At 43.3% G+C, this 72,089-nt stretch overlaps 1 protein-coding gene and 1 pseudogene across 1 annotated transcript; both read right to left on the reverse strand.

Moving 5' to 3' along the window:
* Nucleotides 1-24,030: 24,030 nt before the first annotated feature.
* Nucleotides 24,031-54,416, reverse strand: LOC110718072 (annotated as a pseudogene).
* Nucleotides 54,417-56,418: 2,002 nt separating this feature from the next.
* Nucleotides 56,419-62,497, reverse strand: LOC110717935 (endo-1,3;1,4-beta-D-glucanase-like). The gene is made up of 8 exons (XM_021896733.1): nucleotides 62,347-62,497; nucleotides 59,550-59,690; nucleotides 59,248-59,269; nucleotides 57,797-57,923; nucleotides 57,592-57,682; nucleotides 57,357-57,449; nucleotides 56,848-56,951; nucleotides 56,419-56,678 (listed from the first exon to the last, which is right to left on the reverse strand). The coding sequence occupies exons 1-8, from the start codon at nucleotides 62,423-62,425 to the stop codon at nucleotides 56,538-56,540; spliced, it is 798 nt and encodes a 265-aa protein (XP_021752425.1). The 5' UTR covers nucleotides 62,426-62,497; the 3' UTR covers nucleotides 56,419-56,537.
* Nucleotides 62,498-72,089: the final 9,592 nt, after the last annotated feature.

Below are 72,089 nucleotides of genomic sequence, written 5' to 3' on the forward strand. Positions count from 1 at the left end.
AGTTGGGTGGATTGGGTGGGTCGTGCGGGTTAGGTGGGTTGGGTGGGTCGTGCGTGCAGGTTGGGATAAGTCGTGGGCCTTGCGGGTTGGGCGTGCAAGGTAGGCTGGGTCGTGTGAGCTGGGTCGAGCTGGGTGGGTTCATGGGTTGGGTAGGTCTAATTAAATGGGTCGAAACGGGTTGTGCGAGTTGGGACGAATCAAACGGGTCTAAATGAGCTGGGTCGAAATGGGTTGTGTCAAAATTTTGGACCCACGACACAATTCGGGCTGTACCGGGTTGGTACCGGGTCGAAACTGGGTCGGACCCATGTGATCCACCAGCCGTGCGGGTTAGGGTGGGCTGGGTCCAACCCGGTCCACTGGCCACCTCTACCGGCAGGGGGAACGAAAAAGCTTGTTATTATCAATCAAGTATTGGATAGCCTTCTTTAATTTCTAACAACTCTCGGTAGTATGTCTCCTTCCTTGATGGTACTTTCAATGGGCGTTAGGATTCCAGTTGGGTGATCTATTTTCGGGCGCCGGATCTTGAATAAGTCTAATGGGAATGATAAGCCCCTTGGCATGGAGACGATCGAAGGCAGTGTCATAGCTCATCCCAATAGGGGTGAACTTTTTCCTTTGTTGCCTTCTTGGTCCTTGATTGTCTATGGCTAAGTTATCATTAAGATCGTAGGTGCTAACATTGTTACTAGAGTAGGTGTTTCCGGAAGAAGAAGGAGTGTCGTTCTTCTTTCCTTTCCAGTCACTGTTGTTATTATTGTAAGCAGCTTTCGATTTCATAAGGTCATCCTCAATTTCAATGCTTATGTCATAGATGGCCTTGAAAGTGTTCAAAGTTCGGTATTTTAAGTGCTTTTGATACTTTTCTTGGAGATTTCTAATGAACATTCTTATAGATTCTTTTTCACTTGGAACTTTAATCATTTTGGCAGAAGCTTCCTTCCACCTATTGTAAAAGGCGCTGAAGCCTTCATTTTCTTTATGTTTAAGAATTTCAAGTTCTCTATGATTAGTTTCTACTTGAATGTTACATTTGTATCTATCAATGAAAACATGTGTAATAGTATCCCAAGTAGCAATTTTCTCAGCACCTATAGAGAAGAACCATTGTTGGCATACTAGTTCCAAGGAGAGGGAGAAAAGCAATGGGAAGACCTTTTTATCAATCCCCTTGATCTCCATGATTGTCTCGAAAGCCTTCAAGTGAAAATAATGATTGTCAGTAGCTTTGAACTTAGGGATGTCATTGGCAGAACTTCTATGGAAGAAGGCCTTTGTCCACTGAGATCCCCTTAGAGCTTATGCCAAGGTACTTATAGTCATTGGAGATTTGACTTAAGCTGTTCTCGATGCGCTTGATTGTCTCAGGTGGTACTTTCTTATTAAGATCCTCAGCCTTCTCCATCCGAGTGCTAAGTCCTTTGATCATTTCAACAAGACCATCCACGGTATGTTGGAGTTGGTCAACATCTTCTTGTTTAGCTGCTGCCATTGGTTTCGCCTTTCTTCTTGTTGGAACCGGGCTCTGGAAAAGGAGTATTTGAACAAAAGTGTTGTCTCAAATCAAGCGCCCTTCTTTCCTTGACCAAACGCTGTAAAAAACAAACCATTGACTCTTTTAATGACTTGACTTTAATTGACTCGTACTTTGATTGGGTTGAAAAAAAAATGGGTGCATATTTTGTGAGAATCAAGCAAGGGAGACAATTTTTTCAAACAACATAGTTCATGTTAGGAGGATAATAGACTTACCCCCCTAAAGAAATGACGGAAAACAACGCATGCAAGGCTCTAAGCATGGTCATGGTGAAAAAAAGGATATGTACAAAGTGTGTGCAAGGACTCGCGAGTGAAAGTGATTTGTTCAAGACTCGTGTGATGACCGTGGGACTAGACATGTGATTAGACTCATACAAGACCAAGGAAAGACCTCATGTTGACTTTAAATTGGTTAATCATAGCAGTGGGACTCGATGCAAAGACTCGGAAGGAAACAACTGAACCATCGCGTAGCGATAGAACTGTTGCGTGGCGATGGCTCTATCGTGACTCGTCAAGCCTGACGCGACACGATGGTAAACATCTTCATGCGCCATGAGTCTAAGGTGTTGCGCCAAAACTGGAACATTCTAGTGACTCGTTTTCAGTCGTTCTTTCGAAGGTTTAAGCCTAAAGTCTTCAAGGTCGAGTATTTTTATAATTTAGGTTCATATTAATTAACCAAATTAATTGAGAAAAGTCCTTTAGGTTAGTATGTACAAGTCATAAGTACAAGAATCAAGTTAAGACAAAGGGTTAATTTAATCACAAACAAGGTATGCACAAGTAAGATATGCACAAGTAGCCAAGTAGTCACAACATGATGCAATGAGTTTGCAACCTAACCATGGCTCTAATTCTTTAAGGTCAAGGATTATAGTGTCCAAGAGGGTCCATGGTTAAGAGTCCGGATGCATTGCGCGGAAGCCTTACCTTAGAAGGGTTGGCATGATGGACGGGATCCCGCGAGTTAAACTCAACTCTATGGTTTGGTGAATTCAACAAACTCGAATGCACCCATTATTGCACGGAGCGTTTATTTGGGTGGACGGAGCGTGAATTCCCAAGGGCTAATACCATATATAAAACACATATGGGTTTAGAAAGGTTGGAAAAACTTAATCACGAAGTAAAATCTTCGAGACAGTACTAGAACTGGGCTGATTAGGGTAAAAATACCCTAGCCACGTGGCCCAATCAGAGAGTGCCACGTGTCAGTCCCAGAGAGGGCAAGTGGGAGCCAACCCCAGGCTGACACGTGGCAAACCCTTTACTGGTAGGGACACAGTTCCCCAACCCTATAAATAGAGGAAAATACCTCATTTATTGGGCATTCAGAAATTTAAACACAAAAAACACAAAAACCAAATTAGCATTTATTCTCTCTAAATCAGAGAGAAAACCATTTAATTCCGCACTATTCACTTCGAACGAATTCTAATTTGATCTTTGGAGGCGGAACTCCACCCAACCGGAGTTTCGTTGTTTTGCAGGTACACAACCGGTCAACAAGCCAGTCTCGGAATTGTAACTCTCCCGCAGGACACAGAAAAAACCCCGAAACATTTGGCGCCGTCTGTGGGGAAGTGTACTTCCAAGATGACTTCCGACTATGTACCGCCTGCTGATGGCAAACGGCCTATGGTCGAAGCCGAGGTCCACACGGACCCAAGAAGTGGTGACGATAAAGATGTCGACACCTATATGGCCCCAGACAGGTCATTCAGGTCGCGACACACCCGTTCTCGAGAAATAAGGGAACGAGGATTGGATGCAGTCCATGACCCCCCAGCCGGCCAGCCTGCTGGGGTACCCCAGGCGGCGGAGGGCTCAGCCCCCGTCACCCGAGACGAGCTCATGAAATTCATGACTAGTTTCAAGGGGGAGCTCACGGACATCATCAAAAGGTCTACTGGCTCCAACAGGGGTCAGACAGCCAAGAAGCCTTCCCCATCAAAGAGGGGGCAGGCGGCAAAAGAAGCAGGTAAAAGACCGGGTGCCTACTCCGCACCCTAAGCCGAAGGGGGCGGATGGGCCCCAAATCGATCTTTTAAGACTCCGTTTCCCTGAATCAGGGCAACGGAAAGCCATCCGGCAAGTACATCCGGATAGGTCCAAGAAGACTTACTCCGATGCCCGGATTTTAATCCAGGAGAGGAGAAGTCAGCAGCTGCCTGGGTCGGTTTCCACGTCGACCTTCCCTGACAGCTACCGTAATACTTCAATGAAGCATTCAGAGACAAATCGAGGAAGTCAGTCGCTCGGAGTGTCCGCGCGCACTGGCCCTCAAGTGATCCAGCCGGCACTGTATGCGCCCCAACCGCCATACATGCCCTATGGATCCCCATACATGCAGCCGGGTCTCTTCGGAGGTCAGGCGGCACCCATCCAGACAGCTGACTGGCAGCTCCGGCTGCTCAACCTGGGTGAGCAGCCGTCAGCCTTCTCTCGAGAAATAGCCGAGGCGGCTCAGCCGGCCAAGGTTAAGAACGTGTTGGTTGGTACCTTCGACGGTACCACCAACCCGGAAGACCATCTTATGGCATATACCAACCTCATGTACTTGTAGGGGTTGGACGATGTCGTCTGGTGCAAGTGCTTCCCGGCTACCCTCAAGAGCATAGCCCAGAGGTGGTTTGGCAACCTCCCAGCCGGGTGCATCAACAACTTCAGAACGTTAGCGTACCTCTTCACGTCCAACTTCTCCATGAACATTCCCGCCAAGAAAACTAGCCTCGATCTAGGGGCAGTACAGCAGGGGGAAAAGGAAGGACTTCGGTCCTATGTCAGGCGGTTCAATCTGACACGAATTCAGATAGCCGGCCTGACGGATGAGGTTGCCTATACAGACTTCTTCAAGGGTCTGAAGGACAGGTCAGTTTTCAAGTTTGACCTCGTCCGGAAAAGGGTTACTACCCTTCAAGAAGCCCTGATGGAGGCTGAAGCCTATACACAGGCGACAGAGCTGTGCTCCATCAGGCAGCCCTCGGACTCTAAAAAGTTCGACAGAAAAGACAGCCGGCCTGCCCATCCGGCTGCCAAAGATAAGGGCAAGAGAAAGGAAGTCTGGGCAGCCGACCGTACTGGTCAGCCGTCCCAGAAGAAAGCGAGAGAGTTGAAACCGTACGTCCTAAAGTACGAGTTCAACAAAGACCCATCCTCCATCCTTGTGGTGGTCAGGAACCGGATGACCATTGAGAAGCCGGCTTCTATGAAAAGTCCCGTCAGCAGCCGGGACAAGAGCAAGTATTGCCAATTCCACGAGGACATTGGCCATGACACTAGTGACTGCTATACCCTCAGGCGGCAACTGGACCGTCTGGCTGATGAGGGAGCTTTGAGGTCCTATATAGTGAAGCCTAAGGGCGGAGCCAAGCAAAGCAAAGGGCATCCGTCCAAGAAGCCGGCTGCCAGCTCTAACACAGATGAAGAACAAATCTTCACCATAGCAGGCGGCTTCGCCGGAGGGGGTCCAACCATCCGGGGGGCTAAACACAACATCCGGCGTCTGGTCAACTCAGTAGATGAGGGCCAGGCGTCGCCGGATACCTTCCCCGAAATCCTCGTTTCTGAGAGGGACCGGAGCAAGGTCAGGCGGCCTCATGACGATCCCCTGGTCGTAGAGTGCAAGGTCGCCAATCAGCGAGTGGGCCGTATCCTTATAGACACCGGGAGCTCGTCTGATCTCATCAGCTACCAGTGCCTAGCAAAGCTGAAATACAAGCCTGGTAGCATGTAGCCGGCTCCTCACCCCCTGGTTGGCTTCGGGGGAGGAGTGGTGCATCCGGTGGGGACGATTGATCTACCCATCCGGATGGGCGAGAAGGGGGAAGGACGACATATGGTGGTCAAGTTCCTTGTGGTTGAAGAGCTGACCGCCTACAACATAATCTTAGGCTGTCCAACCCTCAATGAGTCCAAGGCAGTCATCATTCCCTCCCTCATGCTGATCAAATTTGAGAGGGATGATGGGACGGTGGGTTCCATGAGCGGTGATCAAAAGACGACAAGGGAGTGCTACCTCACAGCCGTCAAGCCGACTGTACACTCAGCCGGTATTAATGAGGAACCCACCCTCGTTGGAGATAGCCTGGAAGCTGGGCCTAATCCTATGGCAGCCGGCCAGAAAAGAAAGGCGGACCATCCTTTGGCCGCCAAAAAAGGCAAGAAATAGAAATCACTGATTGGGGAGCGATCAGATGAATTCCGTCCCCAACCGGCTGGTGAAAACACTGACCTCATCCTGGATGACAGTCGTCCAGAGAGAACCGTCAAGGTGGGGACGGTTGCCTTAGGGGAGTTGGGCGTAGCATTGCACCAACTTCTCAAAGAATTCGAAGACATCTTTGCCTTTGAAGTGGATGAGATGCCGGGTATACATCCGGATCTTGCTGTTCACAAGCTCGCCATGGATCCAAAGAAAAAGCCGGTTAGGCAAAAGAAAACGAACCACGGCGAGGAAAGATCTCAGGCGGCAGCCGCCGAGGTCAAGAAGCTCCTTGATGCCCGGTTCATTCGGCAATGCTATTACCCGGATTGGGTAGCAAACGTTGTCCTTGTCAAGAAGCCGAATGGTACCTGGTGGATGTGTGTAGATTACACAGATCTGAACAAGGCATGTCCGAAGGATAGCTATCCGCTTCTTAAGATTGACAGTCTGGTTGACTCAACAGCCGGTCATGCATTGATGAGCTTCATGGATGCCTACTCCGGCTTCCATCAGATACCCTTGTGGAAAAAAGATCAAGAAAAGACAGCTTTCGTCACTGATCAAGGGTTGTTCTATTATACGGTGATGCCGTTTGGGTTGAAGAATGCGCCTGCCACCTTCCAACGGATGATTAATACGGTCTTCATTAATCAAATTGGGAGGAATGTGGAGGCGTACATTGATGACATGATAGTCAAATCCAAGCAACAGGCGGATCACCTCGCTGACCTCCGGGAGACTTTCTCAACGCTCATGCGGCATAAAGTGATGTTAAATCCCAAGAAATGCGTCTTTGGTGTTGATTCTAGAAAGTTTCTCGGTTTCTTGATTGATCAAAGGGGAATAAAGGCAAATCCGGACAAGGTACAGGCGGTGATTGACATGAAGTCACCCCGTACCGTCAAGGAAGTCCAAAAACTTACCGGTTGCCTGGCTGCCTTGGGAAGATTCCTAAGCCGGTCGGGTGACAAATGCCTTTACTTCTTCCAAGCTATCAAGAAGAAGACCAGATTTGAATGGGGGGAGAATGTCGAGGCGGCACTTCAGAAATTAAAGGAACACCTTCACTCGTTACCTCGGCTGGTTAGTCCCTTAACCGGTGAAGTGCTCTACATGTACTTAGCCGCCTCGGATCATGCCCTCAATGCCGTTCTCCTAGCTGAGCGAGACAGCACGCAGCTCCCGGTCTACTTCATAAGCTATGTCCTCCGGAATGCAGAACTCCGGTATCCCATGGTTGAAAAGTTTGGCCTCGCTCTGTTCATGGCTGTCAAAAAGTTAAAACCATACTTCTTGGCACATTCGGTGGTGGTCTATACCGACCAACCCCTCAAACGGCCAATGACAACCATGGACTCATGCGGTAGGCTTCTGAAATGGGCAATCGCCATTCAAAGCTTAGAAATCACCTTCGAGCCAAGAAAGGCAGTGAAGGGTCAGGCGTTTGCCGATTTCATTGTAGAAATGACTAGACCACCCCAGCTTGATAACACAGATCAGGTCTGGAAGGTGCATGTAGACGGGAGCTCTACAATGAACGGCTGTGGTGCAGGCGTAATTTTCAAATCTCCGGAAGGGGATACTTATGAATATGCACTACGGTTCAAATTTCAAGCCTCGAATAACGAGGCAGAATATGAAGCCCTGCTAGCCGGTATCCGCATGTGTAAGGCAGCAGGGGCAAGAAAGATTGACGCCTGCTCGGATTCTCAATTGATCGTCAGCCAATTCAATGGTGACTTCGAAGCCACCGATCCGGCAATGATCAAATACTTGCAGGCGGTAAAAGAAGAGGTTGGGACACTTGACGAATTTAAACTAAGTCAGGTGCCCCGTTCAGAAAACAATCAGGCGGATGCATTGTCCAAACTTTCATCATCCGCCACGTGTGATGCGCCTAGGTTAGTCTTCTGGGAGGTCATGGAAAAAAGAAGTATTGAACATTATCCCATTGGAGTTTTGGACCGAAGCTCTACCTGGATGGAACCCATCCGGGATTTTTTAGCACACGACATCCTGCCGGAGGCTCCTGGTGAGGCGGCTTTGTTGAAAAAACGGGCCGCCAGTTTTGAAATATTCCAAGGAGAACTCTTCCGGAAAGGTTATCTCCAGCCGCTCTTAAAATGCGTAACCCCTGAAAAGGGAAAAAAGGTCTTGGAAGATCTGCACTCAGGCTTTTGTGCATCGCACATAGGCGGCAGATCCCTAGCCAAGAAAGCCAGGCGGCAGGGATATTTTTGGCCGACTCTTGAATCAGATGCCATGGATTTGGTGAAAAGGTGTGACAAGTGCCAAAAATTTGGCCGGCTCATCCACCGTTCGGCAACAGACCTGACGGCCATCTACAGCCCGGTTCCATTTGCAAAGTGGGGCATGGACATTTTAGGACCATACACGCCAGCCTCAGGCGGGCGTAGGTACATCTTGGTGGCTGTAGACTACTTCACCAAGTGGGTGGAAGCAGAGGCGGTCAAGGGCATTAAAACAAAGGACGTTATCTCCTTCATCTGGAGAAACGTTATCACCCGGTTTGGGGTGCCTTTGTCCATGGTCTTTGACAACGGTCCTCAGTTTGAAACTTCTATACTCAAGAGTTGGTAGGGGATCAAGGAATCACCCACTGTTTTGCATCAGTAGGCCGTCCTCAAGCAAACGATCAAGTTGAAGCTTTCAACAAACTTATCTCAGACGGCATAAAAAAGAAGATAGAAAAGGCTGGTGGTCTATGGGCAGACGAATTGCCACATGTTCTATGGGCCATCAGAACAACTGAGAAAGGGGCAACTAGTGAAACCCCGTTCCTCATGACATACGACACTGAAGCCGTCCTGCCAATTGAACTATATGAGCCAACACTTCGAGTCATGCTTTATGACGAAGAGGCTAATTGGGAGGCCATGCGACTAGCATTGGATTCTCTCCCGGAGCGCAGGGGCAATGTTGCCTTGCGTCATGAGATATACCGTCTGAGAATGACGAGAGCCTACAACAAACGGGTGCACAAGCGGCCTCTTAAAGTAGGTGACTTTGTTTTGAGGAAAATGGAGGCAATCGGTAGGGAAAATGAGCAAGGAAAACTAACCCCAAATTGGGAAGGGCCCTACCGGATTACTGAAGAAGTTAGAGGTGGCACCTACCGCCTGGAAACTCCAGACGGTAGACAACTACCCAGAACTTGGAATGTAGATAACTTAAAAAAGTACTACTTCTGATGATTTGTAATAGAGCATTAATAAAAAGCTTTATTTTCAAATTTTTATCATGTCCCAGCTGTGCAATGCACAGCCGGCACTTATTTGTTTCAATACTTGTATGTATTCGTTTGTAATTGTGCAAAGCACAGCCGGATACTCGTCCATTCATTATGTTCAATCAAGTCCCATGCGTAATGCGCATCCGGGCATTTAAAAAATAAACATGTCTGTCCAAAAAGGCAGGCGTCCGGCGATTTGAATTTAGCTTCAGTCGTCGAAGAGAACATCTCCCATCCGGGTGGTACATTGTTCTAGGATCATAACTCAACATCCAGTTGAATGATCCCCCAAATTGAAGATACAACCGTCTATTACCCAAAGGTAATACAGACGGCGCTTCAAATCTTGGAGCCCCCAACGTAGCCGGCTTTCAAAGGAAGCCCTACAGGGGCATGTGCGTAAGTTGCCTAACTACTTTAAACCGTTTGTCCAAAAAGGCAGGCATCCGGCGATCTAAATTTGGCTTCAATCGTCGAAGAGAACATCTCCCATCCGGGTGGTACATTGTTCTAGGATCATAACTCAACGCCAGTTGAATGATCCTTCGAATTCAAGATACAGGCGCCTATTACCCAAAGGTGATACAGACGGCGTCTAAAATCTTGAAGCCTTACAGGGGCACGCGCATAACAAAAAAGCAACAATTACAAACCGTCTGTCCAAAAGAGACAGACAGCAGGCTTCCAAAGAAGCCACAACTCTATGCACCAATTAGTGCCCGAAAGCCCCTGTAGCCGGTCTTTATTTGAAGACCCTACAGGCGGTATTTTACCAAAAGCCCCTGTAGCCGGTCTTTATTTGAAGACCCTACAGGCGGTATTTTACCAAAAGCCCCTGTAGCCGGTCTTTATTTAAAGACCCTACAGGCGGTGTTTTATCGAAAGCCCCTGTAGCCGGTCTTTATCTAAAGACCCTACAGGCGGTGCTCTACATAAAACAGTGTAGACGACATTGCACCCGGCAATTACTTTGAGGTAGCCGGGTAGCAATATGGACGGCTGCCTCCTTCCAGTTGGAACGACTTGAAGCAAGCACCCGTCCAGGGGCAGACGTACCCAACACTTGTAAAATTATTGCAAAAATTGAAATAATTGAAAACAAAAATAGATCTTGAGAAAACCGGTACAACCGGTTAATATATATATATATAATGTTACCCGGATCAACGTCCGGTAAAAAAAAAAAAAAAAAAAAAAAGATGAAGAATTCAGTACATGGCACACAGGCCGGAGATGAAACAAAATAACAAAAAAATACCACTGCTGCTGCTGCGGAGGTTGAGGTTGTTGAGGCTGATCAACAGACGGCTGGCTCTCACCGGCTGGGGGAGCTTCATTGGCTTGGCCTTAGGTTTCAACACCCTCAGCCAGCACTTCTTCTTCCTGCTCCAATTCCGCCTGCACCCATTCGTCGAAGGGCGCCGGCTGGTCCAACCCGAGTACCTGAGCGTCGTATACTTCACTCGCGTATCTATAACGCAAGTCGAAGCACGCGTACTCCGTCTCCGGGTGGAGCATTTTCCACGCCATCTTCATCCGGGCCTCATAGTCCCGTTCGTTCTCGTCGATCAAGCGGGACCGTTCAGCCTCCAGCTTGCCTTTGAAGGCCTCTTGAGCTTCAGCAAGCTCCTTCTTAGCCCTAGCAGCCTCCTCCTTGAGCTCATCATACCCCTTCTGAGCATCCGTCAATTTTCGGACGTTTGCCTCAAGGGACTTGACTTTCAGCTCGACCTTAGATGCCTTTTTCTCGAACTCGGCTGCTTTCTTATTAGTAGTCTCAGCAGCAGCCGTAGCATTCTGGAGAAGTTCCTCCTATTTCATCTCCCGGGCTTTAGTTTCAACCTCATACATAAGAGAATTATACTGATGGACGTCTACTAAGTCGGCTGCCCTTCGTTGGGCATCCCTTACCTCCTCTTGCTTGCGGCGGAGAGGGCCCCGGAGTCCATCAATCCGTAACATCAGCTGCAATACAGCCGGCAAAAGAGGAGTTAGAACGCATCTGTTAAAATGAAAACTTGCATAAAAGTAACCCAGCCGGCACTTACCTCAGCCGCAAGTGATTGTAGTTGGTCAATGTTGACCTGCCCTACACCCGGGATCGCTTCCCTTTCAGAACGGGTAAGGGTCCGGACCATTCTCTTGGCATTATTTTGCAAATCTGGCCAACGAGAAGTTTCTGCATCAACAGATCGACCGGTTAAGTAACGGGCATAAGCACCGCCTATATTTTGCCGGCTGGCTGTAGAATCGCCCGACTGAGAAGCCTGGGACTTGACTCTGACAGGTCCAAGCGGCCAGGGGTGTTCAAAAGGGGAGGCCATACCTTGAGATTGTGGCTGAGGGGTTGAAACACCCCCAGCCGCATTTGAGCCAGATGCTACAGCAAGCATCCGGCCAGAAAGAGCCTCCGGCTCCTCAGTCTCAGTTCCTCCCGTTTGGGAGCCAGGAATGAAGCCTCGAAGGCTTTTTCCTCCGGAGGTCGACCGCTCTTGTTGAGCAGGCGGCCTGGCTCCGGAGACGGGAGGAGGAATGGGAATGGTTCTTTGGCGGGAGGAGGCCGGCTGAGAGAGATCCTCCAGAGGTCGACCGCTCTTCGTCATTTGCCGGAGGGACCGGGGAACCACCTTGCTCCCAGACTGCAAAAGAAAAAGTTGAAAGCATTAGCAAGATAATCTGCATCCGGTGTAAAGGGTATGAGCTACAACTCATACATCCGGTAAAAACTAGAGAAAGCATCCGTTACTTACCCCATCATTCCGGGCTGCAACTTGAGCCCGCTTCTTCTCGAGCTTCTCTTTGCGGAGCTCAGCTGCTAATTTAGCCGGGGTCATGTCCGGTGAAACCATTTCTTTACCTTTTTCTGCAAAACAAAAGAAGCAATTAGAGCAGTCCAAGCATAATACAGACGGATGAAAAGGCCGGTTATCTATGACGTACGTTTGGTAAACATGGTACTCAGACCACAGGCGGAGAGGAACGCCTCGTCTCCAAACCACTCCGGATGAGGAACCCAAAACTTGGGTACGATGATATGTGTCCCGTCATCCAGGGGCATGGTTGTCTTCTTAAAGAGCCCCGGCTCCATGATTTGATCCCAAGCCTCTCCCGGTATCTTTGGGAGGGCTCACTTCTTGCCAAGAAGCAACGACTGCGTGTTGAAGGTACGCAGCCTCCGGTTCAGTTGGAGAGATGGTGATGACACCAAGTAAAACTTGCTCTTCCAACTTGACCACTTGGACGGCTTGTCCAGGGTCATCATGAACTCCGGATGCGTGGTTAGGGTATACCACGCATTCCAGCCGCCTGGGGCACGACTCAGATAATGCATATGCGCAAACGCCTCCCAGCTAGGCGTCACGTCCTGCATCTCGCAGGCGGCAATATACCCAAGTATGTTAACCCAAGAGTTGGGTGTAAGTTGCCAAACGCCTAGGTCATACCCCCTTAGTATGGCCCTTATTGCTCGATGCAGGGGGAACCGGAGGCCTGCTTTAAAGGCCGCCTCGTAGCAGCCAAAGTAGTTGTCCGCATGCTCCCGGTTGTCGTCCCAGACAACCGTTGAATCAGTCGGCGGTACTACTAGGTCCCTGCCGTCCCCTATTGGCTTCTTTGCCAAGAAAGCAGGCAAAGTGGCGTTGAGGGTGACAATGTCCCGGGCGCTCATTGACGCCTCTGTGGGATTGTTTATAGACGACCACTTGAAGGCGTCCTTGCCCACCTCTTGGACATCCGGCTCCCCGGATGTTGTGGCAGAAGAAGAAGAGACGGATCTTTGAGCAGCGTCCTCCTCACCAGATACAGACTCCTCCAATATTATATCACTCGGTGTACTGGGTACACCCGGTTGGTCATAGGGAATGTCTTCAACCGGAGGTCCGGCTGAACCTTCGGACTAGTATTCAGGATCGACCGCCGTCCATCTTGTGCGGGCCATTCTGTCCTGCACATGAGCAGAGATGGTCGGATTTTTATCACAAGGATGGACCAAACACTTCCAGGCGGCATCCCCAGTCCTAGACTCAGCCGTACTTGGTGACCGGTTGACATCAGTTCTAGATTGTGCCAAGTGTGTGTTGGGTGAGTCCATTTCTAACTACCTATTCAGCCGGAAAATTGACAAGAGAATGTAAGAAATAAAGGCGGTACCTTGTTACTGAATTGAAAGTTGAAAGTTGAAGGCTGATTGGTAGTACTACAGACGGTCTCAACAAATATCTGCAAAAATTTGATCAAGTAATCAGAATTCAGAAACTCATCCAAAAACACCCCATCCGGTTTTGGTCAACGTTTTTGGTCAAACTTACCCAAAAACACCCCATCCGGTTTTGGTCAACGTTTTTGGTCAAACTTACCCAAAAACACCCCATCCGGTTTTGGTCAACGTTTTTGGTCAAACTTACCCAAAAACACCCTATCCGGTTTTGGTCAACGTTTTTGGTCAAACTTACCCAAAAACACCCCATCCGGTTTTGGTCAACGTTTTTGGTCAAACTTACCCAAAAACATCCCATCCGGTTTTGGTCAACGTTTTTGGTCAAACTTACCCAAAAACACCCCATTCGGTTTTGGTCAACGTTTTTGGTCAAACTTACCCAAAAACACCCCATCCGGTTTTGGTCAACGTTTTTGGTCAAACTTACCCAAATACACCCCATCCGGTTTTGGTCAATGTTTTTGGTCAAACTTACCCAAAAACACCCCATCCGGTTTTGGTCAACGTTTTTGGTCAAACTTACCCAAGTACACCCCATCCGGTTTTGGTCAATGTTTTTGGTCAAACTTACCCAAAAACACCCCATCCGGTTTTGGTCAACGTTTATGAAAGTCCTTTATCTACTCAAATGCCCCCCAGACGGCTAAAACCGGTTGGGGGTACATTGAGGAGCCTTAAAAAAAAAATGGGGTCAAAGATCCCTCAGCCGGTCCTAACCGGATGGGGGTCCTTTGAGAGCTGTGAGAAGCAACCTAGAAATTACTCGACAGTACCCCATGCGGTTTATACCGGATGGGGGTCTATTGAGAAGATATAACAAGTTTTCCAAGGATCACCGGTTGTTCAAAAAATAAATAAATCCGGCTGCCTTCCCCCCAAGTTTATGGCAAGCTAACTACACACCGGATGAATATGCAAAGAGGTTTGAAAGTTACCTCAGCCGGAAAATAGCAGGCGTCTTGAGTCAGGAAAGGAAGCAAATCCGGATGTGAAGAAAAAGGAATGATTTGTGTTTACACTCAGCCGGTACCAGAGCTCTCTTCTCGATTTTTTAAAATTTGCAAATGTTGTAAATGATTAAGGAGGGATTCCTTATATAGGGATCAGGGAAGGCGAATCGCCATCTCCCAGGTTCAAAATTCAAAATTTTGGAGGATGACGAACCGTCACCTCCCCTTTCCCAAAAAAAAAAAAAAAGTCCCCTTCCCAGCATTGTGACAACTGTCACGTTGATGTTACGTGGCATGCCATGCCGCAGATGCCACGTGGCACGCTACGTGTCATCTGTGAGGGGCAAATGATTAGGGTAAAAATACCCTAACCACGTGGCCCAATCAGAGAGTGCCACGTGTCAGTCCTAGAGAGGGCAAGTGGGAGCCAATCCCAGGCTGACACGTGGCAAACCTTAACTGGTAGGGACACAGTTCCCCAACCCTATAAATAGAGGAAAATACCTCATTTACTGGGCATTCAGAAATTTAAACACAAAAAACACAAAAACCAAACTAGCATTTATTCTCTCTGAATCAGAGAGAAAACCATTTAATTCTGCACTATTCACTTCGAACGAATTCTAATTTGATCGTCGGAGGCGGAACTCCACCCAACCGGAGTTTCGTTGTTTTGCACGTACACAGCCGGTCAGCAAGACCTCTATTGTGTAAACAATGGAGCTATTGCTCAGGCCAGGTTGCCAAGGGAACATCAGAAGGTCAAACATGTCAAGCGGCGATTTCACATGATAAGGGAATGGAAATCCGAGGGTGAAATCCGAATTTGTAAGATTGGAACGGACAACAATGTAGCCGATCCTCAGAAAAACCTTTGTCTCAAGTGAAGCACAACAAGCATGTTGAGGCAATGGGAATCAAGCATATTCGAGATTGGCTTTGATTTCCCTCTATAGATGTTTTAATTAAAACTAGATGTCTTAATGTAAAACACTATGTTGAACCATTCAATTTTGGAGCAGTTAAATTTTCTGCAAATTTATGATTACTCCATATCTATTTAATTGTGGTTTAGAATTAAATAATGAGTCCATTCGATTTCTGAGAATATTCAAAACAGGGTATCAAGACCATGTCTTGGATAAAGAAACACCTGTTAAGTGAACATTGAATATTTTAATCAAAATTTATCCTAATCGAGGTCATTTAAACGATGGACGATTAATGACCACTTGAGATTAGTGTGTAGTATGATTTATAGCACCGTTTCTTGTGCTACAAAAACATGATAGTCATAAATCATTTGCACAAATACTAGTTTGGAACTGTACCGGATAGACCTATGAGAATACTTTTAGAGATATCAAATCATCATAAGTATATTTCTCATTATAGCTATCGGAACTTTTTTCCTCGACCATGAGTATTGCGAGTTCTCTTGTTTGATTACTAGTCGTTTTGATGTTGTCAAACGTCTGCCGTAAATGGTAATTCTAACAACAACACTCAAGCGACTAGGTCTTCTTAGTAAGGGAAGCTTACAGTACAAGACTGTGAATGTCCCCCTATTAACAATAGGAAATATGTCTTTGTTCTTTACAAGGCCTCTCGAAGAGCGAGACTATAAAAATGCATGGCCGTGCTTAGATGGATTTTATAAATCATCTGTTTATTAACAATCAAACTTGGGAATTGAGTAACACTTCTGGACGTCATAAGGATGACGAAGAATCTTACCTTATTGTTCATGAAGAGACATTAAGAGACATAGGAACGGGGCTATACACAAATTGCACACTTGTCCGGAAGGACAAGTGGGAGATTGGAAGGAATAGTGTCCTTCCAACAAGTGTATTATTCCGGTAGAGGGTTCAGAATTATTAGAAAGCTAATTTTTCAATAAGGTTAAGTGATTGGAATGCTTAGGTGGAGGCCGCTTCCGATCAGTAATATTAATGTACAATTAATATTAAAGCTAAATCTTGATTGAACCCTTCGAGTCGAACCCAATCGAGCAACCAATCCGAGACGACAAATCAATCCGAAAGATTTGATGAGTCGTAAGAGTTTTACGAACAAAGACGTCGGATATTGAGCTTAGAGCGTCGAGACCGAGCGTCGCAAGTAGAGTCGAATTTAGAATTCGACGAGACGTGAAAATCAATCAAGTTACAAGTTCGAGTTAGGCAGTAGCCTCGCATTGGCCTAGCCATGCGAGGGCTAGGCTATCTCAAGCTAGCATGCGTATGGCAATGCTAGCCGCTAGCCTAGCATGCTAGCTAGCCATCGCAAGCACCAAAACATTGCATGCGTGCTAGCATGCCAAGCGCCAAGCCATCGCTAGCCAAGTAAGCAACGTAAGGCTAGGCCCTGCTAGCATGCTAGGCGCTGGTGCATAGCTAGCCTAGCAAGCATCGCAAGGCCAGGCCTTGCTAGCATGCGAGGTGCTGGTAGCAGCAGCGTCGCATAGCACCACGCACCAGCCAGCAGCGTGCTAGGCATGCTGGGCTGTGCATGTGTGCTAGCAGGCAGCAGCACGCTGTGCCTTGCCTAGAAACAGCGCCCAGCATGCGTGGCTCGCTAGCAGCACACATGCACTGGCTGGCTGCGCATGCTTGTTGTTGGAAATGCGTATGTGCTGGCTGGCTGGCTAGGCTGCCCAGCCTTGGCAGCCAAGGCAAGCTGCCAGCCAACCACTTGGAATGGTGGTCCGGTTTTCTAAGTGGTCATTGCCTTGGGGAGCAAGGTGGGTTGGTCCCCTCCCTTGGTGGTCTTCACCTTCTCCCTCACCTCCTATTGCCAGTTGTAACTTGGTGATTGAATTGCAATTTTATTTTTGTTTTGATTAAAATAAAATGGGAAAATTGCAAATCTCCCACATTGATTGAGAATGGGAAATCAAGGTTCATTTCCCTATAAATACCCAAGTTTTGGGATTTAGGAAAAACACTTGAGTGGAATAAAAAAGGCATCTCCTTAGAAAAGTGAGAAAACCTTAAGTTCGTAATACTCTAGTTTTTATTGGTTAAGTCCTGACTAACCTTCGGGACTAGGACCGTTCGGGTCGGGTTCGTGGGTACGAGCCGTTGGAGACCTTCGCATTTGCGGGGTTCAAGTTTTAAATTAAGTGCTCGGGTTCAAGCGAAGCACGTGCAAAGGGTATGAATGTCTTTTCCTTCTCTCTCTTAATTGTTTTTTAATTTGTAATTACATGCTTAGTTGACTTATTTAGTAGGCGGGTTTTGGGCGGGTTTCTCTTTCGCGTAGAGTCGGACTCTATGAAACCCAACAGCGGTAATAAATCAAACAAAAAAAGCCAACATAATAAACAAAGATAAATGAAAATGTAAAACAAAAATACATTAAAATAATAAAACATCAAACAAGAAATACAAATATACATCAAATAATCAAAAGCCCGCAAAAAAATTGAAAAAAAATGAATGAAAAAACAGAAATTATTGAGAATAGTACAAAACTCGAACAAAAAGGCCATAAAACATCAAACAAAAAAAAACCACAAAATATTCATCAAATCGAAAAGTAAATGAAATTAAACATAAACAATAAAAACCTTGAAATAAAGGAAATTCACCCCCAAAACCATGATTTGATCCTAGGCCTCTCCCGGTATCTTTGGGAGGGCACACTTCTTGCCAAGAAGCAACGACTGCGTGTTGAAGGTACGCAGCCTCCGGTTCAGTTGGAGAGATGGTGATGACACCAAGTAAAACTTGCTCTTCCAACTTGACCACTTGGACGGCTTGTCCAGGGTCATCATGAACTCCGGATGCGTGGTTAGGGTATACCACGCATTCCAGGCGCCTGGGGCACGACTCAGATAATACATATGCGCAAACGCCTCCCAGCTAGGCGTCACGTCCTGCATCTCGCAGGCGGCAATATACCCAAGTATGTTAACCCAAGAGTTGGGTGTAAGTTGCCAAACGCCTAGGTCATACCCCCTTAGTATGGCCCTTATTGCTCGATGCAGGGGGAACCGGAGGCCTGCTTTAAAGGCCGCCTCGTAGCAGCCAAAGTAGTTGTCCGCATGCTCCCGGTTGTCGTCCCAGACAACCGTTGAATCAGTCGGCGGTACTACTAGGTCCTAGCCGTCCCCTATTGGCTTCTTTGCCAAGAAAGCAGGCAAAGTGGCGTTGAGGGTGACAATGTCCCGGACGCTCATTGACGCCTCTGTGGGATTGTTTATAGACGGCCACTTGAAGGCGTCCTTGTCCACCTCTTGGACATCCGGCTCCCCGGATGTTATGGCAGAAGAAGAAGAGACGGATCTTTGAGCAGCGTCCTCCTCACCAGATACAGACTCCTCCAATATTATATCACTCGGTGTACTGGGTACACCCGGTTGGTCATAGGGAATGTCTTCAACCGGAGGTCCGGCTGAACCTTCGGACTGGTATTCAGGATCGACCGCCGTCCATCTTGTGCGGGCCATTCTGTCCTGCACATGAGCAGAGATGGTCGGATTTTTATCACAAGGATGGACCAAACACTTCCAGGCGGCATCCCCAGTCCTAGACTCAGCCGTACTTGGTGACCGGTTGACATCAGTTCTAGGTTGTGCCAAGTGTGTGTTGGGTGAGTCCATTTCTAACTACCTATTCAGCCGGAAAATTGACAAGAGAATGTAAGAAATACAGGCGGTACCTTGTTACTGAATTGAAAGTTGAAAGTTGAAGGCTGATTGGTAGTACTACAGACGGTCTCAACAAATATCTGCAAAAATGATCAAGTAATCAGAATTCAGAAACTCATCCAAAAACACCCCATCCGGTTTTGGTCAACGTTTTTGGTCAAACTTACCCAAAAACACCCCATCCGGTTTTGGTCAACGTTTTTGGTCAAACTTACCCAAAAACACCCCATCCGGTTTTGGTCAACGTTTTTGGTCAAACTTACCCAAAAACACCCTATCCGGTTTTGGTCAACGTTTTTGGTCAAACTTACCCAAAAACACCCCATCCGGTTTTGGTCAACGTTTTTGGTCAAACTTACCCAAAAACATCCCATCCGGTTTTGGTCAACGTTTTTGGTCAAACTTACCCAAAAACACCCCATTCGGTTTTGGTCAACGTTTTTGGTCAAACTTACCCAAAAACACCCCATCCGGTTTTGGTCAACGTTTTTGGTCAAACTTACCCAAAAGCCCCCAGACGGTTAAAACCGGATGGGGGTTTATTGAAAACTTTTGGGAAAAATAAAATGACTCAAAAGCACCCCTGACGGTTAAAACCGGATGGGGGTTTATTGAAAGCTTTTGGGAAAAATAAAATGACTCAAAAGCACCCCAGACGGTTAAAACCGGATGGGGGTTTATTGAAAGCTTTTGGAAAAATTCAGAATTCACCCAAAAGCACCCCAGACGGTTAAAACCGGATGGGGGTCTATTGAAAGCTTTTGGGAAAAATCAGAATTCACCCAAAAGCACCCCGGACGGTTAAAACCGGATAGGGGTCAGTTGACGGCTTTTGGGAAGAATTAGATTTCACCCAAAAGCGCCCCAGACGGTTAAAACCGGATGGGGGCTTATTAAAAGGTCTTATGAAAGTCCTTTATCTACTCAAATGCCCCCCAGACGGCTAAAACCGGTTGGGGGTACATTGAGGAGCCTTGAAAAAAAAATGGGGTCAAAGATCGCTCAGCCGGTCCTAACCGGATGGGGGTCCTTTGAGAGCTGTGAGAAGCAACCTAGAAATTACTCGACAGTACCCCATGCGGTTTATACCGGATGGGGGTCTATTGAGAAGATGTAACAAGTTTTCCAAGGATCACCAGTTGTTCAAAAAATAAATAAATCCGGCTGCCTTCCCCCCAAGTTTATGGCAAGCTAACTACACACCGGATGAATATGCAAAGAGGTTTGAAAGTTACCTCAGCCGGAAAATAGCAGGCGTCTTGAGTCAGGAAAGGAAGCAAAGCCGGATGTGATGAAAAAGGAATGATTTGTGTTTACACTCAGCCGGTACCAGAGCCCTCTTCTCGATTTTTTAAAAATTTGCAAATGTTGCAAATGATTAAGGAGGGATTCCTTATATAGGGATCAGGGAAGGCGAATCGCCATCTCCCAGGTTCAAAATTCAAAATTTTGGAGGATGACGAACCATCACCTCCCCTTTCCCAAAAAAAAAAAAAAAAAACAAATGGAGGGAAGGAGACCAACCGTCCCCTTCCCAGCATTGTGACAACCGTCACGTTGATGTTACGTGGCATGCCATGTCACAGATGCCACGTGGCACGCTACGTGTCATCTGTGAGGGGCAAATGATTAGGGTAAAAATACCCTAGCCACGTGGCCCAATCAGAGAGTGCCACGTGTCAGTCCCAGAGAGGGCAAGTGGGAGCCAATCCCAGGCTGACACGTGGCAAACCTTTACTGGTAGGGACACAGTTCCCCAACCCTATAAATAGAGGAAAATACCTCATTTATTGGGCATTCAGAAATTTAAACACAAAAAACACAAAAACCAAACTAGCATTTATTCTCTCTGAATCAAAAGAAAACCATTTAATTTTGCACTATTCACTTCGAACGAATTCTAATTTGATCGTCGGAGGCGGAACTCCACCCAACCGGAGTTTCGTTGTTTTGCACGTACACAGCCGGTCAGCAAGACCTCTATTGTGTTAACAATTGAGCTATTGCTCAGGCCAGGTTGCCAAGGGAACATCAGAAGGTTAAACATGTCAAGCGGCGATTTCACATGATAAGGGAATGAAAATCCGAGGGTGAAATCCGAATTTGTAAGATTGGAACGGACGACAATGTAGCCGATCCTCAGAAAAACCTTTGTCTCAAGTGAAGCACAACAAGCATGTTGAGGCAATGGGAATCAAGCATATTCGAGATTGGCTTTGATTTCCCTCTATAGATGTTTTAATTAAAACTAGATGTCTTAATGTAAAACACTATGTTGAACCATTCAATTTTGGAGCAGTTAAATTTTCTGCAAATTTATGATTACTCCATATCTATTTAATTGTGGTTTAGAATTAAATAATGAGTCCATTCGATTTCTGAGAATATTCAAAACAGGGTATCAAGACCATGTCTTGGATAAAGAAACACCTGTTAAGTGAACATTGAATATTTTAATCAAAATTTATCCTAATTGTGTATAAGCCGGTCAGCAAGCCAGTCTCGGAATTGTAACTCTCCCGCTGGACACTGAAAAAACCCCGAAACATGGGCCAAACAGGAAAACAGAAAGCTGGAGCAAACTCGCCAGATCTATCGCTAGACGATAGGAACCATCGTTCGGCGATTTCTTTATCGCGACGCGATAAGAATATCGTCCGACGTTGGTTTCCAACGTCCTGTGATAGTTCTGACGTTCTGCGGCAGTGTCAATTTTTGATGTTTTTTTTTTTTTTTTTTTTTCCGATTTTTCGCAGCGTCGTTTCGAATTTAGTTGTGAAAATTATTCCCGGCCTTTCCTACGTGTATGTCCTATGTTTTGACGCATTACATATGGTCTTTCCAATGCGAACCTTTTTATGCTTATGCCAAAATGTTAATCAAAATTACGCTCATGAATATCTAGAATCTTTCAAGTCTCATCCACTCATTCTAAATCAATTGCCAAAAATAAATTCAGGAATCAATCTAGAAATCCTCCCCAGTGCAGTCACCAAAAACTGTAGGGAATTTTTCAACTCTCATTGAGCCATACTGTGGTTTATGCTTTTAGGCATGGCGACATTCCAAGGGAAAAAAGCTAGAGATAAAAGAGTCACCAACAAGTTTTAGGAACTTGTAAACCGTTCACTGGTGTGAAACACCCCATTCACGACCACAGAGATCGTTAACTCCATAGTGGTCCGGAACCATGACTGGATGTTCGGGGATGATGGTATGAATCCAACCTAAAAGAGATTGAAACCGCCCTAAATAGGCCTCTACGCAATTCTTATGACATTTATGTGCGCTTTTCGATCAACACACATACATCAAATTAATCCTAAACCTGTTTAATCTACATTGGTTGATTATTGATGCACAATCAAATCTATTATTAATGTTCACTTGAATTAAAATCACATTAAACCTAAATTGAATTATTAATTATCTTATTAGGCGTGATTTCAAGTAAAAATTCCCTTTAAACCTGCAAAAAGGGGCGTGATCAAGCAATAACAACAAATCATGAATAATCAGCCAACATATGATTAATACAACAATCATTATAATAACAACATCATCAAAACATTGTTAATAGTAAGATACTAGGCATGATACTAAACGGATTAATAACAAATCCTAGCATGTCACTAATAATCAAAATCAAAGCGTTATCCTAAACATGATAATAGAAATCATAATAACATCCTAAGCATGATACTAGAAATTAACATAACATGATTTCTGCTCCAAACTCAAATAATAAGGGTGATTGAATTACTCACTTTAATGCCTCAACCTTCTTGCTATTAAATCAATACACACGTTAGTAAACTTCAAGAAAGTTAAATCAATAAAGTAAATAAATCAAATATGAATTGAAATATAAATTTGGGACCAAACCCTCAGAACTATCAACCTTTCACGTCGAGGTCGAAGGCAACATTGAGGATGGCTTAGAGTATTCGAATTTCGCGAAGGAGGTATTGTATCAAGGATGTGTTTAGGCTAAGAACATTGATGATTGATGATGATTGGAGCTAGGTGGTTATAGCTTATGATTGATGTATCTAACTGATTTAAAAACGGGGAAAACGACCTCTTTTTTCGGGAAAAAAAGAGAGTCTAGATGATTAGAAAAGATCAGAATTTTAATCGGAATAGAACAGGATTCATCGCGGGGCGATAGACTTATCGTGGCGCGACAATGTCCATCGCGGCGCGATAGGACTATCGCGGGGCATTGGTTCTGTCGTCATGTGATGATTTCTAAAGAGAAACAGCCGTACGAAATTTGATTTCCAATAGAATTTGGTTAACAAAATATATACGTATGTCTTTGTATTTTATCGGGATAAGGACTATCATAAGAGAAGTTTATTCGGCTTTGAACTCTTTTGATCTTTATCTTTTTCGGAAAGGATAAATTAGAACCCTCTAGAGACCTCTAGAAGCTCCTAAGGAATCCTAATGGGTCTAGGATTTGGAATATGGTATTTGGACCCTCATATGATCATTGGGTCGTAGGTAAGGTGGACCTAGGTCCGGTTTGGGCTCGGTTTATTATTTTGGCCATAACTTATTTGTTTTAAGTCGGATTTGGGCTAATATGTTGTTGGAAAGCTCTTTTCAATCCCCATCCAATTAATCAATAATTGGACCAGGATTATGGATCAAAATAATCTGGTTTGGATATTTTTATGAGTTGGACATGAAGTGAATGATTTTGGGTTTAAAACATCTTAGGTAAGGTTAGGGATATGGTCAAGGCTTAGGGTAAATTCACGAGACTCTTCAACTCTTTACCAAGTTCGTTAACCAAAGACGTGAAATTTACTCATCACTGTGTTTGGTTTTTGGGGAAACACAATCAGGTGTCTACACATTGTAATCCTAAAAAATACCTTTATAGATATCGAATTTCTATTATGTCCTATGTGCTTCCAAAACACATAAACGAATTACGTAATGCTTGTAATAAAGAAGAACAAATGTGAGTTAGCTGTAATAAAGAAGTTTTTGTAAAAATATGTAATATAATTTAATCTAGAGAGACTCAAGTAGCTAGGCAAACTGACAACTAGTTCCAACAGAAGGATACTTGCTAACAAACAAGATTACAAAATAGAGTAGCCAACAATAATCATCTCATACAGATGATCGGGATATTTGATAAAATTTGATACATTCCCATAACTAAAGCGTGACGATGATCAGATCTTAGTTTATAATGTATTTTTTTAACCAATTAAGCATATCCATATGAGCTTCTTATGCAGCTTGACAGCAGCAGCGTCTTCAGGGTCGTATCTCATTGTCCATCCATGCGTGACTCTAGGATATATTTTGACATATCCATCCATCTATAAAAAACCAAGTAATATCATATTTCTACTGTACCATAATAAATAAATTTTTTCCTGTTGGAATCAAATCATAGCTTTACAAGTGACAACCTTGCAGACGAGTTTTTTCATCTCTTCTCCGAAACAAATGAAGTTCTAACAGATTAATTATCATGGGCCTAACTTACATAGAGAGGTAGTGTACTATTTTATAACTTTAAGACCTAGAATTTACAGCGTTAAACATTGTAATTTTTTTAGTATTATTATCTTCATTTCCTAGGAGAAATTTTTTGCTATGAATGTACATGAAGGATGTGAAGATAGTCTGGTCCAACAAATCAGAGGCACTTCAGTTAAAACGATAACTACCCCAAAAAAGAAGCACTAGTTTTCAAATGGAATCAATTCATGAAACACTATTTAATTATTGTCGCAACACCGTATACAACAACGTAACAAATCTAAAGATAAACATCAGCCACATAATATAGTATGTTATAGTAAAGCAAGCATTATTTTTTGGTATAAACAGAATCTTTGAATAATTTGTCTCAAAAGTATATATGGTCGAAACATACACCACTTGAAGAGCACACATGCTGAACATTGAAGTATGACAATCGACGTAGCTTAGGGCATTTAGCATTCATTGCCTCCTCAAACTGCTTTAGGAGCTCAGGTGGAGTCGCTTGGTCAAACAGCGCCAAGAACAGCAATTGGTACCTTCACCCCTGTCACAATTTAACTGAATTAGTACACTATTTTATTTTTTTACATTGCTTGTTATCAATATGTGAAAATTATAAGAAATGTCTTGATAGCTTTGATTAGAAGAAACGAATGAAGTAATATTTTACTTTAACTAATAAGCAAACTCACTCAACCTCGGAATTAAGATCAAAATAGAAATAAATAATCCTACCTTTGCTCGTTTTTCCGAAAACAATCCCACTTCAGTTTATTCTAAAACAATCCCACATTTAATATGAATATTTTTTAACAATATTTTGACCTACAACTTGTTAAGACCCAGGGGTGGGCGTTGCTTTAAGAGGGACGAGGCTAGGGCTGTTTTTTTTTTTTTTTTTTTTTTTTTTTTTTTTATAATTTTTTTTAATTATTAAAAAATAAAATAAACCTATTAAAAGTCGACACGTGGCAAACAACCTAAGAAAACTGGGTACCAACCGGTCAGGAATTGTTTAACAATATCCATGTGGGATTGTTTTGGAATAAACTGAAAGTTAGGATTGTTTTCGGAAGATTGAGCAAAGGTGAGATTATTTATTTCCATTTTGCAAGTATGGGGTTGAAAAGGCTCATAAATGTTGATTAGGGTAAAAAACACCCTAGCCGCGTGGCTCAATCATAGGGCGCCACGTGTCAGTCCCAGAAAAGGGCAAGTGGGAGCCAATCCCAAGCTGACACGTGGCACATCCTAATTGGTGGGAGTAAAGTTCCCCAACCCAATAAATAGAGTAAAATACCTCATTTATTGGGTATTCACAAATTCCCAAACACAAAAACACAAATACCAACAAGCATTTATTCTCTCTGAATCAGAGAGAAAACCATTTATTTCCGCACTATTCACTTCGTACGAATCCTAACTTGATCGTCGGAGGCGGAACTCCACCCAACCGGAGTTTCGTTGTTTTGCAGGTACACAGCCGGTCAGCAAGCCATTCTCGGAATTGTAACTCTCCCGCAGGACACATAAAAAACCCCGAAACATTTGGCGCCGTCTGTGGGGAGAGTACTTCCAAGATGACTTCCGACTATGTACCGCCTGCTGATGGCAAACGACCTATGGTCGAAGCTGAGGTCCACACGGACCCAAGCAGTGGTGACGATAACGATGTCGAAACCTATATGGCCCCGGATGGGTCATTCAGGTCGCGACATACCCGTTCTCGAGAAATAAGGGAACGGGGATTAGATGTAGTCCATGGCCCCCCAGCCGGCCAGCCTGCTGGGGTACCCCAGGCGGCGGAGGGCTCAGCCCCCGTCACCAGAGACGAACTCATGAAATTCATGACTAGTTTCAAGGGGGAGCTGACGGACATCATCAAGAGGTCTACTGACTCCAACAGGGGTCAGGCGGCTAAGAAGCCTTCTCCCTAAAAGAGGGGGCAGGCGGCAAAGAAGCCTTCTCCCTCAAAGAGGGGGCAGGCGGTAAAAGACCGGGTGCCTACTCCGCACCCTAAGCCGAAGGGGGCGGATGGGCCCCATATTGATCTTTCAAGACTCCGTTTCCCTGAATCAGGGCAACGGAAAGCCATCCGGCAAGTACAGCCGGATGGGTCTAAGAAGACTTACTCCGACGCCCGGATCTTAATCCAGGAAAGGAGAAGTCAGCAGCTGTCTGGGTCGGCTTCCACCTCGACTTTCCCTGACAGCTTCCGTAATACTTCAATGAAGCATTCGGAAACAAACAGAGGAAGTCAGTCGCTCGGAGTGTCCGCGCGCACTGGCCCCCAAGTGATCCAGCCGGCACTGTATGCGCCCCAGCCGCCATACATGCCCTATGGGTCGCCATACATGCAGCCGGGTCTCTTCGGAGGTCAGGCGGCACCCATCTAGTCAGCCGACTGGCAGCTCCGGCTGCTCAACCTGGGTGAGCAGCCGTCAGCCTTCTCCCGGGAAATAGCCGAGGCGGCTCAGCCGACCAAGGTTAAGAATGTGTTGGTAGGTACCTTCGACGGTACCACCAACCCGGAAGATCACCTCATGGCATACACCAACCTCATGTACTTGCAGGGGTTGGACGACGCCGTCTGGTGCAAGTGCTTCCCGGCTACCCTCTTGCATAGCCTAGAGGTGGTTTGGCAACCTCCCAGCTGGGTGCATCAACAACTTCAGAACGTTGGCGTATCTCTTTACATCCAACTTCTCCATGAACATTCCCGCCAAGAAAACTAGCCTCGATCTAGGGGCAGTACAGCAGGGGGAAAAGGAAGGGCTTCGGTCCTACGTCAGGCGGTTCAATCTGACACGAATTCAGATAGCCGGCCTGACGGATGAGGTTGCTTACACAGACTTCTTCAAGGGTCTGAAGGACGGGTCAGTTTTCAAGTTCGACCTTGTCCGGAAAAGGGTTGCTACCCTTCAAGAGGCACTGATGGAAGCTGAAGCCTATATACAGGCGACAGAGCTGTGCTCCATCAGGCAGCCGGCGGACTCTAAGAGGTCCGACCGAAGAGACAGCCGGCCTACCCAGCCGACTGCCAAAGACAAGGGCAAGAGGAAGGAAGTCTGGGCAGCCGACCGTACTGGTCAGCCGTCCCAGAAGAAAGCAGAGAGTTGAGACCGTATGTCCCTAAGTACGAGTTCAACAAAGACCCATCTTCCATCCTCGTGGAGGTCAGGAACCGGATGACTATTGAGAAGACGGCCCCCATGAAAAGTCTCGTTAGCAGCCGGGACAAGAGCAAGTACTGCCAATTCTACGAGGACATTGGCCATGACACCAGTGACTGCTATACCCTCAGGCGGCAGTTGGACCGTCTGGCTGATGAAGGGGCCCTGAGGTCCTACATTATAAAGCCGAAGGGCGGAGCCAAGCAAAGCAAAGGGCATCCGTCCAAAAAGCCGGCTGCCAGCTCTGATACGGATGAAGAACAAATCTTCACCATAGCAGGCGGCTTCGCCGGAGGGGGTCCCACCATCCGGGGGGCTAAAGATAACATCCGGCGTCTGGTCAACTCAGTAGATGAGGGCCAGGCGTCGCCGGATACCTTCCCCGAAGTCCTCGTTTCTGAGAGGGACTGGGGCAAGGTCAGGCGGCCTCATGATGACCCTCTGGTCGTAGAGTGTAAGGTTGCCAATCAGCGAGTAGGCCGGATCCTTATAGATACCGGGAGCTCGTCTGATCTTATCAGCTACCAGTGCCTTGCAAAACTGAAATACAAGCCTGGTAGCATGCAGCCGGCTCCTCATCCCCTAGTTGGCTTCGGGGGAGGAGTAGTGCATCCGGTGGGGAGGATTGACCTACCCATCCGGATGGGCGAGAAGGGGGAAGGACGACATATGGTGGTTAAGTTCCTTGTAGTTGAAGAACTGACCGCCTACAACATAATCTTGGGCCGTCCAACCCTCAATGAGTCCAAGGCAGTCATCATCCCTTCTCTCATGTTGATCAAATTTGAGAGCAATGATGGGACGGTGGGTTCCATGAGCGGTGATCAGAAGACGGCAAGGGAGTGCTACCTCACAGCCGTCAAGCCGACTGTGCACTCAGTCGGCATTAATGAGGAACCCCCCCCCCCTTGTGGAGAAAGCATGGAGGCCGGGCCTGCTCCCTTAGCAGCCGACCAAAAAAGAAAGGCGGACCATCCTTTGGCCGCCAAGAGAGGCAAAAAATAGAAATCACTGATTGGGGAGCGATCAGATGAGTTCCGTCCCCAACCGGCTGGTGAAAACACTGACCTCATTCTGGATGACAGCCGTCCAGAGAGAACCGTCAAGGTGGGGACGGTTGCCTTAGGGGAGTTGGGCGAATCATTGCACCAACTTCTCAAAGAATTCAAAGACATCTTTGCCTTTGAAGTGGACGAGATGCCGGGTATACATCCGGATCTTGCTGTTCACAAGCTCGCCGTGGATCCAAAGAAAAAGCCGGTTAGGCAAAAGAAGAGGAACCACGGCGAAGAGAGATCTCAGGCGGCAGCCACCGAGGTCAAGAAGCTCCTTGATGCCCGGTTCATTCGGCAATGCTACTACCCGGATTGGGTAGCAAACGTTGTTCTTGTCAAAAAACCGAATGGTACTTGGCGGACGGTGTAGATTACACAGATCTGAACAAGGCATGTCCAAAGGATAGCTATCCGCTTCCTAAGATTGACAGTCTGGTTGACTCAACAGCCGGTCATGCCTTGATGAGCTTCATGGATGCCTACTCCGGCTTCCATCAGATACCCTTGTGGAAAAAAGATCAAGAAAAGACGGCTTTCGTCACTGATCAAGGGTTGTTCTGTTATACGGTGATGCCGTTTAGGTTGAAGAATGCGCCTGCCACCTTCCAACGGATGATTAATACGGTCTTCATTAATCAAATCGGAAGGAATGTGGAGGCGTACATTGACGACATGATAGTCAAATCCAAGCAGCAGGCGGATCACCTCGCTGACCTCCGGGAAACTTTCTCAACACTCAGGCGGTATCAAGTGATGTTAAATCCCAAGAAATGCGTCTTTGGTGTTGATTCTGGAAAGTTTCACCCTTTTTTTAATTGATCAAAGAGGGATAGAGGCAAACCCGGACAAGGTACAGGCGGTGATTGACATGAAGTCACCCCGTACTGTCAAAGAGGTCCAGAAACTTACCGGTTGCCTGGCTGCCTTGGGAAGATTCCTGAGCCGGTCAGGTGACAAATGCCTCTACTTCTTCCAAGCTATCAAGAAGAAGACCAGATTTGAATGGGGGGAGAATGCTGAGGCGGCATTCCAGAAACTAAAAGAACATCTTCACTCATTACCCCGGCTGGTTAGCCCCTTAACCAGTGAAGTGTTGTACATGTACTTAGCCGCCTCGGATCATGCCCTCAGTGCCGTACTCCTAGCTGAGCGAGACGGCACACAGCTCCCGGTTTACTTCATAAGCTACGTCCTCCGGAATGCAGAGCTCCGGTACCCCATGGTTGAAAAGTTTGGTCTCGCTTTCTTCATGGCTGTCAAGAAGTTAAAACCATACTTCTTGGCACATCCGGTGGTGGTCTATACCGACCAACCCCTCAAGCGGCCCATGACAACGCTGGACTCATCCGGTAGGCTTCTGAAATGGGCAATTGCCATTCAAAGCTTAGAAATCACCTTCGAGCCAAGAAAGGCAGTGAAGGGTCAGGCGTTTGCCGATTTCATTCTCGAAATGACAAGGCCACCCCAGCCGGATAACACAGATCAGGTCTGGAAGGTGTATGTAGACGGGAGCTCTACAATGAACGGCTGTGGTGCAGGCGTAATTTTCAAATCCCTGGAAGGGGATACTTATGAATATACACTACGGTTCAAATTTCAAGCCTCAAATAACGAGGCAGAATATGAAGCCTTGCTAGCCGGTATCCGCATGTGTAAGGCAGCAGGGGCAAGAAAGATTGACGCCTGCTCAGATTCTCAATTGATCGTCAGCCAATTCAATGGTGACTTCGAGGCCACCCACCCGGCGATGATCAAATACTTGCAAGCGGTCAAAGAAGAGGCCGGGAAACTTGACGAATTCAAACTAAGTCAGGTGCTCTGGTCAGAAAACAACCAGGCGGATGCGTTGTCCAAACTGGCCTCATCCGCCACATCTGATACGCCAAGGTTAGTCTTCTGGGAAGTCATGGAAAAAAGAAGTATTGAGCATGATCCCATTGGAGTTCTGGACCGAAGCTTTACCTGGATGGACCCCATCCGAAATTTCCTAGCACACGGCATCCTGCCGGATGCTCCATCTGAGGCGGCGTTGTTGAAAAAACGGGCAGCCAGTTTTGAAATGTTCTAAGGAGAACTCTTCCGGAAAGGATATCTCCAGCCGCTCTTAAAATGTGTAACCCCGGGAAAGGGAAAGGAGGTCTTGGAAGACCTGCACTCAGGCTTTTGTGCATCACACATAGGCGGCAGGTCCCTGGCCAAGAAAGCCAGGCGGCAGGGATATTTTTGGCCGAATCTTGAATCAGATGCCATGGATTTGGTGAAGAGGTGTGACAAGTGCCAGAAATTTGGCCGGCTCATCCACCGTCCGGCAACCGACCTGACGGCCATCTACAGCTCGGTTCCATTTGCAAAGTGGGGCATGGACATTTTAGGACCATACACGCCAGCCTCAGGCGGGCGTAGGTACATCTTAGTGGCTGTAGACTACTTCACCAAATGGGTGGAAGCAGAGGCGGTCAAGGGCATTAAAACAAAGGACGTTATCTCCTTCATCTGGAGAAACATTATCACCCGGTTTGGGGTGCCTATGTCCATGGTCTTTGACAACGGTCCTCAGTTTGAAACTTCTATACTCAAGAGTTGGCTAGGGGATCAAGGAATCACCCACTGCTTTGCATCCGTAGGCCGTCCTAAAGCAAACGATCAAGTTGAGGCCTTCAACAAACTCATCTCAGACGGCATAAAAAAGAAAATAGAACAGGCTGGTGGTCTATGGGCAGACGAATTGCCACATGTTCTATGGGCCATCAGAACAACTGAGAAAGGGGCAACCGGTGAAACCCCGTTCCTCATGACATACGGCACTGAAGCCATCTTGCCAATTGAATTGTATGAGCCAACACTTCGAGTCATGCTTTATGGCGAAGAGGCTAATTGGGAGGCCATGCGGCTAGCATTGGATTCTCTCCCGGAGCGCAGGGCAATGCCGCCTTGCGTCATAAGATATACCGTCTGAGAATGACGAGAGCCCATAACAAACGGGTGCACAAGCGGCCCCTTAAAGTGGGTGACTTTGTTTTGAGGAAAATGGAGGCAACCGGTAGGGCAGATGAGCAAGGAAAGCTAACCCCAAATTGGGAAGGACCCTACCGGATTACCGAAGAAGTCAGAGGTGGTACCTACCGCCTGGAAACTCCAGACGGTAGACAGCTACCCAGAACTTGGAATGTAGATAACTTAAAAAGTACTACTTCTGATAATTTGTAATAAAGTATCAATAAAAGCTTTATTCTCCATTTGTATCATGTCGCAACTGTGCAATGCACAGCCGACACTTACTTGTCTAAATACTTGCATATATTTATTTGTAATTGTGCAAAGCACAGCCGGATACTCATCCGGATACTTCAAAGACCCATGCGTAATACGCAACCGGGCACTTATAAAACTAAACCGTCTGTCCGAAAAGGCAGACATCCGGCGATCTGAATTTGGCTTCAGTCGTCGAAGAGAACATCTCCCATATGGGTGGTACATTGTTCTAGGATCATAACTCAACATCCAGTTGAATGATTCCCCAAATTCAAGATACAGCCGTCTATTACCCAAAGGTAATGCAGACGCCGCTTTAAATCTTGGAGCCCCCGACGTAGCTGGCTTTCAAAGAAATCCCTACAGGGGCATGCACATAAATTGCCTACACTATTAAACCGTCTGTCCAAAAAGGCAGGCATCCGGCGTTTTGAATTTGGCTTCAATCGTCGAAGAGAACATCTCCCATCCGGGTGGTACATTGTTCTAGGATCATAACTCAACATCCAGTTGAATGATTCCCCAAATTCAAGATACAGCCGTCTATTACCTAAAGGTAATGCAGAGGGCGCTTTAAATCTTGGAGCCCCCGACGTAGCCAGCTTTAAAAGAAAGCCCTACAGGGGCATGCACATAAATTGCCTACACTATTAAACCGTCTGTCCAAAAAGGCAGGCATCCGGCGTTTTGAATTTGGCTTCAATCTTCGAAGAGAACATCTCCCATCCGGGTGGTACATTGTTCTAGGATCATAACTCAACGCCAGTTGAATGATCCTTCGAATTCAAGATACAGGCGCCTATTACCCAAAGGTGATACACGCGGCGTCTAAAATCTTGAAGCCCCAAAAGTAGCCGGCTTTCAAGAAAAAGCCCTACGGGGGCACGTGCATAATTTGCCAAACTTCTTTTAAACTGTCTGTCCAAGATGACAGACACCCGGTGCTCATGACTACGCCAGTGGAATGACCCCCTAATCTTTTGACCCAAACGCCTATTACCTAAAGGTAATACATACGGTGTTAGTATCTTAAAAAGCCCATGTAGCCGGCTTTCCCAGAAAGGCCATACAAGCGGCTCTTATCACACTTGGTCATTTCCAAGAGCAATACTGACGGTTCAACTTTCTGAAATCCTATGTAGTCGGTCTTAATTTAAAGACCCTACAGACGGAATTTTGCAAAGACGGATGTTATTGCATCCGGTTCAGCTAAAGACGGATGGTTATATGGACGGCTGCATGATTGAAGTTGGATTTACTTCATCCAAGCACCCGTCCAGGGGCAACAGACCCTATGCATCCGGCAAACTAGTTATAATTGCAAAATTAAATTGAAGTGCAAAATTAAAAAGAGATATCTCAGAAATCCGGCACAGCCGGTAAATGTACTAACCATCAAATAACCTCGACAAAAATTGTCAAAAATTGTTAACCGGACCCATGTCCGGGAAAAGATACAAAAGCTACACGGCACACAGGCCGGTTGTTCGAACAGAGTAGAGGAAAAGAGGAGAAAGCTATGGTTAATGCTGCTGCTGCTGTTGCTGGGCTGGGGCCGGTTGAGAAACATCCGGCTGATCTGGTACGGTTGAGGGAGGCACTTGTTCCTCAAGGACTTGGAGTTCAACCTCGTCCGTCGTCAGGTCTTCTACCTGATCATCCCCCAAGCCGGCCCACTCCTCGAAAGGAGCCGGCTTCTCCAAGCCCTGAGCTTGAGCATCGAAGAGTTCTGAGGCATACTTGTACCTCAGATCAAAATAAGCAAAGTCGAGCTCCGGATGGACCAGCTACCAAGCGACCTTCAAGCGCTCTTCGTTGTCTTGCTCATTCTCAGCAATTAGCCGAGCCTGCTCAGCCGCCAGCTGTTGGTTGAACTCCGCCTGGGCTTGTGCCTTGGCCCTAGCCGCCTCCTCCTTCACCCGGTCAACCTCAGCCTTGAGGTGATCCCGCTCCTGGGCAGCCTCCTTCAAGTCATTAATGGCTGTTTCCAGCTCAGTTACCTTGAGGGCGGCCTCATCAGCCCTTTTGTTCGCAGCGTCAGCAGCAGCCGTTAGTTGGTTGACAATCTCCTCCTGTTTCAACTCCCGGCGTTTAATCTCAAGGTCAAACATAAGTGTATTATATTGATGGACATCAATAAGGTCGGCTGCCCTCTTCTGGGCATCCCTTACCTCGTCCTGCTTCTTTCGAAGAGGGGTCCGGAGTCCATCAACCCTTAGTAGGACCTGCAATGCACCCGGCAAAAATGTTAGACAATTTGCATAATCAAATCAGACAGAAGCAATAATTGCAAGAAAATACCCCATCCGGTATTTACCTCAGCAACCAGGGCACTGATTCTGTCAATGTTGACCTGGTTTATACCCGGTACCGCCTCCTTCTCGGACCGGGTAATGGTCCTCACCATCCGTTTGGCGTATCCTTGAAGATCCGGCCAACGGGAAACATCTGCATCAAGAGACGTATGGGTTAAGTATTGAGCATAAGCGCCTCCTACGTTCTGCCGGCTGGCAGGAGAGTCCCCGGACTGGGTAGCTTGGGACTTGACTCTAGCAGGTCCAAGCGGCCAGGGGGGTTCAAAGGCAAAGTCCATACCTTGATTTTCAGGTGGAGGGGCTGAAACCTCCCCAGCCGCACCAGAACCGGATGCCACAGAAATCATCCGGTCAGTAGACCCGGTGTTTAAACTGGGAGTGGCAGACAGGGATTTGCCACCCGTCTGTTTTTCGGAGGCGGTGGCCTGGAGACCTCAGCCGGCCTTTTCATTAGTGCCCTTAGAGAACGGGGAACAGTCTGACTCCCCGACTGCAAAAATAAAGTATACAGTTAGTACTGATCCCACAAGAGATGGAATTGCAACTGCTAAAAGGATATACATCCGGCATTTGCTTAAAGGATATACATCCGGCATTTGCCTAAAGGATATACATCCGGCATTTGCCTAAAGGATATACATCCGGCATTTGCGTAAAGGATATAAATCCGGCATTTGCCTAAAGGATATACATCCGGCATTTGCCTAAAGGATATACATCCGGCATTTGCCTAAAGGATAAACATCCGGCATTTGCGTAAAGGATATAAATCCGGCATTTGCCTAAAGGATATACATCCGGCATTTGCCTAAAGGATATACATCCGGCATTTGCCTAAAGGATAAACATCCGGCATTTGCCTAAAGGATATACATCCAGCATTTGCCTAAAGGATATACATCCGGCATTTGCCTAAAGGATATACATCCGGCATTTGCCTAAAGGATATACATCCGGCATTTGCCTAAAGGATATACATCCGGCATTTGCCTAAAGGATATACATCCGGTATTTGCCTAAAGGATATACATCCGGCATTTGCTTAAAGGATGCACATCCGGTATTTGTTAAAATGCATGCAGACGGAAATACTCATCCGGTGCTTACCCCATCATTTTTGGCTGCCAGCTCGGCCCTCTTTTTCTCAAGGAAATCCTTGCGGACTTCCCATGCTGGTTTAACTGGTGTTCTCTCCGGAGGCACCATGTCTAGACCTTTCTCTGCAAAAAAGAACAACAAATTAATAGGCAGGAGTGATACAGATGGTTAAAAAGATGCCGGTTGTAAATAAAACTACGTCTGCTAAACATGGTACTCAAACCACAGGCGGACAAGAAGGCGTCATCCTTCATCCATTCCGGATGCGGTACCCACCGGCTAGGTACAATGGCCTCGGTTCCATCAGCCAGAGGCACCGTTGTCTTCTTAAAAAGACCCGGCTCCATTATTTGGTCCCAGGCGTCTGCCGGGACCCTTGGTAAGGCACACTTCCTCCCCAGAAGTGTCGGATTCTTGTTGTAGAGCCTCAGCCGGCGATTCATTGGAAGAGAGGGAGATGAGACCAAGTAGAACTTGCTCTTCCAGTTGCTCCACTTTGACAGCTTGTCAAGCGTCATTAGGAACTCCGGATGCGTGGTAAGAGTATACCACGCATTCCATCCGCCAGGAGCCCGACTGAGATAATGCATATGGGCAAACGCCTCCCAGCAAGGCGTAACCTCCTGCATCTCGCAGGCGGCGATGTACCCAAGAATGTTGACCCAGGAGTTGGGCGTTAACTGCCATACTCCCAGGTCATATCCCCTCAGAATAGCCCGGATGGCCCAGTGTAAGGGAAACCGGAGGCCTGCCCTAAATGCTGCCTCGTAGCAACCAAAGTAGTTGTCCGCATGGGGGACCGAGTCGTCCCAGACTACGGTTGCGTTTGCAGGCGGCACAATCACTTCCCATCCGTCCCCCACCGGATGCTTCGCCAAGAATGTCGGGAAGGTGGCGTTTAGGGTTACCAGGTCCCGGGCGCTGACGGACGCCTCCTGGGGGTTATTTACTGAAGGCCATTTATAGGCCTCTTCGTCTTCAATGGGGGCATCCGGTACCCCGGCTGATTCTGATCTGCCGGATGACTGGGCAGGTCCTTCTGCCCCGGAGCTCTCTGGCTCCTCTAAAATGTGATCCCCGGGTGTACTAGGGGTACCCGGTCGGTCGTATGGCAAGTCCTCAACCGGAGCATCGGCTGAGTCCCCAAACTAGTACTCTGGGTCAATGGCCGTCCATCTAGTCCGAGCCATCCGGTCCTGCACATTAACAGAGACGGTTGGAATCTCAGAAGACCTAGGGTGGTCCAACGACCCCCAGACGGCACCCCCAGTCCTAGACTCTGCCGTGTCCGGCGACCGGTTGGTTTTGGCTCTAGGTCGTGTCGTGTGTGTGCTTGGTGAGTCCATTTACTACCAAAAGACTATGCAACCGGTAAAAAGAAGAAAGAATGTACAAGGGGGTAGGGACGGTACCTTGTGTTTTAAAGTTGGAGAAAATCTTTCAAAAGGTGCTACTGACAAATGGTCCAGACGGTTGCCCGGATGATCTCCCTGCAAATAAGCACCCGAAATAGATGAAAATTTGCCCAAAAGCACCCCAGACGGATATGTTCGGATGGGGCTCTATTGAAAAGGAAACGGCAAAATGAAAATTTGCCCAAAAGCACCCCAGGCGGAGATGTCCGGATGGGGCTCTATTAAAAACAAACGGCAAAATGAAAATTTGCCCAAAAGCACCCCAGGCGGAGATGTCCGGATGGGGCTCTATTGAAAAGCAAACGGCAAAATGAAAATTTGCCCAAAAGCACCCCAGACGGAGATGTCCGGATGGGGCTCTATTGAAAAGCAAGCGGCAAAATGAAAATTTGCCCAAAAGCACCCCAGACGGATACGTCCGGATGGGGGTCTATTGAATAGCAAGCGGCAAATTAAAAATTTGCCCAAAAGCACCCCAGACGGACAAGTCCGGATGGGGGTCAATTGAGAGCTTTTGAGAAAAATTGGAAGATCAGCCAAAGATACCCCAACCGGTTTTTACCGGATGAGGGTCGTTTGAAAGCAAAGAAAGAAATCCGGTTGATCAGGCAATTTTGTGAAAAATGGAACACAAGTACCCCAGGCGGTTACTAACCGGATGGGGGTGGTTCAACAGCAAAAACCAAAAAACCGGGTGAGTAGGCCAAATTAAGAAAAAAGCTAAATGACGTCCAGGTACCTCAAGCGGTGATGAGCGGCTGTTCAGAACTTTGACGGTTGACTCAGGCGTTCGTAGAGGCTTGAAGCAGATGCAACCCAGGCGCAATGACGGTTGATTAGAAAGAAGGTTGACGGTTGTGAATAAAAGCAGCCGGTATCAGAGCTCTTTTTTCTAAGGATTTTTGGAATTTGCAAGTGGCGCGAATGATGGGAGAAAGACTTCTTTTATAGAAGTGAGGGGAGACGAAGCGTCACTTCCCCTGTCTCAAGTTCAAAAAATTGGGGGGAAAAGGCGAACCGTCACCTCCCCCTTTTAAAAAAAAAAATGGAGGGAAAAAGACCAACCGTCTCCTCCCCTCATTATGACAACTGTCACAGCAATGTTGTGTGGCATGCCATGTCACAGATGCCACGTGGCACCCCACGTGTCATCTGTGAGGGGCAAATGATTAGGGTAAAAAACACCCTAGCCGCGTGGCTCAATCAGAGGGCGCCACGTGTCAGTCCTAGAAAGGGCAAGTGGGAGCCAATCCCAAGCTGACACGTGGCACATCCTAATTGGTGGGAGTAAAGTTCCCCAACCCAATAAATAGAGGAAAATACCTCATTTATTGGGTATTCACAAATTCCCAAACACAAAAACACAAATACCAACAAGCATTTATTCTCTCTGAATCAGAGAGAAAACCATTTATTTCGCACTATTCACTTCGTACGAATCCTAACTTGATCGTCGGAGGCGGAACTCCACCCAACCGGAGTTTCGTTGTTTTGCAGGTACACAGCCGGTCAGCAAGCCATTCTCGGAATTGTAACTCTCCCGCAGGACACATAAAAAACCCCGAAACAAATGCTATTATTCCTAATGAAAGACTATTTTAAAAAGGATAATCAAATCATTATTAGTTATTGTGTTAACTGTATAATCCCTTGATTTACTCGTTAGGTTAATAGTCAAAGATATCCCTACTCTTTAGGTCGATATTCAAAGATATCTCTAACTCTTAACTGATATATCTAGACAAATGTACCTAGTCATATTTTATTGTTTACTTATGCACTATATACTCTTGTATACTCATTAATATAATTCAAGCATTCCAACATTCTCTTTCTCATAACTCTATCATACGGAGTATTAGGCCAAGATTAGATAATCCAATTATGTTGTACGCAGTTAATATGAAAGTCCTATGGTTTATGATAAAAAGTAAAACTTAACAGCGCAAAAACTAAAATTTCAAATACAAATCACAATGTGAAAATGATGGCATGTTACCAAAGAATGTTAACGAAGATATAATATTATAAGATAAACATACAGCGATTTGATATCATCCAGAGTAACAAATGAAGGATCTAGGAGCGCCGCTGCTTGTACATATCCATCACTTTGTGCTAGTTATGTTTAGGGTAAAAATACCCTAACACATGGAGCAGTCAGGTCGTGACATGCGTCACCCTAGGAGACGCCCAAAATGGGACAACTAGGATAAGACACGTGAAAAATGGCGGCCTTTATGGGCTCAAATCTTGAGGCGTCGTAAAAACGACGCAACCCAATTACCTAGGTTGAATGACCTAGGTAAGGGCACTAATTCCCATGCCCTATAAATAGGGACATTTATTACCTTGAGAAGGGCACCTTGATTTTATTACAGCAATCATTGAATACAATATTCTCTTACAACAGAGAAAACACCAGATCTAGGGATCCGAGAAGATTCACTTCACTTTCCGCATTTTACTCCGCTTTGACACGTACTTACTTGATTGTCGGAGGTGGAACTCCGAACAACCGGAGCTTCTGTTTGTTGTAGGTACAAACGTCCAAAGATCCAATCTTAGAGTTGTAACTCTCCCGTAGGACACACGATCCCGTAACATTTGGCTCCGTATTTGGGGAGAGTACTTATAAGATGGCATCTCAAGAACCTGTACCGCCTCCAAAGGATAGACGTCTGGATGGAGCAAAGGCCCATTTGGACCATGATACTGAGTCAAAATCAGAGGTCAAAGTGCAAACGACCGCAAATGGTTCCTTCATCACGAAACACATCCGCTCTAGAGACAAAAAGGAGCGGGATGCTAGCAAGGCTAGTGCGAGCAAGTCAGTCGGCAAGCCTCAGGCTGAAAATTCGACTGCTCACATCACTTATTCGAAATTCTTGAAGTTTATGACAAACTTCAAGGGAGAGATGAAAGACTTAATCAAGAGTCAGGCGGCTGGTCCAAGCAAGGGTCAGTCGGCCAAGAAGCCTTTTCACACTGAGAAATCCAAGAAATTCAAGGACAGGGAACCCACTCCACATCCCAAGCAGAAGGAGGGGGCCAGGCCCTTAATTTACTGGACGAAGTTTCGTCTCCCTGAGGCGTCAAAAAGGAAACCCATCCGGCATATAGAGCCGGATGGAAGCAAGAAAACTTACACCGATGCTCGGCAAATCGTCGAGCACAGGAAGAACCAGCAATTGTCTGACACGACATCAAAGACGACTATGGCAGACAGCTTCAGGGATACCTCGTTGAGGTATTTCCATTAAGAGCATGAGCATCCGACAATCAGCCCATCCGGTAGAACAGGTCCCCATGTGATCAGCTCGGCACCGTATGTACCCCATCAACCATACGACTCGTTTGCTCAACCTTTTCAGCAACTTGCCCTCTTCGGGGGTTAGGCAGCTTATCAAGTCCAACCCTTGGACTGACAACTCCGTCTGCTAAGGCTTAGAGAACAACCTTTTGCGTTTTCCAAGGAAATAACCGAGGTGGCACAACCGGCCAAGGTTAAGAATGTTTTGGTTGGTGCCTATGATGGCACCACCAACCCAAAAGATCACCTAATGACATATACCAACTTCATGTATCTATAGGGGTTGGATGATGCTGCATGGTGTCGGTGCTTCCCAGCTACACTGAAGGGCATTGCCTTGTAGTGGTTCGGCAAGTATTAACAACCTGCCGTCTGGGTGCATTAACATCTTCAGGACGCTTGAGTTCCTATTTGCCTCTAACTTCTTAATGAATATACCGACCAAAAAGACAAGTATTGACTTGGTTGCGGTTGTTCAAGGAGACCATGAGGGGCTCCACTCATATGTCAGGTGGTTCAAGTTGGAGAGAATCTAGATTCAAGGGCTGCCTGATGAAGTTGCTTTCACATACTTCTTTAAGGATATGAAGGACGGATCACAATTCAAGTTCGATCTTGTCCGAAAGATAGTGTTCACTCTTCCAGAGGCGCTGAGGGAGGCAAAGGCCTACATACAGGCATCTGAACTCTGCTCCTTTAGCAAGCAGTCAGACTCAAAGAGGTTCGAGAAACATAAAGGAAGTTGGCAAGATCAGCCGACTCAAAAAAATGAAGAGAGCAAAAAGAGAAAAGAATGAAGTTTGGGCGGTCAACGATTCTAGTCAGTCGTCCAAGAAGAAGAAAAAAGAATTTAAGTCGTATGTTCCCAAGTACTAGTTTAACAAAGACTGCTATTCCATACTCATGGAAATTAAAGACCGGGGAAGCTTTGAAAAGCCCTCGACAATGAAAGGTCTGACAAAGAACCGTGACAAGAGCAAGTACTGCCATTTCCATGAGGACATAGGCCATGATACCAATGACTAGCCACAAGCATTTGTTGGAGAAATTGGCTGAGAAAGGATTGCCGAAATCCTACATTCTTAAGTCCAAGGTGACTCAAAAGATGGACCCTAAGCAACCGTCCAAAAAAGCAGCAAAAGCTGACAGTGGCTCGGACACAGATTCATACGTGATCTGCGTCATTGCAAGCGGCTATGCTTCAGGTGGCCCAACTATTAGAGGCACCAAGGACCATGTCAGAAAAATGATCAACTCTGTTGACGATGGTCAGACGTCTGCTGGGACATTCCCTGAGGTTGTCATAACTGAAAAGGATCGGGGCAAATTCCGTCGGCCGCATGATGACCCCATGGTTGTCGAATGCAAAGTTGCCAACCAAAAGGTTGGTCGGATCCTTATTGATACCGGCAGTTCGTTTGCTATAATCAGTTGGCAGTTTGTCAAAGCTGAAGTTCAACCCCAGCAGCATGCATGAGGTCTCGCACCCCTTGGTTGGTTTTGGGGGTTGAGTCATACACCCAGTCGGCCGAATTGATTTATCTATCCGGCTGGGTGAAAAGGGAAAGGAGCGGAATATGATCGTCCAGTTCTTGGTGGTAGATTGCTGATTGCCTATAATCTCATTATAGGCCGTCCGATTCTAAACAAATCCAAGGCCATCATAATCCCCTCCCTCATGCCGATGAAGTTTGAAAGAGATGATGATAGCGTCGGGTCTCTAAGAGGAGATCAGAATGTAGCACGAGAGTGCTACCTCTCAAACGTCAAGCCTACTGCAGTCGGTTGGGAATCTGAGACGATCGACTTGGATGAAGAGAAGACCAACAGGCGGCACGTCCCCAGCCGGCTGGAGAGCACATTGACATCGTTCTGGATGAGACACGTTTAGAACGAACTGTAAAGGTAAGGACAGTTGCTTTTGCAAATATGGGAGCAGACTTACAAAATCTGTTAAGAGAATTTAAAGATATCTTTGCTTTTGAAGTGGAAGGGATGCCAGACATCAGCCTGGATCTTGCTGTCCATAAACTCGCCGTTGCCCCAAAGAAAAGCCTGTCAGGCAAAAGAAAAAGGAATCACGGCGAGGAGAAAAGTCAGGCGGCAGCTGCCAAAGTAAGGAGGCTGCTGGACATCGGGTTCATTCGGCAATGTCATTTTCCCAAATGGGTAGCCAATGTTGTTTTGGTCAAAAAGCCGAATGGGACCTAGCGCATGTGTGTTAATTGCACAGATAAGAACAAGGCATGTCCGAAGGATAGTAATCCGCTTCCAAAGATCGACGGTCTGGTCGACTCTATAGCCGGACATGCCGTGATGAGTTTTATGGACGCCTATTTAGGCTTTCACAGTATACCCTTGTGGAAGAAAGATCAAGAAAATACGGTATTTGTCACTGATCAGGGGTTATTCTATAACACAGTGATGCCTTTTTGCTTGAAAAATGCACCTTCTACATTCCAACGCATGATAAATGCGGTCTTCATTAACCAGATTGGTAGGAATGTATAGGTGTACATTGATGACATGATAGTCAAATCCAAGCTATAGACAGATCACCTTACTAACCTCTGAGAAACCTTCACCACACTCAGGCGGCATAAGGTCATGCTCATTCCTAAGAAGTGTGTCTTTTGTGTTGAGTCTGGGAAGTTTTTCGGATTTTTGATTGATAAAAGGGGGATAGAGGCAAACCCAGAGAAGGTACAAGCGATTATTGAGATGAAAACACCCCGCATTGTCAGAGAAGTATAGAAACTAACCGGTTTCCTGGCGGCATTGGGGAGATTCCTTAGCCTATCAGGTGACAAATGCCTCTATTTCTTCCAAGCTATCAGAAAGAAAACAATGTTCGAATGGAGGGATGATGCTGAAGCGACTTTTCAGAAATTGAAAGAGCATTTGCACTCCTTGCCAAGGTTTGTAAGACCTTTGCCAAAGGAGACACTTAACATGTATTTGGCTGTCTCAGATCATGCTCTTAGTGTTGTTCTCCTTGCCGAGAGAGACGACAATCAGCTCCCGATCTATTTCGTTATCCACATTCTTTGAAATGCAGAGATCCCGTACTCGACGGTTGAAAATTTTGCCTTGCGCTATTCAAAGCCGTCAAGAAGTTGAGACCATACTTTTTGGCACATCCGATGGTAGTCTACACTGACTAACCACTTAAGCAGCCAATAACAACCTTAGAGTCATCCGGCCAAATGATCAAATGGGCTATCGAAATTCAGAGTCTTGAATCACCTTCGAACCAAGAAAGGCGGTGAAGGGTCAAGCATTTTCTAACTTCATCGTAGAAATGATACGTTCGGTAGAGTCGGAGAACTTGGATCAGGTTTGGAAGGTGTATGTAGATAGGAGCTCTACTATGAACGTATGTGGTGCAGGAATTATATGTCAGTCTCTTGAAGGAGACAAATATGAATATGCACTACAGTTCAAGTTTCAAGCTTCAAATAACGAAGCTGAGTATAAAGCCCTACTAGCCGACATCCACATGTGTAAGGCGGCTGGGGCAATGAAAATTGATGCATATTCTGATTCTTAGTTGGTCATTAGCTAATACCATGGTGACTATGAGGCCATCCATCCGACTATGATCAAATACCTTCAGGCGATTAAAATTGAGGCTGAGACACTTGACAAATTTTATCTAAGTCAGGTGCCTCGGTCAGAGAATAATCAGGCGGATGCTCTGTTAAAATCAGCATCATCCGCCGCCTGTGACACTCCTCGGTCGGTCTTTTCGGAAGTTATGGAAAAACGAAGTATTAAAGAAGATCCCATTAGTGTACTCGACAAGAGCTCAATCTGGATGGACGACATCCGGGCCTACCTGCTAGACGACACTCTACCGGATACTTATCCAGAAATGGTTGCCATGAAAAGGCGGGCGGCCGACTTTGAAATCCACAAAGGAGATTTATTCAAGATGGGTTTCCAAAAGCCACTCTTGATATGAATCACCCCAGAAAGGGGGCATGAAATTCCGGAAGACTTGCATCAAGGCTATTGTGCCTCACATATAGGCGGCAGAGTTCTAGCAGCAAGGGCCACACGGTAAGGCTACTTTTAGCCGACTATGAAATTAGACGCTAAGGAAATGGTGAAAAAGTGTGACAAGTGTCAGCGGTTCGACAAACTTATACACCGTCCGACAACTGATCCGACGACAATTCATAGCCTAGTATTATTTGCGAAATGGGGCATGGATATCTTGGGTCCATATACACATGTGTCAGGCCAGAGGCGGTATATATTAGTGGTTGTTGACTACTTCACCAAATGGGTTGAAGCAGAGGCAGTCAAAGGCATAAAGACAAAGGATGTCATATCTTTCATTTGGAATAACATCATCACCCGGTATGGGTTCCCTATGTCTATGGTCTTTGACAATGGCCCTTAGTTTGAGACGCCTAACCTTCAAAATTGGTTAGTAGATCAAGGAATTTCCCACTGATTTGCTTCAATTGGCCGACCCCAAGCAAACGGCCAGGTTGAAGCAAACGACAGTAAAAAGAAAATTGAAAGAGCTGGCCAGGTTGAGCTTTATGAGTCGACTCTTCGAGTCATGTTATATGATGAAGAGGCTAATTGGGAAGCCATGCGACTGGCATTATACTTATTACCCGAACGCCAGGGCAATGCTGCTTTGCGCCATGAAATCTACTGTCTGAGAATGACAAGATCCTAGAACAAAATAGTACACAAACGACCCTTTAAAGTGGGGGACTTTGTGTTACGTAAAATGGAGGCAACCGGTAGGGCCAATGAGAAATGCAAGTTGACACCCAATTGAGAAGGTCCCTATCTGATCTATGAAGAAGTCAGAGACGACACCTACCGCCTGGAAACACCAGAGGACAGGAAGCTAACTAGAACTTGGAATGTAGGTAACTTAAAAAAGTATTGCTTCTAAGCCTTGCCCATTTTGTAAATGAAAAGCTTAATGAGAATTGCCTTTTGTTTCAATTTTTGTTTTTCCTTTATTGTACTATTAGATACGGCTCCCTATGGGAGAAGTATCGTCTGTGCTATGTACAGACGGCAAATCTAATTCATTCGTCCATTTTTATAGAGTGAGGCACATTCGGCGACATCCATTTGGGTGACTTCGCTCACAGCGAGCATCTCCCATTTGGGTGGTACATTGCTCTATAAACTTGGTCCTCTAACGTTTAAGTTGACTGCCCAAATTGGAATGGTACACAGACGTTTGTAATTGCCATCTTAACCAAAACGAATGAAGGCCGCCTGCCCTATTTGAAAGGAGACATCCTCAGACTACATGGTTAATCTAATAATTAACTAAAATTGGTTAAGTCTCTCAAATGTTGGGACTAACTAATACAAATGGACCAAGACACCGCCTGCCCTATGGGCATCAAACGGCCATTAACCACTTAGTTTGCGTTCCACAATTGTTGAACAAGATAAGTCATTAGGCTAAATCTGTCTGAAACACAGACCGCAACGGGAGCCGCCTTCCCTATGGAATCTCTGGCGGCCACATTCGATTATCGCTCAATAAATGAGTTCTAATTTCGAACTTATCAATATTCTACTTTGCAAATTTGCAGCTCAGGACTGTTCGGTCTTATTGGTGAGAAGTAAATTCTAAGTCCAGCGATGTAGATGGCCTGCCCTAAGTGAGTTAGGCGGCCTATAGCCGTCTACATTTTCCCTTTCTTTGACCCGTTGGTCTTTAAAAGATTAAAAGTCTAAGTCTAAGACTTAGCTATAATTCTTGATTTTACAACGCTAAGTCTAAGACCTGATGTAGCTAATGGCCGTCTGTAAGCCAAAAAGTTACCGTCTGCTCGACGGACGACTGTCCACTTGGTTTGGGGCAATCACATAGTGATTGATTGACCTAGAAATTAGTCATACTCTCTTTCAGTATCAAAAATTTCTAAGTCAATCAACCCACTTTTAAAACTAACTGCACAACCGTCTAGGGGCAAGAACATCTGGTATACTTGGGTCGCATGTATGGATTGTGGCAAAAATACGTAGTCAATTCATTAATGCATAGCAAAAAATTCATTAACTTGAAAAACTGGAAAAATTGAAGCAAACCGACTACACAGTCAGCATATTCATTTAAATTAAAAGCAACACTACTGTCGGTAAGAAAGTTAATATTGTTAAAACGGCATCACAATCGGTAAAATACAAGAACCCTCGGCACACAGGCCATAAAAGAAAGTGATGGCCATCTGGACAAAAAAAAACATACATCAAGCTTAATCATGTTGAGGAGGGAGCTGCTCATCTTTGAAAGTTGGCTCTTCAACGTCATGGGTCGACTATTCTTGATCATACTCTTGCTCCTTCTCATTCTCAACCATCTTCTCATCCACGGCTGCCTCGAGCTGTTGGGCATCAATTTCATTCGTGGCCGCCTCATATTGATACTCCCAGATGAAGTAGTCGTCATCCGGGATCGAAAGGTCATTTTCATGCGGGTAACACAATCGGCCTCGTTCTCGGCAATCAACTATGCCTTCTCCTCTTTGGCCTTGGCCTTAAGCTCTGCCCGAAGCCGGATCTCCTGGTTGGCCAACTCACCCTTAGAGTCTCATTCTGAGTGTGGAGGTCGTGCGCCTCTTGATCAGCGTTCCCCAGGACTTTGAGGTGGGACTTAGCCGTTTTAAGTTCGGCCTCTAAGTTAGCCACCTTCTTGTTGGCCGCACCCAAATTGGCCCTGACCTGCAAATTGGCCTCTGTTTGTGAATATAGGACATCACGAGTAAGTATATCATTTTTCATGGTGTCAAACTGAGCTCTGTCAAGTGCAGAGGCGGCCCGCTCTTTGGTGCTTTTTACCTCTTTTTGCTTGTCGGCAAACGACTTTTTGAGCCCGTCCACCCGCAACATAGTCTGCATCCGACAAAAACAATTTGTTAACGTATAGTGGGCATAAAGGTTGGAAATGTTGGACAACTTAAGTCAATTTACCTCGGCAAGCCGAGCAGTGATGGCGTCGAAATTGAGGGTCCTAACACCCCTCACGGACGCCCTCTTAGCTGGGAGACGACCTTTAGCATGTTCATGGTGAACTACTGTACATCCGGCCTCTGGCTTACATATGCACATTGAACACCTTGTAAGTACTTGACATAAGCTCGACCCACAGACGGAGAATCTTTAGAGCTGCTGGGCGACTGCTGATAGGAATTGACCCTGCAAGGGAGAGGGTTAAAGGCTGTGATACCTTGAGGGCCAGTGTAGGCGTCATTCGAAGCGGGCCTACGTTAGCATGTTGTGAATATGCTTGGCACTCATAGGAAGTGGGAATTGACATACGATTAGGGACATGATTAGGGACAAAGCAAAGTAGGGAGGCGCCAACAAGTTTTTAAGGAACTTGTAAACCGTTCACGGATCATTTAAGGCAACCACGAATAAGGGACAACGAAAGGCAACAACGATTAACCTGTGAAGGTTACACCCCATTCATCATCCATGAGATTATTAACTCCATATGGTTCAGAACCACGAAAGGAGGATCGGGGATGATGGTACGAAGTGAGTCATGGAGTCAAGTTCGCCCGTATTGGCCTCTACTCGATTTTTATTACGAAAAGTAATTCTTGCGATTTCAAAAGCATGCAAACAAAGATTCAATTTGCTCCAAACTAATATTAGGCTAAATTGGTTGAATATGTAACACATAATTCTAAAATATTGTGATAACTTGATTAAACAACAAGATTAAAAAGGAATCTAAACCGGTCGTCCAAATTATCTTATTAGGCGTTATATCCAATTACATATTTTCTTTAAACATGCAATATGGTGATCAATAATATAATAAAACATCATCAACATTGTAAGCAGTTTAGCCATAATAACCCTAATCATGATACTAGCAATATAAAGTAAAATAAGTAATTTATTTAATTAGTTACTCACGTTCTGTGTGCTCCTTTAAATTGCTACATCATGAATAAAATGTTAGTAACTTCAAAGAATAATAAATAATGGAAATTAAATTAAATAAAAGTAGAGTTGATTTGGTCCAAACCCTCAATCGGTTCTACCTTTCACGCCTTGGTTTAAGTACAGAACTTCTAGTGTTGTATGGACTCCTTGGAGTGCTTAAGGGAAGGAATGGTGTAATTAGGAGAATATGTTTAAGGCTTAGAATAAGAGAGAGAGGAATTAGAATGTGTGTTGGTGCCCCGAAACTGGAGAAATCAGCTTCGTATTTATAGAAGAATGAACAGGGTGATGCACGAAACCCTAGAATTGAAATGCGCCACGGAGAAACCCTAGAAAATTACCGTGTCACGGCAAAATTACTATGATGTGGCAGATTTTGCCGTGTCGCGGCATTAGTGTTTTCCGGAATTCCGTCTAGATTCATTTTTATATTTTACTTAAGCATTAAATGCGGGATAATTGTGCGACGTTCCAGCTATTCCGAGTTAATTAGGTTTAGGGTTTACATACTTATTAATCGGGCACAATTGATAAATAATATGAAATGGATTAAAAAGGGTTTGGGCTGAAATGTAATTAGACTGATTTGCAGGCTATGTTTGACTGAATGTGGGTTTTAAGCACTCCCGAGATTAAATACTCGACCTGACCAATAATGGTGGTGAAAGGTTGTTCATCATCAGGTTTGGTTTTGGGGAGACATTTTTAGGTGTTTACAGCCAGCAATCTCCCGGCCTTTCAGGCGCTTGTCACGATGCCCGCTTAGTGTTGAGCTGGTAGCAGCGGTGAGTGGTACGACACTCTTCGACGCCTTATAGGTGTCTGAATTCTTTAAAGCTTCAAGGGAGGCGGGATATTTGCTGCCTGTGGTGGGATTAGAGTCATCCTCAGATCTGGCGGACGAAGGAGTCCGATGCGCCACACTCTTCCTTGACTTAGTGGGAGTTCGGTCCTCAGCAGCCAAGCGCTTCTGCGGCTTTTGGCGAGTGAGGAGGCACAATCGGTCTGTTTTTCCCCTCCTACAAAATGGGAATCAAGACATGTTAGTGTCAGGCGGTAAAGGCAACTTGTATACTAAAGGAAAACAATTCAAAGGTTGAGAATGTTACATGAGCCAGCTGGTCCAACCTGAACTCCTTGGCCTTCCACATGTTCATCAAGCGGTAGGCGGCCACAGAGTTAGCAACTGTCTTTTTTGTGGACACATGCTCCATTGCTTCTTCTGTAAAAAATAAGCCGGATGTAAGCAGCCAAAATAAAAAAGAAAAAAAAAACAACAACAAACAAGACTTAGGCAAATTGCTAAGTCAAAGTGCGCACTCGGCCATCTACCACTACTCTTTTCGGTGCTAAGGCTACAAGCGGCTTAATAGGTGTCGTTTGTCAACCAGTCAAATTTTGTGATGTAACTATTGGGAATTATCTCCTTCTGCCCCCTGTGAACTTTGGTGGTATAAGGAATATTTCAAACATCAACTTTGAGCCCCACTGTGATCATGCATTTAAGCATGCTGGCGTCCAAAGGGAAAGAAGCTAAAGATAAAAGAGTCGCCAACAAGTTTTAGGAACTTGTAAACTGTTCACGGGTGTGAAGGTTACACCCCATTCACGATCACGGAGATCACTAACTCCGTAGTGGTCCGGAACCATGATTGGATATTCGGGGATGATGGTACGAATCCAGCCTAAAAGAGATTGAACCCGCCCTAAATAGGCCTCTACTTAATTCTTATGATATTCTTGTGCGCTTTCCGATCAACATACATACAACAAGTTAGCCCTAAACCTGTTTAATCTACGTTGGTTAATTATTAATGCACAAATAAATCTATTATAAGCGATCACTTGAAATTAAAATCATACTAAACCTAAAATCAAATTATTAATTATCTTATTAGGCGTGATTTCAAGTATAAATTCCCTTTAAACCTGCAAGAAAGGGCGTGATCAAGAAATAACAATAAATCATAGAATAATCAAGTAATATAAAATTAACACAACAAATCGTCATCATAATAATAATATCCTCAAAGTATAATTAGCAAGATCCTAGGAATGATACTAAACGGATTAATAACAAACCTTAGCATGTCACTAAATAATAAAGATCAAAGCTTTAGCCTAAACATGATACTAGAAATCATGAAAAACATCCCTAACATGATACTAGAAATCAAAATCAACATCCTAACATGATACTAGGAATTAAAATAATATTCTAAGCATGATTTCTATATCAAAAAGCAAGGAATAAAGATAGTAGATCTATTCGCTTTGATGCCTCGTATCTCTTTCTATTAAAACAATACACGTGTTAGTAACTTCAAGAAAGATTTAATCAAATAAATAAATAAATCAAATAATAATTGAAATAGAGATTTGAGACCAAACCCTCAAAAATATCAACCTGTCACATCGAGGTCGAAGGCAACTTCGAGAAGGGCTTAGAGTATTCAAGTCTCACAAAGGTCATATGATGTGAAGTGTTTAGGCTAAGCTAAGAAAAAGAGAGAGAGAAGATTAAAGCTTAGAGAGAGATTAAGATGAAGATTGTTGGTGAATGAAAACGAAGGAAAACGATCCTATTTATAGGGAAAAACGAGGGAAAATATCAAAAAAAGAGTCAGAATCCGACTCGGAGTAAGACGCCTTTCATCGCGCAACGATGGTTTCATCGCGTCGCGATGCTTATATCGCTGCGTGATATTAGCATCGCTGTGCGATATTTTCATCGTTGCGCGATGCTTTTTTGAAGATAAGATCCGTACGGAATCCGACTTTTAATCAAATTGGGTTAGTCGAATATCCATACTTATCCTTATTTTATCAGAATTAAATCTATTAAAAACAAGTGTTTTATCCGATATAAAATTTTTAGTCTTTATCTTTTCAAAAAGAGAATAAATTAGAAATTTCTAGAGGATCATAGAAGCTAATAATAAATCTAAGGGTTTTAGAAATGATGTTATGGTAAATGGACCCTCCACATAGTCATTGGGTCGTTGGTAAGGCTCGGTTTAGTATTTTGGCCATAAGTTATTCATTTTAAGTCGGATTTGGGCTTATAATATATCGTTGGAAAGCTATTTTCAAGCCTCATCCAACAACACAGTTATTAGACCTAGACGATAGACAAAAATAAACTAGTTTGGAAATTTTTATAAAGATGACACGAAATGAATTATTTTGGATTTAAAGGCACGAGATGAATGATTTTAGTTAAAAACATTTTAGGAAAGGCTAGAAATGGCCAAGGCTAAAGGAAATTCACGAGACTCTTCAACTCTTCTACTAACTCGATAATCAAAGACGTGAAAGGTACTCATCACTGAGTCTTGTTTTTGGGGAGACACAATCAGGTGTCTACACATACCCTTCCTCCGAGTCGTTTAAAATGAAGTCGCCCGGCGTACTTGAGGGATTGGGGGGATGGTCAAAAACCTCCACAGCCGGCACCCTAAGGGAACCAACATTCTGATCCTCTCAGATTGTCTGCTTCGTTCTAGCCATAATGTCTTGCACAGACACAGAGACGACCAAATTCAGGGATGTTCGCGGGGGAGAGTCTAGGAAGGGGCAGACGGAAATCCTAGTCCTAGATTAAGCCATACCAGGTGACTGGCTGATAGCTAACCTAGGGCGTGCCGTGTGTATTTGTGAAACCATTTTTAATATAAAGAAAACACAGACGATAAATAAAGCGAGAAAGAGGAGAGAAACATGCGGTTACTTTATGAAAGAGAAGGAACTTTTGAAACTGCTGAAGTTTGTGATTGTTGTGATATAGGCGGACAAGACACAGGCGGCAGCTGTGATTCTCTCTTAAAAACTCAAATTCTCTCTCGAAGATTTTTCGTAAAAGTGCGAAATGAGGGGGGACCGGGGGGGGGGGTAAAAGACTATTTATAGAACGGTAAAATTCAGGGGCATCTCTATAATTCTCCCCAGAAGGTGGAACGGTTAAAATAACCGCCATCCATGCATGCCTGATAAGAGTCACAGGCGCCATGTGGCATGCCACGGTTAAAATACCCTAGATACGTGGATCATTCAGCTCGTGACACGTGTCACCCTAGGAGGTGCCCAAAATGGGCCAACCAGGATAAGACACGTGGCACACACATCATAAGGGGAAATGATGGCCTTCATGGGCTCAAATCCCGAGGCGCTGTAAAACGGCACAACCCAATTACCTAGGTTAAATGACCTAGGTAAGGGCACTAATTCCCATGCCCTATAAATAGGGACAATTATTACCTTGAGAAGGGCACCTTGATTTTATTACAACAATCATTGAATACAATATTCTCTTACAACAGAGAAAACACCAGATCTTAGTATCCGAGAAGATTCACTTTACTTTCCGCATTTTACTCGGCTTCGACACGTACTAACTTGATCGTCGGAGGCAAAACTCCGAACAACTGGAGCTTCCGTTTGTTGCAGGTATAGGCGTCCAAGGATCCAGTCTTAGAGCTGTAACTCTCCCGCAGGACACATCATAAGACCCCGAAACAAGTTACACAACCACTTTAGCTAAATTGATCAAGTCAATGGTTAAAATCACAGGGAGAAAGAAAAATCAAATGAGTAAAAACTTTGGCATGCAAAGTATACAAAGATTTAACACATCGAATTTTGCAAATGCGAATAACCTTACCTCCCCAACAGAAGCCAGCTGCTCCTATCTTACATATACTTTCTGTTTCAGAGATTCAATTATCGGCTTTGCCTATTCATACCCTTTGTCCTGAAGAAATGAATCATATGCATATTAATTTCTATAATCAGTTAGTAAAACTGGCACACACAAAACTTACTGTTATAATTCTGAAAATTTTACAGTAGTCGTTTGAAATATGACTACCATTATGTTTTAATGATTATATAGTTGATAATTGACGTATTAATTATATTACTTAATTAATGGTATTAAATTGTATTATCAACATTTTTTTGATTTATCAAATTTTTAGTTTCATTTATGTGATTTTTATTCTTATTTTATAGTTTCTCAAAAAATATTTATTTTATGTTGGATTAAAATTTTCAAATTTTATATTTATATTTAGATATTATAAGACTAATTGTGACTATTTTATAACATGAAAAAATAAACCAATCATATCATATATCTTTAAAATAATATGGTAGTTATTTTTCAAATGATTGTAAATAATGATTGCTGTAAAATCATCCGTTATAATTCATTTTTGTCCGCATTCAAAAAAAAAGGCAAACTCACAGCTCCATGGTCTTTTAGCCAAACTGCTGGTGGTCTATTATGGTTATCAGGATTGTAGTGATCCCCGTGGAAGAAATCACAAACAATTACGTAATAACTAGCAGCAGCAACTTTGTCTGCGAGCTTCCTGTACGTAGGAGTACGCCATTGATGTCAGTGTTCGATGGTGCAAAATCACAAAAAAAAGTAGAATTAGTAAATTACCATCAAGTATATCAATGTAATCCTACAGAGGGGACGAAAAAAACTCTCTTTTTTCTTCCTCTAGAAATTTTTTGAAAAGATTGACTGAGCTGTTGTGCGATGTAGGGATTAAGGCTTTGGTTGAATGATTGACTGAGCTATTGCGCGATGTAGGAAGTTATTCACCATGTATGGGAGGAGCACAAGAAGCTATTGTTCATATGACATATGGTGGCATTTACATTGTAGGTGCAGTTAGCAGTTAGCACCAAGCAGTTACAACTTACAAGTATTCACTAAGGCTATGTTTAGTTAAGCTTATTTAAGCAAATATTTGCTTGTTTCAGAAATTCTCGTTGTGAATTTTAATCAAACATTGATAATCTTTATACTGTTTTCCCAATCCAAGCTAAAATTAGATTGAAATATGGGAAATTAAAGTGGGATGAAGCACAAAAATCAACATTAGATTCCAAAATTGAAAAATCAAGTAATTTATTTTATGCATGAAATACCTTAAGTTTGGAGCTTCATAACCTCCAATTAAAGACAAATACAAAATGAAAAGAAAATTATTAGACATTATGATTGCAAAAAAAAAAAAAAAAAAAAAAAAAAAAAAAAAAAAAAAAAAAAAAAAAAAAAACTGAATATGCACTACTTCCATCTTTTAAGACATTTGAAGTACTCGTAAATTTTGAATTTCACTTCAGTCTCGTGACAACTACTACGACTAACAAAATATATACTTTGTAGAAAGAAAATAATTAGTTATAGATAATTTCAATATGAGAAACTTATCAAAAAAGTCTGAGATAAGAAGAACAACAAGGTTGGAATGAGAAGAGCCAGTGACATGTGATTTGAGGCACCAATAACTTCAACATGCCCAATTCCCCTATTTGGGTTCAAAGCTGGAGGATTCATGCAACATTGTGGCCCTATCATTTTCAATTTTTTTTTTGAATAGAATAGAGTTTAGAATGAGAACTAGATTGTTTTCTTTTGGATAAAACGCGAAGGTAAGTACGGAGTACCTCTTATTATTAATAGCATTGTAATAATTAGTAGCAATTACATTCTCAACTACTCCTTACTAAAGGACTCTCTCCCACCCAAATTGTTGTTCAGTATGGATTATTCAAGATTGAAAATAACACCATCAAATAATAAGCTGTTAAATTATGACTCGAAATCTTATAGGGCTGACTTTAAATGCATATATCTCTCAAACTACAAGTGAGTTTGAGATGATTCAAGTTGCAAATGATACCTTGTTTCAAGAGCTTGCAACGATAGGTCATATGCCCAATTTTGATAAGAAACGAGAAAGTTATGGCCGTTTTACAAAAACCTGACGAAGCTGGAAAATTGCGACGAGCAGGCGAGCTAATGCTCTAGGCGAGTGAAATGTAGCTCGGCCCTTTGAAGACTTGCGGTAGGCTTGAGCTAGCTGCCGAGCTATAGCTCGGTAGTTCGGTTCTTTTAGGATAATTTATGGGATATTTCCTAAAGTTATATCTTTTCTATGACGGCTATTTGAGTATACTTGGAGAACAATTTAGGGTATAATTAGGGTTTCCTTGTGTTATAAAAGGACCGTTTAGTTGATCAACTAGATCATACCTTTTGAGCCATTAAATTTAGGACTCCTTGTATTATTCTTTCGTTCTTTCTCTATTATAGTGAAGAACCTCTCGAATCTCCCACTCGTGGATGTAGGTCTAATTTGACCGAACCATGTAAATCCTTGTGTTCTTTGTTTATCTTTTTTATTGCTTTTCTCGTTGTTATTTTTTTATTGACTTGTTCTGCATTAATTAAACACGATTACACCCTTTATTTCCTAACATAATCTAATTAATTACGAGCCATTATAATTCACACACTTTGCTTTCATCCATTTGAGTTGCACTTGTAAATTGTTAGCCTAAAACCTCTGTCTTCACTTCGACTATCACCGAGTCTAGAGCTTACCACCATTGTTGGCATGCGACACGCTGCACACTCTTACATGATCCTGCACCACACCAAGTCACCAATACTTACTCCCACTTCTCCGGACTTCGCTCCACCCGTGCATTCACTTTTCAGTCATCCAACTTCAGGAAAGGACCACGTCGTGTCATCTCTACTGCTAGTCTTCGTGACTGACTTCTAGGCAATGTTCTTCTATTTGCTGTAATAGTGAGCGTGTATTAAGTTGCATGAACTTAGCTTTCAGAGAGAGAAATGTGAACATTCTCTTACTATGAGAAAACCGAGAAGCGTATCTATCTGTTCCGGGTGTGGATCAGAGTACTTATGCTTAGGGCTCATAAATATCTCTGATCCGATCTGATACCAACCCTTAGGGATTTTAAGTTGATTATGTTCGATAGTGAGTAAAGTAAAATTCAGGTGTATGTAAAGAATAAATAAATCGTACATTTGAAATGTAATGTAAGGATATTTATAGAATACCAAAAAGTACATATGCTACCTAGGGGTGGGCTCTGGTGCTTGTCAAGTGGATGTTACTCTCCTAATACATGGATATAAAGATGAATATCCACTTGTCTAGGATGATGTGGTGGAAGGAATAAACTTATTACTCAAACATACCCTTATTACGGAGTATTAAATATCCTTGTGAGCTTGGAAGTGTTTGGTCATTTTATATCATTGGTTTTGATCACAAATAAATCAAAAGAGAATGAAATTATAATTATTAGATTTCAGAGCATGGCCAATGGTTCTAATCATAACCAACTGGACTTGGGCAACCATTGGTCATGCTCTTACTCAAACCAAAGTAAGAGTCTTGATTTTTTTATTGTAAGAAAACCTAGAAATACATTGTATAGCCCATGTCATAGAAAATTAAAAAGCCATATTATGTAAGTACTTGAAAATAACCTTTGTTATATTGTAAAGATTTATTTCCTCGGTTAAAATATGCAATATACAGCATACTATGTAGTTCGCATTTGATAGGGAGCGATTTGGATTATGAACAATTAAGCTGCCAACTAATTCTAATTCGAATGAATACGTATTACGTAGTAGTATGTATGGAGTAGTAAACAAGAATATGAATGGATTAACCAACAAGTCACACATTTAGGTGATTATTTCTTCAATATAACGTCATAGAACATATATGCACATAATATCTGACACATTTTCATACTTAAAATGTGACGATGTGGTCTTAGTTGATGTATTTCTTAAACCAATTCAACATATCCTTATGAGCTTCTTCAGCAGACTTAACAGCAGCTGGATCTTTAGGGTCATATCTCATTGTCCACCCATGTGCAACTCCAGGAAATATTTTCACATATCCATCCACCTATAAACAACCAAGTCACATAAGCTAGATTTCTGTACAACATTACGGCGTAATAAACTCTCTCCTGCTGGTATCATCAGATCAAAACTTTTTTTTATTGACACAACCCAAGCCCTTATTATCATCTCTTCACCAGAACAAAAGATGTTGTATCTTATTATCGACGTACCTTAGGATGCTTAGCTTTCATGGCCTCCTCAAATTGCTTCAGGAGTTCAGGCGGAGATACTTGGTCAAACTCTGCCCCAAGAACAGCAATTGGTACCTTCAAACCTGTCATAATTAACAAATAAGATTTAAGTTCATTCAATTGAAAACCAAGTAATTAATATTAAGAGCTTCAACAATTTAATTGCAAATTAAGTATGGGGTTGAATTGGCTCATCAATGGATCGGACATTGGCCTTTGATCAATGATAACATACATGTGTGTTCGTACATGCTAGTAGTATAAATATGAGCAGGCGGCTTCATTCGAGCAGGAATGAAGATCGAGTAACAACCTTAAAAATACACTACTTTTACTATTTCTAACATACCAAAGGTACAAACACCCCTGCCATCAAGACATCAACCCCTTTCATCACAAAAAGGGTAGACAACGTAAACAAAGGCGCATAACCCTTTAAACAAAACAAATTTTACAAATTAATTAATCTAAGACATCCATTATTTTACCTTTGATATCATCCACAGTGACCCCTGCAGGATGTAGCAGAACGCCTGCCTGTATATATGCATCACTTTGGGCTAGTAGCGCAGTCACTTTACCTGAATCGAGTAAATGATTGAAAATTATAGTACGAAAGAAAAGGAAATTAATGAGTACAATTATTTAGTATGACTTAACATGTGCATCTAATTGCAAATATTAGTCAATTATAAAGGAAAAAAGTATGAAACCTTAGCTTACCTCCCCAACAGAAGCCAGCTGTTCCAATTTTACATATACCTTTCTGCTTTAAAGCCTCAATTATCGGTTTTGCCTCTTCGTATCCTTTGTCCTAAGAAATGAATTCATATGCATAGATATCAAATCGATAATCAGTTAAATAAAAACTTACATTCATTCATTCTAATAGGTACAAATAAAAAAAAAATGAAAGAAAAAAAATTACAGTTCCATGGTCTTTTAACCAAACTTGTGGTGGTCTGTCAGGGTTATCAGGATTGTAGGGATCCCCATGGAAGAAATCAGGGACAACTACGTAATAACCAGCAGCGGCAACTTTGTCTGCGAGCTTCCTATACGTACATAGGATGATTAGGTCGTTGATGTTAGTGTCCGATGTTTTGCAAAAGAGAAAAAATATAAAACTCTCTTGTTTTCTTCCTTAAGAAAAATTTTTAACATTGCTCTAGGATGTAATTCACCATGCAGTGGAGAAACACAAGAAGATATTGTTTGTTTAATGGCATAAAGCATTAGACTTAACTGTTTTTTTATTTTAGTGAATTTTAGGAGAAATGGTGACTTTTAATTATATGATTTGGACTAACACTAATAAGAAATTTAGAGTGACTTAGCCTGCTCCTACTGTATAGAAGTTTTCCACAACCCATTGTGAAGAGTATTTCTCAATCCATCCCAGACTAAACTTATCTAAGCTTCTTTTTTTCCCCTAAATTTGTCTTTAAAATACTTGTGTGTGTGTGTTTTTTGGAAAATTTTCAACGGTGACCCCTAACTTTTGCTATGCACCAATGCTAACCTCCCATTTTTTTTTTAATTATTATTATACAAAATGACCTTAGTTAAAAATTTCATCCCACTCATAACCTTATTTCATTAAATATTAACTATGATTAGATTTGTATTATTTTTTACAAAAAGAATGACACCTGCCAGCCACTATCACCCTTTCCGGCGAAGCTACCCTAGGTTTCTCCGACCGCCGGCGATGCTACTCAGGCTCCCCGACTGCTAGTGATGCTGCGCTAGCTCTACCTTGACCATCGCTAGTTAGATTCCCAAATCCCCACCCACGACCCTCACTCTCTCTCCTCCTCGACCAAAACCAACCTCACGGCGAGAATCGAAGGTCAAAGGAGAGAAAGTTGTGAGGTTAGGGTTCAGGTCTACGCGGTGGAAAGGGTGGAGGCAATGGTTCGGCGGTTTGGTGGGAGGTCGGCGTTTCAGATGAGGGGTTCGGTGGCTCCGGTGAGGGTGGAGGTGGTGCTGGCCTGGCTACGTTTGGTGGGGATGAGGGTGGAGGTGGTGGCTAGGGTGGTGGTTTTTCTTTTTAGTTTTTTAATTTTCAAAGCTAACCATAGTTAATTATTTATTAACTAAATAACACTAATTAATGTCATAAGTAAGATAAATTTCATAATTAGGGTCATTTTGTATAATAAAAAAATAGGGAGGTCACCATTGGTGCGTAGCAAAAGTTGGGGGTCACCATTGAAAATTTCCCTTTTTTTTTTAAATGAAATAAGTAAATATGAGGTGGGGGTGAAACCTGAACTAGAATCTTAAATAATTAAAATAACTCCTATGGATAACCTTTTTAACGTAACATTTAGTAATTGATCAATCCCAAATATTGATGTATATACTCTAGAATACCTTAAGTTTGGAGCTTCATATCCTGCAAAACAAATACAAATACCAAATGCAAAGAGAATGATCAGCCATTTTGATTGCCACAATAATAGCAAGTAAGTTGAATAAAATCTAATACTCCGTATGTACTACTACTTTGGTTTGTATAATACAACTGTACAATATTTCGACTTTTTACATTATTAGTTCAATAACAACTTTAAGTACAAAAAAAAAAAAAAAAAAAATATATATATATATATATATTGGAATTTGATTTATTACTGAAAGGAATTTCATAAAGGATTTGGGTCAAAAAAACTTACCAAAAAAGTCAGAGATTAGAAGAATAGCAAGTTTAGAATGAGAAGAGCCAGTGACATATGAATTGAGGCCACCAATAACTTCAACATGCCCAGCTCCACTGTTTGGGTTCAAAGTTGGGGGATTCTTGCAGCATTGTGGCCCTGCCAATTTCAATTTTGTTAAGCATAAACTGGAGAGAAATTCAGACTTTGTCACTTTGAGCATATATAGCATTGCAACTCGCAAGCTCATTATGCTCTTCATCCAAAAAAATGTATCCACAAAAATTTCAATAATCCAATCCAAGTTAGATTTCAATGGTTTGGATCCAATTCGAAATCCAAATTAAAATAACTTTCATTTTTATTTGGGCCAAATGATCCGTAACACAATCATAATTTTTTTAAAAGAATACAAACTAACATTCCACAATCCTGAAATATAGAGCATTTTGGGAAAGTTTAATTATGTTAGCTTATTGCTGGTGCGTAAGTTTTAAAAATAATACCTACCTCTTTTTTTTAGTTGCCACGTATTTTCTTTTAGAAAGTTTATTTTTAGTTGACATGTTTTTTTTTTTTTTTTTTTTTTTTTTTTTTTTTTTTTTGGGTAAGTTTTATATTTTGTATTTACTATCTACCCCACTTACTTTATCATTCTCTTTTCTCTCTCTCTCCTCTCCTTAATATGTGTGTCTAAATTGAAAGCGTCAACTAAATAGAAACGAAGGAAGTACTTCATAGTTGACAAACCTAACACAACAACATAAATGGGTTGATGTAAAACCTTTATCATCTAGTGGTCAACACAAGCTTTATCATACAATAAATGGATTAGATTAGTGTTAAAATTGATAACTTAAAAATGCACTATCTTCCGTATTTCGATTAAATACATAAAAAATTAATATTTTAATTAATCTATCGAGTTAGTGTCAAAGGCTCATGAGTCATGACGCGTTATTTACCAAGAACGATCACAAATTTGACACAACATGTTTCATCTATCCCTCAATAAGTCACCGATACATTTCGACTTTTGCTCAAGGTATAATTGCATACAAGTATGAATTAAAAATTGTTGGATTAATCTCAATGAATCAATGTACATTTTTCCAATTTAAACTTTTAAAATCTTTTATTGTTCTGTAATATATAATTAAAGATATTGATTATCAAAATTATAATTCGATATGTGAGAAAATAAGTTTAAATATTTCATCATTCACACAGGGTTTTTTTTTTATTTTATTTTTTTTTGTTCTCCTAACTTCTTACAATGTACTTTATTAGTATCCTCCTTATTTATCATCCCTTCATGTATTGGGATGGGGAACAATTCTATTCTTACATCTATCCCTCAATTTACAAATCTCTACCCTTATTCCCCCCTCCCCTGCCCCCAAAACAAACACCATGTGAAGTCCTTAAAGGCTCTAAGCCAAGACTTTTTGTAGGTTCAAGTAATCAAGTTGTAGTATACTTCAATATGGAGTGGATGATATTCAATTATTAATTGATGCTTGTTTTTAGGGACCTAGTTTTTTACTCCCTCCGTTTATTTTTTATTTTATTTAATTTAATTTTAATTTTTTTTTTTAAATTGTATCACTTAGAGATTTTACTCTATTTATATACTCCCTCCGTTTTTTTTAAGTGTCCCATACACTTGGACACATAGTTTTAGGTAAAAGAATAAGATAGTAATAAAGTGGGTATTCTTCTTCTTCTTCTTTCTTCTGCTTGAACGCCTTAATCCCATAAGTGGAGTCAGCTACATGAACCAACATGAGGACTTCCCAGGAGGTCACCCATCTTAGTACTACTCTCAATTATTGTGACTCATGTCAAGCGATGTGACAAAGTTTTACACTGACCGTCACTAGCCTACCGTAACCCTCCTCCCTTATCCAGACTTGGGACTGGCAGCGGGAAACCCACTGGCGGAGTAAAAAAGTGGGTATGATTAGGAATAAATAATTTGGAAAATTAAGAGAGAGAAATATGAATGAGATCACTAGAAATAATGTGAGAGGGAGAAAAAATTTAGGAGCATATTGTTGGATTAATTACAACGATTATTTTTATAATTTTCTTTTTATCAATGATTAAAAATATTAATGATTAGTGTTGTATTCGGCAAATGTGCAAACTCAAGCTATGCATTAAACAAATAGAGGGTGTACGAGTACCAACTAAAATATATTCGATGTGAAACCATTAAAGCCAAATTTTTATATATGTAGATAGGTTGAAGTAATCAAGTCGCAATACTTCAATATGATCCGGTGGATGATCTTCATTGATGCTCGTATGGGCTTACTGGCCTACTCCGATCCCTATCCCCCTATAAAATGTTTTCGATGTAAAGTCATTTAACCCAAGTTTATATGTAGATTCAGCTCATTCAAGTAATAAAATCGTGGCTTCAATATGATGCAATAGATGATTTCATTGATGTTCATAAGGGCCTCCCCCGTTATTACCCCCTAAAATGTCTTCACTCTTCAAGTTATTATTAAATAGAAGTGTAAAGAATATGTTGTGTGAAATAGACAAATAAATAAATAAAAATTGAAGGTTACCCTCTATTTTTTTGGTCCAAGATCCATCATTGATATAGTGCTAATTGTATAAAACCGTTAAAAAAAATAAACTCGAGATTATTTTGCATTCACAAATGGCATGATGCACAAATCAACATAATCCAATGATCAAATACATAATGGAGGCAATGAAGCATGTCGTCAAAAAAAAAAAAAAAAAAAAAAGAGGAGCAGAAACAACAAAAATCTCAACAATCAATTAAAAGACATACCATGAGCAGCAACAAAGGACCATTGAACAAATATCAGAGCACATACGAAAATTATCAATGCAAATTCACAATTCCTCATTTAGTTTGTAAGAAAAGAAGAGCAATAGAGAAGTATATGAAAGATTGGAGAAAGCTTAATTCATATTATAGTCTCGGGGTACTTTTATATACAAGCCTAATCAATAGCATTATAAAACAAAGTCAACTATGTACTTAAATAGAGATCACAAATTCTTATTTAAGGCGGACTTACGTTCATTTATTCTAAGACGGTTTAAAGTTATCCAAAAAATATATGAAGTTTATATACTATAAAAATTACCATTTTTCTAATATACATTTTACTTTTAGAAAAACAGTTATAATATAGTAGATTAATAATATTAGCTTTTATAACATGTATTTATTATAAAATACACATTAAAATAAATTAAACCTGTCACAAATTAAAAGTTACCTTTAAAGGAGTTAAAGTTACTATAAGAATGGTTAAAGTTATCCTCATATTGACCGTCTTTCAATAAATTAACACAAGTCCGTCTTATACAAGACTCGTTGAATAAAAATTACAATCTAATATATATATATGGAAGTAGAAAGACTAGAATCAAGGAGTGATTATCTTCACAATATTATGAGATTTTATCTTCAATATTATTAAGAATATGTCTTGATATTAACTTCCACAGTATATGCTTCTACTTTCAAAGATATACTTAGCTCAACAATCAAAAGTCAAATATTTCCAAGCAATTGGCTAAGATCAACTTTAATGGTATGCTATTTTATCTTCTAGCTTAAATTGCTACATCATTATTTTCAGCTAATATTCCTAGCTAATGTTTACTCCAATGGTAAGCTAGTTATTATTTAGATTTTTAAACTGTATTTTTTTAAAAAATAATAATTTTCATAAGAAACAAGAGTCAAGCTATTAGTGAATTATCCTTCAATGATTTGGCTATTAGCTTAAAAATTATAAAAATTGCAAACTAGTTCCTAAAAGCAATTATTAGAGTTGCTTTTATATATAATAATAAAGTAGCTAGCCATGTCTAAAGAATACGTTGATTCAAATAATAAAAAAGGACCCATTTGATTAATCAAACTGTCATTTTTGTCGATTCAATGCTTTGTCACTACTTAATTATACTACTTGTATAAAATAATACATGATCAAAGTGTTAGTAGTTTACCTCTTTTGATGGTTTATTTTATTGTAATTACTTGTATTTTATAAATAGTTAGTTGTTGGTATACCTTGAATATTTCCTGCGTTTTAGTTGTCATTTGTGGTCATGATTTCAAAGCTTGCGCCTTTTTACAAGTTTTGGAGAGATGTTTATAAGTGATTTAGTGTTAGAATCCGCCTCTTTCTCTATGTATCCCCCTTCCTTTTTCCTTGTATTATCCTTATGCAGTGTCTTTTAAGTCTTTCTTTTTGCTTTCTAGGCTCTGGGGGAAATTATTGTGGTATTGTAGTTTTAGCGTTTACTAGTATTTCTCCATGTAATCAATATAAAACTCTTTATGGGGCGAATGGTTGAATGAATGAAAGCTCCTATCCGGGTTGCCTTTGCTTTAAGACTTGTGTGTTGATTTAAGCCTTTATAGATATTGTGCTTGTCTTGTTTTAAAGCCTCCCCACCAAACCAAGAGAACCTCAAAAGACGCCTTCCTTATCGTCGGTCCCGCTTGTGCCCGCTTCAAAATATCGGCCGTCACAAGCCCCGACTCAGCACTCGTTGTTGACGAGTGCTTTGTTCAGAAACCTTTGGTCCGTGCTGCTGTGTGCCACGAACCCCCTTCGCTCTAGGCTTGCGTCCTTGTCGTCAATAGACAAGTGCGCGCCGCACGATCCAGTGTCAAAACTCTTGGACCGTGACAGTTGGTATCAGAGCCGGGTTGCTCGAGATATGTCGAACGGAGAGATGCCAGGATATACGTTGGAAGAAAGACTTGCTTGGCTTGAAGGCAAGTCAGAATAGTGAGCTATGTTGGAAGAAAGGATGCCCAAGCTCGAAGATATTGTAATAAAGCAAGCCGAGGAAATGGAGAGGCTCGCGTCGACGGTGGATGGGTTGACGGAGCAACTTAACTTTGTGCAAGGCTTAGCAGATGAGGCACAAGACAAATGTGCCACCTTGATGCGTGCTCAAAGAGGGCTCGGGGATAGTGGAGGTACTAAAATAAAATCTCCTAAACCTCGGACCTTTAATGGCACGAGAGACTCGAAGGAGGTTGACAACTTCATCTTCGACATGGAGCAATACTTCTGTATATGTCGGTTGGAGGATGAACTAAAGGTTGATACTGCCACGATGTACTTAGTGGACGATGCTAAGCTTTGGTTGCGCACCAAGTACGCCGATATTCAAGCTAAGAGAACGTCGGTAGACACTTGGGAGAATCTAAAGAAAGAGCTGATGGCTCAATTTTACCCCGAGAATACTGAGTTTGTCGCTTGCACCAAGCTTGCAACACTGCAACATAAGACCTCTATTTGGGAGTATGTGAAGGAATATTCGGCGTGCATGTCAGAGATTCATGACAAGTGAGAGAAGGATCGCCTATTCAACTTTGTGAGGGGTCTGAAAGATTGGGCTCAAAGGGAGATATGGCGCCAGAAAATTGATACCTTATCGGGTGCTATAGCTGCAGCTGAAAGGTTGATGGATTACTCGTCAGAAAAAGCGCCCATCCAGAAGAAGGGAAATAATGGGTCAACATCAAGCACCTCAAGGAGCACCAGTAGTAATTCTCAGGTTAGCTCGAACAGTGTGGGGAATAGGTTCAGGAATAGGGGAGAAGACTCGCGGAAGAATGTCTTCACCGCATCTACAAACAGAGGTGGGTCCCCGGGCTCATCATCATCATGGAACAAACCCCTCACCTGTATACTTTGTCGAGGGCCGCACAAATGGTTTGAGTGCCAGCATAAGTCAGAAATAGACAGCCTCCAGAAGAAACTCTCCTCAATGTCCTCTGACCCTCATAAAGGAGATGACAAAGAGCAGGACGTGGGAAGCGAAGAAGAACCTTCTAAGTTGGGGGCAGTCTATTGCATGTACGCTATGGGAAAAGAAACGTCGGAAGATAAGGGTCGTGCTACCAGCCTGATGTACGTAGATGTCTGGATAAACGGGAAGAAGGCTCGGGCGATAGTTGATACAATGGCCACTCATAATTTCATCACGAAGCGCGAGGCAAACAGGTTAGGGCTGAGAGCCGTGCATAGTGGTGGTCGCATGAAGGTTGTGAACTCTGAAGCACAACCGACTTGCGGCGTGATAAAGAATGTGAGCACCAGGATTGGGGAATGGAGTGGGAGCCTGGACTTCACAGTGGCAACAATGGATGATTTTAAGCTGGTCCTTAGGATGGAATTCCTACACACCAGCAAGGCTGTCCCGATGCCCGACCTAGGGTCCTTACTTGTGACAAGACACCAACCGTGCCTCCTACGGACACACGCCCAAGCTGAAAAGGGAAAAGAATTGAAAGGCCCCCTTCTCTCGGCGATGCAAATCAAGAAGGGGATGAGGAGGAACGAGCCCACGTTCCTTGCCACTTTCTCGATGAAGGACGAGGAGGTCGAAGGCGATATCCCGGAAGTTATAGGAGAGTTGCTCGGGGAATATGTAGTCATACTTCTTAAGGAGCTCCTAAAATCTCTTCCTCCTCGAAGGGCCATAGATCACAGCATTGAATTGGTGGCAGGTGCTAGACCACCTGCACGAAGCCCCAATCGGATGGACCCTCCGGAACTTGCAGAGTTACGTAAACAGTTGGACGGGTTGTTAGAAGCTGGGTTCATCCGGCCTTCCAGAGCTCCCTATGGAGCACCGGTCCTTTTCCAGAAGAAGCAAGATGGGAGTTTGAGACTGTGTATCGACTATAGAGCCTTAAACAAGCTGACAGTGAGGAATCACTATCCAATACCGTTGGTAGCAGACTTGTTCGATCAGCTAGGAGATGTTGTGTACTTCACGAAGCTTAATCTAAGGTCCGGCTACCATCAAGTCCGAATTTCTCAGGGGGATGAACCAAAGACAGCTTGCGTCACCAGATACGGCGCGTTCGAGTGGTTGGTCATGCCGTTTAGGCTAACAAATGCGCCTACAACATTCTGTACCTTGATGAATCAAGTCTTCCACGACTACCTTGACAGGTTTGTGGTTGTTTACTTAGACGACATCGTAATCTTCAGCAACACCCTAGAAGAGCACTTAGAAAACCTGAGGAAGGTGTTTGAGAAGTTAAAACAACATCACCTGTTCGTGAAGTGGGAAAAATGTGCTTTTGCGAAGGAAGAAGTAAGCTTCTTTGGACAGTTTATGGGAGGAGGCCGCATAAGGATGGATCCTAAGAAAATCCAAGCTATTAGTGATTGGCAAGCTCCGAAGAACGTCTCAGAATTAAGGTCGTTTTTAAGGTTGGCTAACTACTATCGCCGCTTCATTAAGGGATATTCAGAGATAGCAAGTCCTCTCACGGACTTGTTGAAGAAAGACAACAAATGGAATTGGTTGGAGAAACAACAAGGGGCTTTCCTCAAGCTCAAAGAAGCAGTAATGAAGGAACCGATTTTAGCCCTCCCTAACATTAACAAGTCGTTTGAAGTTGAGACGGATGCATCCGACTATGCATTGGGCGGTGTCTTACTCCAAGAGGGCCACCTAGTTGCTTATGAGAGTCGGAAGTTGAGTGGAGACGAGAGGAGGTATGCTGCCCAAGAAAAAGAGCTGTTAGCCATTGTTCACTATCTGAAGGGGTGGAGACACTACTTGTTGGGAGCAAAATTTATTGTTCGCACCGACAACACTGCGGCCAGCTACTTCCTCACCCAACCAAAGTTAACAGGGAAGCAAGCTCGTTGGCAGGAGGTCCTAGCGGATTTTGATGTGGAGTTCACGTACAAGACTAGGGCCAGTAACAAAGTAGCTGATGCCTTGAGCCGTCGTGCCGATTTGGCCCCCCTACAAAGACTGTCTCCCATGTCAGCCAGCAATGTCAAAACCTCAGTCAAAGATCAAGTCAAACAACACCACTTAGAAGACCCCATGACTAACACTATTAAAGGGCTGATAGAAGAAGGAAAGACAAGACGCTTCTAGATAGAAGACGGGCTCATTTTCACAAAGGGTAACAAGCTATTCATACCAAAGGCGGGAGACCTGCGGAAGATGCTCTTAAAGGAATGTCATGATACCCTATGGGTCGGACACCCAGGGTGGCAGAGGACTTTAAGCTTACTATCCTTGGGGTATTATTGGCCGGGAATGAAAGAAGATGTCATGAGTTACACCCGGACCTGCTTGGTTTGTCAACAAGACAAGGTAGACCGTCAGAAACCTGGAGGCCTCCTAGATTCTCTTCCCGTGCCGACACGTCCGTGGGAAAGCATATCAATGGACTTCATCAGTGGTCTCCCCAAAGTGGACCAGTACTCCGCAATGATGGTGGTGATTGACCGATTCTCCAAATATGCCACCTTTGTCTCCATGCAGAAGCATTGTGGTGCGGAGGAGACGACGACATTGTTCTTTAAACATGTGGTGAAGTATTGGGGGTTGCCCTAGAGCATAGTCAGCGACCGAGATACAAGATTCACGAGTATATTCTGGACAGAGTTGTTCCAGCTGCTGGGGTAAGACCTAAATATGTCTTCAAGCCACCACCCTCAATCTGATGGCCAAACAGAGAGATTCAACGGTCTCTTAGAGGAATACTTGAGACACTTCGTTAGAGCCAACCAGAACGATTGAGTGAAGCTCCTTGATGTCGCCCAACTTTGCTTCAATTCCCAAAAGAGTACCTCATCCAACAGAAGTCCGTTTGAATTGGTGATGGGCCAACAACCTCTCCTACCCCACACCATAGCAACATCCGAAGATGGGAGGAGCCGCGAAGCACGAGAGTTTAAGCAAGAATGGCAGCAAAACATGGAAGTTGCTCGCGCATACTTGGAGCGGGCATCGAAGAGAATGAAGAAGTGGGCCGACCAGAATAGAAGACCGGTGGAGTTTGATGTAGGGGATATGGTGATGGTGAAGGTCCTCCCATAACAACTCAAGTTCCTTAGAGGAAGAGATCGCAGGCTGATCAGAAAATATGAAGGCCCCATCCGCATCACTAAACGGATTGGGAAGAGTGCGTACAAAGTCGAGCCGCCTACGTGGATGAAGATACACCCTGTCTTCCACGTTAGTCGTCTCAAACCCTATCATCCAGATCCAGAAGACAGCAACTGTAACACCAGCAACCGCGCCAACATCAAAACCAGGGCGAGAACCACACCAGCAACAGAAGAGTGAAGCTAGTATTTTTCTTTACATATATGTTTTGTTTTGTAAGTCGACGAGGTTGTCGACAGCTTAAGTGGGGGAGGATGTTAGAATCCGCCTCTTTCTCTATGTATCCCCCTTCTTTTTTCCTTGTATTTTCCTTATGTAGTGTCTTCTAAGTCTTTCTTTTTGCTTTCTAGGCTCTAGGGGAAATTATTGTGTTACTGTAGTTTCAGCGTTCACTAGTATTTCTCCATGTAATCAATATAAAGCTCTTTATGGGGCGAATGATTGAATGAATGAAAGCTCCTATCCGGGTTGCCTTTGCTTTAAGACTTGTGTGTTGATTTAAGCCTTTATAGATATTTTGCTTGCCTTGTTTTAAAGCCTCCCCACCAAACCAAGAGAACCTTAAAAGACGCCTTCCTTATCATCGGTCCCGCTTGTGCCCGCTTTGAAATATCGGCCGTCACAGGCCCCGACTCAGCACTCGTTGTTGACGAGTGCTTCGTTGAGAAACCTTTGGTCCGTGCTGCTGTGTGCCACGAACCCCCTTCGCTCTAGGGTTGCGTCCTTGTCGCCAATAGACAAGTGCGCGCCGCACGATCCAGTGTCAAAACTCTTGGACCGTGACACTTAGTCACTTAGATTAGTCGTCTATTTATTAAACAAAGTTTACGTAAATTAGGTTTGGGTTTATATGGGTAGAGCTAGTCCATGCATTTAAATTTTTTTATACCTACCTAGTGAACAACATGGTTAGAGTAAACAAAACCGGATTCATATGAACTTAAGGCCAATGGCTGGTGCCATATACTCACATCGTAATTGAGCATAAGCCAGACGCAACACATTTTCACATAGTAAGATTACTAAATCACAAGCAGAACTTTATTTTTAGGAAATTTTGCAAAAGAACCACCTTTTATAAGAAATTTTTTGCAAGAAACCACCTTATAATTTTTTTATTTTTACAATGACATACCTTAATCAAATTTTTTTTTGCAATGACACACCTTTATGTCAAAAAAATGGGGTCAAACCCCATTTTTCGGTGTTAACTACCCCAACCCCACCCACGAAATCGCCCCCTCCCCAGCCTCATTCACGAAATCACCCCTTTCTTAGCTCCCCCCAGGAAACCGCCTCCCCTCCTCATCCCCACCAACGAAATCGAACTCCCTTCTTTCCACCACCCCGCGAAATCTAGGTTTAGGGTGGTTCAAGTGTTAATTTAGGGTTTGGGGAGCGCGGTTAGGGGTGTCGGCGCTAACAGTGGAGGGAAGAAGGGTGGCTAGGGCTATAGAGGGTTTAGGGTGGTCAACGCCGTTAAAGGGGTGTGTTTAGAGTGGTCAACGCTGTGAAAGGGTGGTTTTGTGGGTGGGGCCGGGGAGGGAGGTGGTTTCGTGGGTGGATTGGGGTAGTCAACGTCGGAAAATGGGGTCAAATCCCATTTTTCAGCATAGAGGTGTGTCATTGCAAAAAAATAAAATTATAAGGTGGTTTCTTGCAAAAAATTTCTTATAAAAGGTGGTTTTTTTTGCAAAATTTCCTTATTTTTATGAAATTCCACAACATAGTCACATAAACATGCAAGTATTTGCACGTGATAGTGTAATACTCAGATCAGGTTATCATAACTCTCTACGATCTTCACTTTATGTGCTTCTGAAACTATCCCAACATATCCTGGTGAGCTTCGATTCCTCCGCGGCCTTGACTACTGCAGCATCTTCTGTTTGTATCTGACTGTCCATCCATGGGAAACTCCCGGAAAAATCTTGACGAATTTATTAACCTATATGTAACAAGCAAGAAACATTAGACTTCTGCAGAGCATACAGTCGAAACATAATTTTTCTAGCTAGTATTATCATCTCAAGTGCAAAATACCAGTAACAGAAATTCTAGCAGATAATCAAGAATTCAATATACATGTAGGCCGTCTTTTTTTTTATTTTTTTTATTCACTCACTTGATGGATGATAACCTTTTTGTGAGTAAGTATGAGCAAGGAGGCCACAAATAAGGAAGAATAAACAACAGGTGAGTTAACGCTTATTTTTGCGGAGGAAATCCAATTAACACCACTAAACTTGCTGAAAACCAAAAACACCAATTAAACTTTCATTATGTCTAATTTTTGTCACTCAAAGCACCAATTATATAATTTATAAGTCAAATAGAAAGTTCAACGTAAAGTGTGACAGTCTCCATACCTCAGGCTTGGGGTTCAAGGCCTCCTCAAATTGCTTCACAAGCTCAGGTGGAGACATTTGATCAACCTCAGCCCCAAGAACAGTAATAGATATCACATCTATTGCAAAGTACCAAACAAATTCAGTCACTGTAAATTTTTAAGGTTTAATTGACCCAAGATTTACATACAGATGAAAACCAAGATCACAATGAAACTTTAAATCCCCTGGTGTTAAATGCAAAACAATTATATTATTGGCCATCAAGATAGTTTTCCCAATTTCAAGTCTACAAATAGATAATGACATCCATTCTATTTATCTCTTTTTTATTCAAGCTCTTTCATCCTGCTTTTTAACTTGCTGATCATGTCACTTAAAATATCTTGGAGCTTTGCTAGGAGGAATTGAGCTATGTTTATATATATATATATATATATATATATATATATATATATATATATATATATATATATATATATTTTTTTTTTTTTTTTTTTTTTTTTTTTTTTTTTGGGTGCTTGGGGAGGGGGAAGGGCAAGGAAATTTTTTTACAAGAAAGTACAACACTTCAGTTCATGGAAGGGAAATTTTCAAGGTATGCTCAAATCAACCAACGGGAGCAGTCCAAAAGGCATTTCATGGGAGCACAATAAGCCGATATAAGATCGGAAGTAATTAAGGAGAGTGGGGTAGGAGTACTATTTATAGGATAGTTGCACCATGAAACTGCAAAGGAGGCACACAAGCAGTGGCAGTTGCTAATGTGGGTATGGAATAGATAGAAGTTTCATTCACCAATTGGGGTTCATCTTATTATTCATTTGAGTTGTATAAAAGAAACCGCAAGAGAAATATAATGTACAACGAACATACAGTCATGCAGATACTTATTCAAAGTATACATTAAGGATGGATTTTGCAGGCTTCTTGTAGAAAGGTTGAGAAGGGATTCAACCATCCCTCTTTCAAAACTAAGGGCGGTGATATACATTCATCAATGGGGATCTTTGTAACTAAAGGAGCAGGTGTCCAATATAGAAGAGTAAAAAACTGCTCCTAATTCTAAAACCAAATTATGTAAGCAATGACTGATAGCTTGCTGTTTGGTATGATTGTAGAGTGGTTTTTAGCCTTGAAATTGTGAGAAATCAATGTCTTAGTTCACTAACCACTCTATTTTTATGCATTTTTGCGTTTATGTGCGAAGGTTTCATGTCTTTGTCAAGTGCAATTACTAGATTTATAATGGATCAAA

Source organism: Chenopodium quinoa, unplaced genomic scaffold, assembly GCF_001683475.1.
Source record: "Chenopodium quinoa cultivar QQ74 unplaced genomic scaffold, ASM168347v1, whole genome shotgun sequence".
Lineage (NCBI taxonomy): Eukaryota > Viridiplantae > Streptophyta > Magnoliopsida > Caryophyllales > Amaranthaceae > Chenopodium > Chenopodium quinoa.

Bases quoted from the DNA above. Each gene is read 5' to 3' on its own strand.
- LOC110717935 (XM_021896733.1), bottom strand. From the start codon at position 62,425: ATGAGGAATTGTGAATTTGCATTGATAATTTTCGTATGTGCTCTGATA. The intron at 59,691-62,346 runs GTATGTCTTTTA...TGAAATTGGCAG, and splicing joins GTCCTTTGTTGCTGCTCATG to GGCCACAATGCTGCAAGAAT. The intron at 57,450-57,591 runs GTAAGCTAAGGT...TACTCGATTCAG, and splicing joins AGCTGGCTTCTGTTGGGGAG to GTAAAGTGACTGCGCTACTA.